Source organism: Podarcis raffonei, chromosome 6, assembly GCF_027172205.1.
Source record: "Podarcis raffonei isolate rPodRaf1 chromosome 6, rPodRaf1.pri, whole genome shotgun sequence".
In the NCBI taxonomy this organism is placed as follows: Eukaryota; Metazoa; Chordata; class Lepidosauria; order Squamata; family Lacertidae; genus Podarcis; species Podarcis raffonei.
The window spans coordinates 95584430-95655808 of NC_070607.1; the positions used below are offsets into that span (position 1 = coordinate 95584430).

A 71379-nucleotide genomic window follows, 5' to 3' on the forward strand; every position below is an offset into this window, starting at 1 on the left:
TGGATGCATGGGAGGTTAATGGAAAATATATGACTTATCAGATACGGCCATCTCTTTGCAATCCCCAATTCTTCTTCTTCTTCTTCTTCTTCTTCTTCTTCTTCTTCTTCTTCTTCTTCTTCTTCTTCTTCTTCTTCTTCTTCTTCTCCTCCTCCTCCTCCTCCTGCCATAACTCATAGCCAAGTAAGATTGTCTTCCATAAACACGGTTTTAACAACAAGTCTGTAAGTGACTGTGGAGGCCAATTCTGGATCCACATGTCCTTCCACAGTGGGGACATTGGTTCCCAGGCAGAAGTTGATCATGTTGTGGATTTGCCAAGTGCCTTCCTCTTAGCATGTTTCTCCCTTGCGTCCTGAGTTTGAGCATCTTCAAAGTCCATGATACCTTTGGTAAAGGCTGTTCTCCAACAGGAGCGCTTGCAGGCCAGTGTTTCCCAGTTGTTGGTCTTTATACTACATTTTTTAAGATTTGCCTTGAGACAGTCTTTAAACCTCTTTTGTTGACCACCAGCATTACACTTTCCTTTTTTAAGTTCAGAATAGAGCAGTTGCTTTGGAAGACAATCATCAGGCACCCACACAACATGACCAGTCCAACGAAGTTGATATTGAAGAATCATTGCTTCCACACTGGTGATGTTTGCATCTTCCAGTACACTGGCATTAGTTCACCTGTCTTCCCAAGTGATGTGTACAACTTTTTGGAGACAGATTTGATGGAATCTTTCGAGGAGTTGCAAATGGCATTTATAAATGGTCCATGTTTCACAGGCATACAGTAAGGTTGGTAGTACAATAGCTTTGTAAACAAGCATTTTGGTTTCCCTGCGAATGTCCCCAATCTACCCCAATTATCACATGTTTTCCACAAGCACCCATGAGCAAAAGGGGGGGGGCACGGCCTTGGTGGTTTGTTTCAGACCAAAGCTTCATCTAGTCCATGAGTCGGTGAAGGGAGAAGGCAGGGTCATCAATATTATCTGTGCCTAAACTTATTTTGGGTGGTGCGAGGGAGGCAGTTGACAGAAACCGCAGTCGGGCGCAGTTGCAAAGGAGACAGTTGACTAAAACCGCAACTGCTGTTGCTATCAGAGGCCAGACATGTTTCCCGTTTTTATGCTTTCTGCTTGAGTAATGCAAAAGTTGAATAACACACAAACATGGGAGGGGGGGGGCTTAGCTAGCCATATAGCCATATGCCATATTAGGTGATAAGCACAATCTTGCCAGCTGATTGGAGAATTTGAAGAGGTGGGAAGAGATGGGCAGGCTCTCAGGTATAAAGATGCTTGCTTATTTGTATCTGGGGGCCAGTCTTTTGGGAACGATCCCACTGGCCACCTCTGTGCGCAGATCTCAATAAAACTTTTTTTCTCTGAAGAGGAACTTCCCTGGTGCATTTGTTCTCTCCTCGGTCCTGGGGGTAAGCGGCAAAAGTGAATCCCTTGTGACCTAAGGCTTCATCGGCAAACTAAGGCTCGCGGGCCGGATCAGGCCCAATTGCCTTCTGGATCCACCCCACAGACAGTCCGGGAATCATCGCATGGATTGCCAGCACGGGCATGCTTTCCCTCTCCCTCATACACCTCCTCCCTCCCTCCTCCTGGCTTCTCCCTGCCCTGCCTAAAGAAGGAAAGGGGCTGGGCTTTGTTGGTGCCAGCAGCAGCAGCAGCGGTCAAGCGGCTGCCATTTTAAGCAGCCCCTCTCCGAAGCTCTTTCATGCACCGCTTATCGTCCTGCCGCCGCCACCACCACCAGCCCCTGACGCTCGCAAGACACAGCTAAGCAGCCAATGGGGCTCGTGGTGCCTTCCATCATTTATTATTATTATTTTTAAAATATAGTCTGGCCCCCCACAAGGTCTGAGGACCAGTGGACCGGCCCCCTGCTGAAAAACTTTGCTGACTCCTGATCTAGTCCACTAGCTGACAGTGGCCACTGGAGGTGTCTTGAGGAATGCGCTATGGAGAAAAAGAAAGTAGCCAAGATGATCAGGGGGCTGGAACAACTTCGCCCAATGAGGAATGTCGGGCGCTTTTTAGCTTAATAATAATAATTTTTATTTTATACCCTGCCCTTCCCAGTTCAAAAACCAGGCTCAGGGCGGCTAACAACAAATTTAAAACACTTTAAAGCACTTAATTATAAAAGCAGCATAAAATGCAGTATAAAAACATGAATAACAATAACAATAAAAAATAAAAAATCAATTAGATAATCCCCAGGGCTAGCTGGCTGAATTGGCTTAGAAGAAAACAGCAAGTTCGGCAGCAGGGATGTGGCAGAGATTTAAACAATGGTGCATGCGAAGACGGTAGATTGCGAGGCAAGGTCGAGGCTCCCCTCTTTTTTCTCCTTCCTCTTTCCTCTGTAGTGGTTAAGAGCGATGGACTCGTAATCTGGTGAACTGGGTTCGCATCTCCGCTCCTCCACATGCAGCTGCTGGGTGACCTTGGGCTGGTCACACTTCTCTGAAGTCTCTCAGCCCCACTCACTTCACACACAGAGTGTTTGTTGTGGGGGAGGAAGGGAAAGGAGAATGTTAGCTGCTTTGAGACTCCTTCGAGTAGTGATAAAGCAAGATATCAAATCCAAACTCTTCTTCTTTTTCTTCTTCTTCCTCTTCTTCTTCTCTTCCTTCTCCTCCTTCTCCCTGTGTCAGCTCCGGGGTTTCCCTGGCCCCGGAGCGCCGCTGGGCAGTGGGCAGTGGGCCGGGTGGGCCGGGTGCTCTCGCTCCCGGCTTGATTTGGGTCATGGGGGGGTCATCAGCTGTTCCCCCAGTTGACGTGCCAGGCGTTCCCGGTTCCCCCTCGGCAGTGGCGGCAGCAGTGGCAGTCTCAGCAGCCTGGTAGCGCAGTTGGCTCTGGCTGGCTTCAGGAGCTGCTCACTGCCGTGGCGTCCGCCATTTTGCCTCGCCGGAAGTCGCCATATGATGTGTCTTGTGCCGTTGAACCAATCGCGCAACATTCATTCCTTGCTAATAAATCTGCAACACTTAAAATATAATTACGGGGACATTAAATGAAATCCAGGGACGGATTTTGTCCGGGGACAGATTTGTGTATCCGGGGACTGTCCCTGGGAAACGGCGACGTCTGGTAACCATAACTTAAGAACCGTTCAGTCAAGTCATTACAGGTTTGTGGAATAGTGGCCTGTTACAAGCAGTTATCTTAAGCCTTTCTACTGGCACATGCTTGGAGCATTTGCAAGCTTCTGGTCCTTATTTTAAATCTCTCTGTCTCTCTCCCACCCATATAACCCTCTCTCATTCTCAAGGATTAATCTGAGTCATCATGACTCACTAGGTCTAAATCCTAGGATTTTGACTCTCAATCTGTTTTCATAGAATCATAGAATTGGAAAGGAACCCGAGAGTCATTTAGTCTAACCCCCTTCAATGTCAATATCCTTCTTAAATTGTTGTGACCAGAACTGAACACAATAGTCTAGGTGTGGCCTGACCAAAGCAGAATAGAGCGGGACTATCAATTTCCTTAACTTGGACACTAGGCTTCTCTTGATGCAGCCTAGAATAGCATTTGTTGTTGTTTGCTGGTTGTTTGCTGGTGCATCACACTGTTGACTCATGTTAAGCTTGTCCACTAAGACCCCTAGATCCTTTTCAGATGTCCCACTGGCAAGCCAAATGTCCCACATCTTATATTTGTGCAGCTGGTTCTTTCTGCCTAAGTGTCAAACCTTACATTTGTCCCTTCTGGAATTTGGGGGGGGGGGGCAGTTCTCCAACCTGTTATGGTCACTTTGACTCCTGATTCGGTCTTCTGCGGCATTAGCTACCCCTTTCAGTTTGGTGTCACCTGCATATTTGCTGAGCATCCCCTCAACTCCTTTGTCCAAGTCGTTTATACAGTGGTACCTCGGGTTATGGGGACGCAGGTGGCACTGTGGGTTAAACCACAGAGCCTAGGACTTGCCAATCAGAAGGTCGGTGGTTAAAATCCCTGTGACAGGGTGCGCTCCCGTTGCTCGGCCCCTGCTCCTGCCAACCTAGCAGTTCGAAAGCACGTCAAAGTGCAAGTAGATAAACAGGTACCGCTACGGCGGGAAGGTAAACGGCGTTTCTATGCGCTGCTCAGAAGCGGCTTAGTCATGCTGGCCACATGATCTGGAAGCTGTACGCCGGCTCCCTTGGCCAGTAAAGCGAGATGAGCGCCACAACCCCAGAGTCGGCCACGACTGGACCTAATGGTCAGGGGTCCCTTTACCTTTACCTTGGGTTACAGACGCTTCAGGTTACAGATGCTTCAGGTTACAGACTCCGCTAACCCAGAAATAGTACCTTGGGTTAAGAACTTTGCTTCAGGATGAGAACAGAAATTGCACGGTGGCAGTGGGAGGCCCCATTAGCTAAAGTGGTACCTCAGGTTAAGAACAGTTTCAGGTTAAGAACGGATCTCCAGAATGATGATGAGTTTGGATGAGTTTGGATTTGATATCCCGCTTTATCACTACCCGAAGGAGTCTCAAAGCAGCTAACATTCTCCTTTCCCTTCCTCCCCCACAACAAACACTCTGTGAGGTGAGTGGGGCTGAGAGACTTCAGAGAAGTATGACTAGCCCAAGGTCACCCAGCAGCTGCATGTGGAGGAGCAGGGAATTGAACCCGGTTCTCCAGATTATGAGTCCACCGCTCTTAACCACTACACCACACTGGCTCTCTACAACCCGAGGTACCACTGTAAACACATTGAACAACAATGGGCCCAGGACAGAACCCTGCAGCACCTCACTTGTCACTTTTCCCCCAGGATGATGAAGAACCATTCATGGGCACTCTTTGGGTTCGGTCAGTCATGAAATCCACCTAACTGTTATTTCATCCAGCCCAAATTTTACCGGCTTCTCTGCAAGAATATCATGGGAGCCTTTGTCAAAAGCCTTCCTGAAATCAAGATACAGTACATTCCAAACATTCCCCTGATCCACCAAGCTTGTAACTTTATCATTGTTGGGACTTGGTCCTTGGCACATGTCCAGTCATAATAGAAAGGAAAATGCCTCTGATCATGTACAGAGAGCATTTTCCCCACCACAGCAATCCCCTCTTCCAATTCCACATAAGTGCTCCTACTGTCTCCTATCTCTGCCTAGGACTGCCAACTGACCTGAAAATATTGGCTTCATTTGCTCCTGGGCTTACATATTATAATGCCAACTGATCAGGAAAAAACAAGCTGCCCTGCGTCTATGCCTCTAACAGCTACTTGCTCCTTAGAAATCAGCAGGTGAAACTTTTCCTGGCATGGAGATAGCATGTTCATCGGCTAATTCTGCTGTTCAAGATGCACAGGAACAAGGTCCAGTTAAAAAAAAAAAAGTTGGCAATCCTCTCTCAGCGCTGAGGAAAATCCCTCCTCTGGCGCTTGTATTAGGAAGAAAGTCTCCTTTGATAGCAATGGGGGATTCCCTGCTCAAAGCAAAGTGCAAGCTTTGACTGCAGTCTTAAACTCAATGACAGTAAAAGCATTTTTATCCCATTCTCCAGGAAAAAACAAAAGCAAAACTCTCCAGAGCAGCTTACACATCGCAGTGATAAAGGAAACTCTGGGGCTGGCCAGGGGGTGCTTCCCAGGCCCCTGTGGGGCAGTGTGAGGAGGCACCTCTCTTTGGGGCAGGGGGGGGGCAGCTCAGAGACCAGGGGCGGCAGCAGCTGCTGCCCAGAGGACCCCCAAATCGAGGGGAGAAGAGAGGAGGCTGAGGGAACCCTCCACAAGGGAGGGTGTTAGAAAAGGGCTGCCAGCTCTGCAGGCAAGGGGTGGCGTAGCTGGGTTCCTGAGCCCCACAGGGCTGCCACAGAAAGAGTATAGTTGGTTAAGGGAGCCGTGGACCCCAAAGGTTGAAAACCTCTGCTGTATGGGATTGGTAGAGAAGAGATTTTCAAAGAACTGTAGAATTGGAAGTGAAATAAAAAATTAAGGTCTTAGATAGATAGATAGATAGATAGATGATAGATATAAAAGATAAATGTTCATAACTGCATATATAAACCACATGTCTAAAACCCCACAGAAAAAGTCCCGAAACCATTTTGTCCCTCCCAAATTGACCTCAAATATTTCTCTGCAAGGTCGAAGGAAAATGGAAAAGCCTCCCCATTGTCTTTTCCTTCACAAATCCTGCCTTGAGGGTATGTCTGTGTATGAACAGGGCGAGCCTGTGACCTGGCTCAGTTCCTCAGTATTTATCATTATAAAAGACTGGCCAGGCTCCCCAGGTAATCCAATCAAGTGACCATTAACAGGTAACCTGCCAGACAGGAGATAAACAACACACTCAGATTTCTGTTGTAGACCACCCTTTCTGTGATGTAGGTATGATGTATCTGGGGGGTGATCTTGAGCTACACCCCTTCTGTGGTGGATGTATGATGTTTCTGGGGGTGGTCTTGGACTCCAGGGCAGGCAATTTAAAATGTCTATATAAGGGCAGACACACCTTTGTTCTGGGTCCTCCACCTTTCCCGCGTGTGAGGGGAGCACCCTGTTGCAACCAGTGGCGTAGCGTGGAGGGTGCAGGGGGGGCCGGCTGCACCGGGCGCAACATCTGGGGGGCGCGCTCCACGGGCTAGGGGGCGCAAAATCCACGGGTTAGGGGGCGCAAATTACTTGCCTTGCCCCAGGTGCTGACAACCCACACTACGCCACTGGTTGCAACAGTTCAATAAAGATCAGGCTTATGAGCTGCTTTGCTTCTCAATATTCTCTGGTTGGCCTCTGTTCTTTTCTCCGACCGATGGAGAACCTACAAAGGACTCTATAAAGGCTCTTGTGTCCCCCATAAGGGAATAAGGGCAGATTTTTGTTTATTACAGAAGGGACCTCTAGAGTCATCTAGTCTCACCCCCTGCAATGCACAAATCACAGCTATCCATCTAATCGCTGCTTAAAAAGCTCCAATGAAAGAGGGAGTCCATCTTTTGGGGAAATCTGTTTCATTTTTGAACAGCTCTTGCCACCGGAATGTTCTTCTTGGTGTTTAGTCAGAATCTTCTTTCTCGTCTTTTGAATCCCTTGGTTTGGGTCCTATCCTCTGGAGCAGGAGAAAACAAACTGGATCCATCTTCCCTCATGACAGCTCATCTGGACTGCAGCTGGGGAGTAAAGTGGAAATACCTTGGCCCAAATGTATAATGCAGATTGGAAGAAATTTAAGGAATATTTGAAAAAAATACGTTAATATTTAAATCTTAGAATAGCTTTGGAAGTGGATATAGGCTGTAGGGTTAGATGTAGAAGACAGTGTGTTTTAAAATAGTATTATTTGTAAGTGACAAAATGTGAAGATTTTTATGGTTAAAGTAAGCGTGATTTTTAAAAAAATGGTTAGAAATTATGATATATGTAAACTGCTAAAGATGAGGTAAAATGAAAATCAGATAGGGGGACTTGGGGAAGCCTACCTAACAATGTTTAGAAAAAAATAAGGACAAGACAAGAATTTGTTTGTATTGTTTGTTTTTCTGTTTGTGTTGTTTATTTGTGTTATAAAGGGAATAATATTTTTTTAAAAACCCACAAATGTATAATGCAGGTGGGGTTCTCCATACCTCCCCCCCCATGCCTGCACTGATCCTGTTAATTCAGTCCACCCGGCTGATGCAATCTTCATTTTTTAAAAAACAAATACCATATTTTTCGCTCTATAGGACGCACTTTTCCCCCTCCAAAAATGAAGGGGAAATGTGTGTGCATCCTATGGAGCGAATGCAGGCTCCTTGGCTTCAGAGATAGCAACGGGAAGCCTCCGAAGCACAGAGGGAGCACTCCCTCCACGCTCCGGAGGCTTCCCGTTGCTTTCGCTGAAGCCTGGAGAGCCAGAGGGGTCGATGTGCACAGACCCCTCTCGCTCTCCAGGCTTCAGGCAGCTATCCGCAAGTCTTCAGAGCGCAGCAGGAGTTCCCCCCGCGCTCTGAAGGCTTGGGGATAGCAGCCTGCAGCCTGCAGCCCAGGGGGCACAGCGCCAAATCCCACTGCACTCCCTGGGCTTCAGGCAGCTATCCGGACCTGTTCTGGGGGCTGGGGTCGGGGGAAGCTCGGGTTCCCCGCGGCTAAAACCGAACCCAAGACAAGGAGCGGGATCCATTCCGCTCCCTGTCTTGGCTTCTGCCAAAGCCGCACGCAGCCTCTCCTGGCTGGAGAGGTTGCATGTGGCTAAAGAGGAAGCTGTCTTGGCTTCTTTGCTCTTTGGGGCTGGGGGGGGGGCGGAATATTTTTTTTCTTTATCCCCCCCCCAAAAAAAAACTAGATGCGCCCTATGGAGCGAAAAATACAGTAAAAACCAACCATCGCATCTCGTTCAGGCCTGCCTTAGCTGCATTTGTCCCAGATCTCAGAGCAGCTCCAGTCCCGCTCTCAAGGATGTTGTCAGTCTGTGTGTGTTTGCGTGTGTTTACTATTCTGTGCATCTGAAAGTTCCTGTGCAGGGTTTGGCCCCTCTCAGTCATCCCTGGGTTATTCCCAGGCTGGGCGAGGCTGTTTGGGCAGCACTGCCGCATGACTGACAGGCTCTCCAGAGCTCAAAAGAGGACAGCTCGGATCCAGGAGAAGCATGTCGGGGCAGATCCCTCAGGAAGTGAGTGGCAGACAGGCCGGAGCCCCGCTGCAGAGTGAGGACAGCTGCACCTTCCACCAGCCGGCTTCTTCCGGACCAAGCTCACCCCAGCAGGTGGAAATCTGCAGCCAGGAGCAAAACCAGGTCAGGCTATTTTGGAGCAAACAGATCCAGGCATGATTTTCTGCCTGGCTGAGCATAGCTTTCGTATTTCGCTCTGGAGAGAGAGAAGACAACACTTCTTCACGCAGTGCATAGGGAACTCTATGCCACAGGAGGCTTTGAAAGATTAGGCAAATTCGTGGAGGAGAGGGCTTGTTGTTTTGTCGTGTCCGCCTCTTCGTGACCCCCTGGACCAGAGCACGCCAGGCACTCCTGTCTTCCACTGCATCCCGCAGTTTGGTCAAACTCATGCTGGTAGCTTTGAGAACACTGTCCCACCATCTCGTCCTCTGTCGTCCCCTTCTCCTTGTGCCCTCCATCTTTCCCAACATCAGGGTCTTTTCCAGGGAGTCTTCTCTTCTCATGAGGTGGCCAAAGTATTGGAGCCTCAGCTTCAGGATCTGTCCTTCCAGTGAGCACTCAGGGCTGATTCCCTTCAGAATGGAGAGGTTTGATCTTCTTGCAGTCCATGGGACTCTCAAGAGTCTTCTCCAGCACCATAATTCAAAAGCATCAATTCTTCGGCAATCAGCTTTATTTATGGTCCAGCTCTCACTTCCATACATCACTACTATGAAAACCATAGCTAGAACTATATGGACTTTTGTTGGCAAGGTGATATGCCTTGCCGTGGCGAAGGGGCTTGAATAACTCGGAGAAGCTATGAGCTATGCTGTGCAGGGCCACCCAAGATGGACAGGTCATAGTGGAGAGTTTTGACCAAATGTGATCCACCTGGAGCAGGAACCGGCAAGCCACTCCAGTATCCCTGCCAAGAAAACTCCATGGACAAAGACAACAGGCAACCGAAGCAAAGTGGCTAGTAAGCCTGATCTTTATTAAAGGAACTGTTGCAACAGGGTCCCCACACACCACACGCAGGAGGGAGAACCCTGGACAATGGTGCGCAAGCCCTGATACAGACTTTTGAAATTGCCCACCCTATAGCTCAAGACCACCACCCCCCAAACATCATACATACATCACAGAAGGAGGCGGACTACAGCAAAAATCCTGACTGCCAGGGTATGTTATAATGGTCACTGATTGCATTACCTGGGCAGCCTGGCCATTTTTTTGTGATGGTTAAAACTTTAGTTCCTGAATCCTGGGCACAGGCTCACCCTATTCATGCACAAATACGCCCTTAAGACAGGATTTGCAAGCAAAAAGACAATGGGATGGCTTTCCCCATTTGCCTCCCTGACTGCAGAGGAATATTTGAGGTCATTGAGAGAGTCCAAATGGCTTCAGGATTGCTCTCCCATACCATTTCATGGTTATATGAACCCATATATGAACCCATCATGGTTCATATATTCAGATACGTGTGCATTTGTGAATATTTATTCGAGACCTTAAAATTATTATAACAGGGTTGTGAGTTTGAGCCCCGCATTGAGCAAAAATTTCCCTTATTGCAGGGGGTTGGACTAGATGACCCTCACGGTCCCTTTCAACTCTATGAGTCCATGAATTCTGTGAATTCTACTGCTCCTCCCATAGCTTCAGCAAGCTTGGCTCCAAAGCAGCAGCCAGTCATGGCTCCTGGTCTCTTAGTGCATCCGCCAAGCTAAGATGGATAATAATAATAATAATAATAATAATAATAATAATAATAATAATATATTGTTTATACCCCGCCCATCTGGCTGGGCTTCCCCAGCTACTCTGGTCAGCTTCCAACACAATATTAAAATACAGTAATGCCTCAAACATTAAAAGCTTCCCTAAACAGGGCTGCCTTCAGAAGTCGTCTAAAAGTCTGGTAGTTGTTGTTCTCTTTGACATCTGGTGGGAGGGTGTTCCACAGGGCGGGTGCCACCACCGAGAAGGCCCTCTGCCTGGTTCCCTGTGACTTGGCTTCTCGCAGCGAGGGAACCGCCAGAAGGCCCTCAAAACTGGACCTCAGCGTCCAGGCAGAACGATGGGGGTGGAGACGCTCCTTCAGATATACTGGACCGAGGTCGTTTAGGGCTTTAAAGGTCAGAAGAAGAAGAGTTTGGATTTGATATCCCGCCTTTCACTCCCCTTCAGGAGTCTCAAAGCGGCTAACAATCTCCTTTCCCTTCCTCCCCCACAACAAACACTCTGTGAGGTGAGTGGGGCTGAGAGACTTCAGAGAAGTGTGACTAGCCCAAGGTCACCCAGCAGCTGCATGTGGAGGAGCGGAGACATGAACCCGGTTACCCAGATTACGTGACTACCACTCTTAACCACTACACCACACTTTGAATTGTGCTTGGAAATTGTGGCCTTTGTCCTCCCTCTTGTTCCCAGTACACCTGCAGTAAAAGGACACTTTTCCTGTCACCTCACACCTCTCTCCGTCACCTTGGCAACCCCTGTTTTCCGCAGACCTGAGCCCCTTTGATGTGTAAATGCATGGCTATTGTTTTATAATAGCTTGCCAGAGCGGTTTGCATAAGGAATTCCTTGTCTGGCACAGTTCTGTAGCTTGAATTTCCCTTTCCTCTCCCCAATATTACCTAGATTCTGACACTCATAAACTGCTTGGGTTTAGAGGTGTCTCCCCCACAACGCAGTAAAATTCAAACCAGTAGGAATTAAGCAAAATCCAGTTCAAACTGCTCCGTTTAAGTCACGCAACGAAACTGATGAACTTCATCTAGTGATGCAAGCTTCTCAAAGTTTGATAGTGTGCTGGTCCCGGGGGCTAACCAAGAGGTGAGGTCCGAGTCCAGTCCGAGGTCGATGATGCAGTATGGAGGCTGTCCGTCAAGGCTGTAGCTGGGTCCAAGGCAGGGAGTCTGGTGGGGTCTGGAGCTCTGGCAGAAGAGCAGGACAGGGTGCAGGCAGGAACAGGCGAACAATAACATTACCTGGGACTGGGGCTGTTGGCTTTTATCTGCCCCAGGCATAGGGCGGCCCCAGTCCACAGGTGACTTGCCTCTCCTGGCCTGGAGGCGAGCACTCATCCTGCGAGAACTTAGTTCCCTCCGCCTCTCTGCCCTGAGCCTCTGCAGGTCAGGAGAGGCTGGAGGGCTACCGGACCCAGAGGCAATCTCCTCTTCCCCTGACGGGGCTGAGAGTGGAGCACTTGCAGGCAATGGGTCCTCCATCACCTCAGGAGCCAGAGCAGACTCAGCTGGTGCCTGCACCTGAGGACCCAGCACAGGTGAGGACCCTTCAGGCTCAGGCCCCAGCCCCGGCTCAGCTGGTTCTGGAGGCGGGGACTCCTGTGCAGGCTGGGATTCCTCAGGTTCAGCCTCTGAGTCCGAATCCCAGGCCATCACAAATAGCTATTGGCATGGCCAGAGCCCTCCTGCCACCCTCTTGCCTCTTAGCGCCCCACCCCACAAAACCTCACCCCCCACCCAGTTTGGGGGTGGGGAACTTCCAAGTTTGGGAATCACTGGTGTATACTAATTCACTCCTGTGCAAGGCCTGAAAAGATGTTGGAGAAGCAAGATTTTGCTCTGAATGCTTTAATCAACCTGCTTATAACGGGGACCAGGGCTGGCCCACCGAAGAGGCGAGGCGAGGGGACTGCCTCAGGTGGCAGAATCCACCAGGGCAGCAGTTTCCAATGCAAATCTTTCTTGCCCCCACTGTTCCTGATGTAGATCTTCTCTCACCCGTTCTTCGCTGGCCAGGAGTGGGAGTGGGACACCATTTTGGAGTCCACCTCAGATGCCAAAATGTATTGGGCCAGCCCTGCTGGGGACTCTTATGCTTGCTCCAAGTTGCTTGTTTGGGATTTTGCAGCCTGCGAACAAATAAAAAATGATTGATGCACAACCGTTTCTTACAAGTCAAGACCATTCTTGCACAAGGATCCCGCCCTCTCGCTCGCTCTCTTCCCAGGTTTTGCAATGCTTGCTTTGCTGATATTTAATACCAAAGATCTTTCAGAGGAGCCTAAATCTTCCAAAGAGTCCAACACCTGCAAATATCACCTTGCCACGATCTCGTTCGAGAAACCATCGGAAAGAAAGCCAGGCTGACTTTATTAAAAGGTAAAGGTAAAGGTACCCCTGCCCGTACGGGCCAGTCTTGCCAGACTCTAGGGTTGTGCGCTCATCTCACTCTATAGGCCGGGAGCCAGCGCTGTCCGCAGACACTTCCGGGTCACGTGGCCAGCGTGACAAAGCTGCATCTGGCGAGCCAGCGCAGCACACGGAACGCCGTTTACCTTCCTGCTGGTAAGCGGTCCCTATTTATCTACTTGCACCCGAAGGTGCTTTCGAACTGCTAGGTTGGCAGGCGCTAGGACCGAACGACGGGATAATAATAATACATTTTATTTATACCTCGCCCTGCCCAGCCAGAGCCGGGCTTAGGGCAGCTAACACCAATAAAATCACAGTAAAAACATAATGGGGGGGGGACCAATTTAAAATACAGGTTAAAGGTAAAGGTAAAGGGACCCCTGACCATTAGGTCCGGTCATGGCCGACTCTGGGGTTGCGGCGCTCATCTCGCTTTATTGGCTGAGGGAGCCGGCGTACAGCTTCCGGGTCATGTGGCCAGCATGACTGAGCCACTTCTGGCGAACCAGAGCAGCGCACAGAAACGCCGTTTACCTTCCTGCAGGAGCGGTACCTATTTATCTACTTGCACTTTGATGTGCTTTGAACTACTAGGTTGGCAGGAGCAGGGACCGAGCAACAGGAGCTCTCCCCGTTGTGGGGATTCGAACCGCCGACCTTCTGATCGGCAAGTGCTAGGCTCTGTGGTTTAACCCACAGCACCACCCACGTCCCAAAATACAGGTTAAAATGCAATTTAAAATGCAGCCTCATTTTAAAATTAGCCGATAGATCAAGACCATAAGGGGAGGGAAACGTTGTCGTGAATGCAAGCCAAAAGAGCACAGCCTCCAGCTTAGCTCTTAGTCCAGAGGAATTTGGCCACCCTCCAGGTGCCCGGCTTGATTCCTTATGACCTCCCGTCTGCGACTCCCGGCAAGATCAAAGGAGGTCTCCAATCGGCGATTCTCCTCAACGTGAAGGAGAACACACCACTCCTCCCCCACTCCTCTCCCAGGGAGGGGGAAAGAGACAGACAGAAATATATTTACATGTCTTTATTCCTGTCGTTCACCAGTACAGAGAAAACATGTCTGCACACTCTGCTTCCCAACGCAGAGAGAGAATAAACTCCACCCATGTACTTCCAGTACAGGGTCATGTGCTGCTCTGAGGTAACATCCGGCTCTCAGAGCACTTTACAAACAGTCCCTGGTTCCCACGGTATAATCCAATAACATCAGTTTCCTGTTTACCATTCCAGCCACCTGGTGCTTGCTTCTGCATTGCTCCTTTTTCGTAACATCCTCCCCCAAAAGAATCAATGCGTGTTGCAGCAAGCAAAGCATGATCCAGAGAAGAAAACAAACAGTTGTTATACACATAACACTCCCCTGTTGTTTCAGTTCCACCCTTGGAACTCCCCGCCACTGGTTTCCCCAGTGTACCTCTCTGGTTGTCTGGTTTCCAAGGAATGAGTGCATCTGCATTACCTTGGCTAGCAACTCTCTGTTGTGTCTTTGTCTCTGACTTAGACACAGCTCCAACCTGTCCTCGGTTGTTTACAACAGCAACACATGCAACAGCTAAGTTAGCAAACTCTTTTGAGTACCTCTTGGGTGATTGACCCTTTGTAACTCTCTCAGACCTACGTATGAGGTGCTGATCCTCTCTGCTCACTGGTCCAGTCTCAGGACTCTTTGGAGAACTAGTTCCAATGGTAAACAGTGGTTCATCCTTCAGTTGTGAAGGCCTATCCATTGTGTGAGACTTCCTCTCAATGACTGTGACAACTGAGCTCTCCGAGCTATCAGTGTCATCACTTTCAGTACAGCTGAAATCAGTGAAATCATCATCATCTGAATCGTCCTCAGTGGGAAATGTGTGTACTATCACTCTCTCCTGTTCAGGAGCACTCTCTAGAAATTTTGTGAGAATCACCTGACCAGATTCAGACAAAATTACTCTGTAGAGACCCTTTTCATACCCCACAAAAATGCCTCTGGCATTCTTTACTCCACCTGGAGCTTCTGTTCTCGCATGAGACCCAAAAACCTTGAAATGGGCAACAGAAGGTTTTCTGTGGAACAGTTTCTCAAAAGGAGAACTTCCCAACTCTTTTGAAACCTTTCTCACTTTCGTATAACAGAACGACATTAGAGACTCGGCCCAGTACTCATGTGGCAGATGTGAACTAAGCAATTGCGCTTCCATCCCCTTTTGCAATTCTCTGTTCACCCGTACACAGACACCCCTGTTCCACGCTTCCGCTGAAACAGCAATCTTGTGTCTGATCCCCTTCTTCTGCAGGAACCTTTGGAAATCCTGTAAAAGAAAAATCTGCTTCTCATCTGTGAATAGACAATCAATGTTAGCATCATGCATACTCTTAACTTTGTCACAAAACTCCTGAAACCTCTCCAAGGCTTCCTGTGGCTTTCTCAACACATAAACCCAGACATAGTTAGAGAAATGATCCACACACACAAGATAATATCTTGCATTGCCTCTAGATGGTCCTAGAGGACCAATCACATCAGCATACACCCGCTGAAATGCTCTGTTGACTCCGGTCTTCTTCTTGCTCACACCTGCAAGAGAAACTAGGTTAGACACAGATGAATTACATTCCATGTAATCACTTTGTGCAAAAGTCAACAAATATAGTCCATCCTTCTCTCTGGCCGAAAGAAATAACTCTCCATCTTTGTAGATCTTGCAGCTCTCAGCATCGTAGGACAGTTTCAGTCCTCTCTTTGCAATCTGCGAAACACTCAGCAGATTGAACTTCAATTCAGGAACCAAGTAAACATTGTTTACAGTCAAGTCCAGACTCTTAAGATAGACAGTCCCTACGCCGGCCGCTTCTAGCTCCTGACCATTGGCCTGTTTCACAGCGAAGCTTTGCTTCTTAAACGATGAAAAAAGTTCTCTGTGTGGGGACATATGAACTGTCGCGCCCGTGTCAATAACAAACGAGTTCCCAACGTCTGGCGTGGTTCCTTTCGCCATCAAAGCTTTTCCAGGTTTCACCGAAGTCTTGGTGTGACCTTTGCCTGACGCCTCAGGCTTTGCTGAGCGGCCCTTCGCTCCTTTAGGCTGACGTGGCTTCTTACAGTTCCGCTGAAGATGCCCAGCCTGTCCACAATTGTAGCATCGGACAGCGTTCAAAGCTAGAGCTTTTTCTCCAGTAGCTTCATCTGCGGGGGAATTAGAACTCCGTTCCTCCCTCCCCCTGTCCTTTACGTCCAGTGCAGCAAGTCTGTCCTGTTCATTCAGAACTACGGCACACACCCTCTCCGCGGTCAAATCCTGAGCCGGGAGGGAACCAAGCTGACTGGCAACCGTTTTGTAAGTCCGATTTAAGCTGTTGATCATCATGAAGCAAAACACTTCCTCCTGCAGACGGAAATTGCGTTCCACCATCTGCTGGCGCAGATATTTCATCTCCGTCAGGTGCGCTTGAACATCTCCATCAGGCGCAAGCCTCAGATTGGTCAGCTTCTCAAAATACAGCAACGCTGAAGAACCAGCATCCCTCTGATGTGTTCTTCTCAGCATATCCCAAATTCCCCGTGCATATTCCAAACCCTGAATATGCACCAATTGGTCATCTGACACACACAGAATTATAGCCGTTCTGGCTTTCAAATTCTGTGACTCCCAACCTCGGGTTGGTGCTGCTGGGATGGGGTTCTCAATCACGTCAAAGACCCTCTGATTCTGCAGCAGGGCCTTCATCTTTATAGACCAAGATGAATAATTGTCATTAGTGAGGGGAGGGGGATAGGGCAAACCTCCCGCCTTCTTGGCATCCATGCTGAATCCAAGGGTCAGCTTTACACTCAATCTCAAGCCAGCTTTCACTTTTCAAGCCAGTAAAACTCCAAAAGTCTTTGTTTACTGCTTCACTGGCAGGCAAACCTTTGGGTTGTTTTTTCAAAACCCTTGCACAGCTGCGCAGATACACTTTCGATTTCCCAGGCTCTTTTTAGCCATTCTTTAACTGGCAGACGTTGCCTAGCAACCTGCTCAGGACGGAACTTCTTATCTCACCACAGGAATTCCTGGTATGCAAGCCTGCTCTCAGAGCTGTTTTTTTCAAACGCAGCTTGTGAACCAGAAAATAAATCTTTCTGCGTTCATTCTCTCTTGCCCGAAATGCAGCATACCTTCTCTGGCTCCGTTGCCTTGAAATACACTCCTCTCGGTGTCCAGCTGTCTGTTTCAGCTTCTGGCTGCAGGCAGACGCTTTCTTTATCTCCTTAGGTGCAGAGGATGGCAACGATTCATCGACCTCTCACCTCTCATGCAGATTCTCATAGATCAGATATCCATCGGTCTGCTACCAGTTGTCGTGAATGCAAGCCAAAAGAGCACAGCCTCCAGCTTAGCTCTTAGTCCAGAGGAATTTGGCCACCCTCCAGGTGCCCGGCTTGATTCCTTATGACCTCCCGTCTGCGACTCCCGGCAAGATCAAAGGAGGTCTCCAATCGGCGATTCTCCTCAACGTGAAGGAGAACACACCACTCCTCCCCCACTCCTCTCCCAGGGAGGGGGAAAGAGACAGACAGAAATATATTTACATGTCTTTATTCCTGTCGTTCACCAGTACAGAGAAAACATGTCTGCACACTCTGCTTCCCAACGCAGAGAGAGAATAAACTCCACCCATGTACTTCCAGTACAGGGTCATGTGCTGCTCTGAGGTAACATCCGGCTCTCAGAGCACTTTACAAACAGTCCCTGGTTCCCACGGTATAATCCAATAACATCAGTTTCCTGTTTACCATTCCAGCCACCTGGTGCTTGCTTCTGCATTGCTCCTTTTTCGTAACAAACATAAGGGTCAGACTGAGTCCGAACCAAAGGCCTGGTGGAACAGCTCTGTCTTGCAGGCCCTGCGGAAAGATGTCAAGTCCCACAGGGCCCTAGTCTTTTGTGACAGAGTGTTCCACCAAGTCGGGGCCAGTACTGAAAAGGCCCTGGGCCTAGTTGAGACCGATCTAACCACCTTGTGACTTGGGACCTCCAAAATGTTCTCATTTGTGAACCTTAAGGTTGTCATTTGTAGACTTTTAACAGCAATTTGAAGGAAGGCTAGCTAGAACAAAACCCCTTAAGCCCATTACGTCCAGAGGGAATTGAGGCGGGGTGGGGGTCTTACTTTGCAAACACAGAATCATAGAATTGTGCAGTTGGGAGTAACCCCGCCCCACAGGGTCATCTATTCCAACCCTCTGCAATGCAGGAGCCATGTATCACATACCGTATTGCAAATGGGCCACTGGCAAGGCAGAATATCTGCGCTGCATGCAGAAGTCCCCAAGCTTAGTCCCCAGTATCTCCAGGGTGGGCTGGGACTGGGAGAGATCCTAGCCTGGAATCCTGCCAGTCAGTGCAGAGTACAGTGATACCTTGGTTCTCAAACACCTGGGTACTCAAACAACTTGGAACCCAAACACAGCAAATCTGGAAGTAAGTGTTACAGTTTGCGAACTTTTTTCGGAAGCCGAACGTGCTCCGTTTTGAGTGTTACACCGAGGTTTGTCTGTTTTTGCTGTTTATTTTGCATTTTTGTTTTTGCAGCTCTTTTGTTTTGGTGACTAGAATCATAGAATCATAGAAGAGTTGGAAGAGACCACAAGGGCCATTGAGTCCAACCCCCTGCCAAGCAGGAAACGCCATGTGGAACCCAGTTCAGCTACTGATTGATTGATTGATTGTGTGACTGCAGTATATTGTTTATTGTTTTCATTTTATGGATCAATGGTCTCATTAGATAGTAAAATTCATGTTGAATTGATGTTTTAGGGGTTGTTTTTAAAAGTCTGGAATGGATTAATCCATTTTACATTGCTTTCTATGGGAAAGTGCGCCTTAGTTTTGGAATGCTTTGGTTTTGGAATGGACTTCTGGAATGGATTAAGTTTGAGAACCGAGGTACCACTGTATAAAATACTTAAAATCAATGATTAGCTAAAAGCCTGGTTAATGTCAATATTCCACAAGTTTGGATAGGCTTGTCTGAAACCTTTGGGAGCTGCTGCCGGTCAGTGTAGGCGGTATGAGCTAGATGGAACAACGGTCTGGCTCAGCATAAGGCTTCCTACGTTCTAATAAACGGCCACTCCTCAAGAAAAGGGCGGCGGACGTGGCAACAGCTCGTAATCACAGTGTCCCGATCCTTGACATTCCTGTGCGTGGCGGCCATGAGGTCTAGGAACTTGCACAATCCATTGAAATGTAACAAAAGCAGGATGGTGCTCCAGGTAATGGATTCTGCGCTTGCAGAGGAGTGCTGTGGAGGCGCAGAAAACATGTTGCACCCTATGAAAGCAGTTGTCTGCCAACCTTTGCATAGCTTATCATTTTGTCAGCAAAGGAGATGATCTGAAGAGAGTATGACGGAGGAAGGATGACCGAGCTGTGTGTAAGAAGAGTGGGGCTGGCTATAAAGATAAGACCCACCCCTGCAAAACCCACAAAGCTCCCCCTCTCTTCCTTTTGCTTGCTGTTGCTCAATGGTTATCATTCACCCAAGAACCTTTTCCAGCTTTGAAGTTTCAACACTCAAACCGAAGCAGCGTTTCTGACGGGCACCAATGTTTGTTTGATTGGGAAAGATTTTGAGCAGGCGATCTGGGCCTTCCATGGCCAATTTGTAGTGGAAAGCGAAGAGCGGCAACACAGGAAGGACAGAATTTGAGGCACAAGCAGCACGCACTGCCGTTAACCATTTGCAAGCCAAATTCACAATTTCCAGTGGCTACCAGCAACTACCCTAACAACAACAACAACAACAACAACAACAACAACAACAATAATAATAATAGTAATAATAGTAATTTCTTTATACCCTGCCCACCTGACTGCGTTTCCCCAGCCCCCACTCTGGGCAGCTCCCAACAGAATATTAAAAACACAATAAAACATCAAACATTAAAAACTTCCCGAAACAGGGCTGCCTTCAGATGTCTTCCAAAAGTCAGGTGTCTATTTCCTTGACATCTGATGGGAAGACGTTCCATAAGGCGGGCGCCACTACCAAGAAGGCCCCCTCCCTGGTTCCCTGTAACCTCACTTCTCGCAATGAGAGAACCACCAGAAGGTCCTCTGAGCTGGAGCTCAGTGTCCAGGCTGAACAATGGGGGTGGAGACGCTCCTTCGGGTATAATGGGCTGAGGCCATTTAGGGCTTTAAAGGTCAGCACCAACACTTTGAATTGTGCTCAGAAACATACTAGGAGCCAATGGAGGTCTTTCAAGACCGGTGTTATGTGGTCTCGGCAGCTGCTCCAAGTCACCAGTCTTGCTGCCGCATTCTGGATTAGTTGTAGTTTCCGGGTCACCTTAAAAGGTAGCCCCAGGTAGGTAGGTAGATAGGTAGATAGATAATTTATTACAGTCAGAGACCAGCTTATAAAACACACTTGGAGGTACAATCCCAGAAGGAAAACAAACATTTAAAACAATGTACAACAATAAGTTTAAAATTCATAAATGCGATAAGTGTATAGACACTTAAAACTTTAAGATAAGCTACCACTGAGAGATGACCCAGAGGCACCCATGGAACCGAGTTTGGGGATTTTCTTAACGAACTAGTTTGAGCTGGGGGATGGTCTGCGCCTACAGATCTGTACACAGAATCTGGTGACCATTCGGGTCATCTTATGATCTTTGGCTAACAGGAAAAGGTCGATTTTTTGCTTTTCTGGGAGGTCAGCGAGCCTCACCAGCAGGGTAGCCCCAGGTAGAGCGCATTGCAGTAGTCCAAGCGGGACATAACCAGAGCATGCACCACTCTGGCAAGACAGTCAGCTGAGCAGAACCCCTCCTGGGACACATTTCAAAGTGCAAAATAGAGTGTCCCTATTCATTCCCCCCCTTCTTGCTGGGGCTGCTCTGACTATTCCCATCTTAGGGGTTATGTAGACAGGTTTTCCTCTCCCTCGGCCTAGCTTCCCCCACCCCTGACAGCAAAGACGCCCCCTCCAAGCATTCGGCGCGATAACGGCTGCGTTGTATTTGATTCCCCGAACAAAGGACTTATTTGTAGGACTCTTTGTCGGACTGAGCACTGGTTTGTGGGCTTGGCAGTTGGTGCCAGGGCTGGACGCCTGCCAGGGCAGCAAGAATGTGGAACAGTGTATGTGTGTGTTTTGTGTGTGTGCCGCGGGTCTTCCACGTGGACTGCGAAGCTTCTGCAAGAAATGGAGAGTCTTTTTTTCCTCCTTGTTGAAACCATTCCCCCCTTCCCCGCCACACACACAAATGTTTCTAGCAAGGCCAGGTGGGAAACCCTCTTGAAAAGCACCATTCAGTGCCGGCCAGAAGCTGAAGGGCTGTGGCTCAGTGGCAGCACACATGCTTTGCACGTAAAAACTCTCAGGTTCCATCCCTCACAGGATCTCCAGGTAGGACACTCTGGAGTGCTGCTGCCAGCCTGTGGACCAATGGTCTGGCTCAGACTTGTGGATCCGAGCCTGTCTTGTAGGGCGGTTGAACTAGATGAGCTTTGGAGTCCCTTCTAGCTGTACAATTCTATGATTCTATGAAGGCAGCTTCCAATGTTGTTGTTGTTGTTATTTATTAAATTTACTGTATATTCCGCCTTTCATCCAGAGATGGTCTTTTTCTTCTTCTTCTTTGGTTCTCACTCGTAGCCGAGTAAGATTGTCTTCCATGAACATGGTCTTAACAGTGAGTCCGTAAGTGACTGTGGAGGCCAATTCTGGACCCACATGTCCTTCCACAGTGGGGCATTGGTTGCCAAGAGGGAGTTGATCACGGTGTGGATTTGCCAAACATGCCTTCCTCTTAGCACGTTTCTCCCTTGCGTCCTGAGTTCGAGTGTCTTCAAAGCCCATGACACCTTTGGTAAAGGCTGTTCTCCAATTGGGGCGCTGGCAGGCCAGTGTTTCCCAATTGTCAGTGTTTGTACAGTCATAGCTCTTGTTACGTTTGCTTCAGGTTGAGCGTTTTCAGGTTGTGACCTGCGGTGACCCGGAAGTACCGGAAAGGGTTACTTCTGGGTTTCGCCGCTCACGCATGTGCAGACGCGGGTTGCGTTCTGTTCATGTTGCGAACGGGCCTCCGGAACGGATCCCGTTCGCAACCAGAGGTACCACTGTACTACATTTTTAAAAAATTGTCTTGAGAGAGTCTTTAAACCTCTTTTGTTGACCACCAGCATTACACTTTCATTTTTAAGTCCGGAATACAGTAGTTGCTTTGGAAGACGATCATCAGGCATCCACACAACCTGACCAGTCCAACAAAGTTGATGTTGAAGAATCATTGCTTCGACACTGGTGATCTTTGCTTCTTCCGGTACTCTGGCATTAGTTCTCTTGTCTTCCCAAGTGATCACAGAGCAGTTGGCAACATAAAACCCTGATGTTATTATAATTGTAATATATTATTAGAATCATAGAATTGTAGAGTTGGAAGGGACTCCCAAAAGTCATCTAGCCCAACCATCGGCCCATCAAGCCTTATATTGTTTGCACTGACCTACAGTGACTCTCTTGAGCCTCCTGCAGAAGGCTTTCCCGGCCATGCCAATTCATGGTCTTTAGCCCTTGGAACTTCCTTCCTAGAGAAGCTGGACTGGCTTCTTCTGCCGGGAGGTGAAGAATTATTCCTGCAGGCTTTGGGGCTCTTGCAAGAAAAGGACTTTTAAATAGGGCTTTTATTATCTGTAATTCAACTGGTTTGCTTTTATCTTAATTCTGTAACTGTTTAATTATTCTCTAATGATGATCTTTTACTGCATATTATTCATCTCATTTTTAATCTGTGCTAGCTGCCTGGAGCCCCAGTCCGGGGAACAGGCAGGATATAAGCAAAATAAGCAGAATAATAACCACTAGATATGCCACCTGGAACTCCTTGGAGGAAAGTCAAGCTATAAATGCAGCAAATAACTCAGATCAATATACTAGCAATATACTATAATAATTTTGAATTCTGGTGCTGGAGGAGACTCTTGAGAGTCCCATGGACTGCAAGAAGATCAAACCTCTCCATTCTGAAGGAAATCAGCCCTGAGTGCTCACTGGAAGGACAGATCATGAAGCTGAGGCTCCAAGACTTTGGCCACCTCATGAGAAGAGAAGTCTCCCTGGAAAAGACCCTGATGTTGGGAAAGATGGAGGGCACAAGGAGAAGGGGACGACAGCGGACGAGATGCTTGGACAGTGTTCTTGAAGCTACCAGTATGAGTTTGACCAAACTGTGGGAGGCAGTGGAAGACAGGAGTGCCTGGCGTGCTCTGGTCCAGGGGGTCATGAAGAGTCGGACACGACTAAATGACTAAACAACAACAATAACACCCCAGGAGTGTTCTGGAAGATACCAGCATGAGTTTGACCAAACTGCGGGAGGCAGTGGAAGACAGAAGTGCCTGGCGTGCTCTGGTCCATGTGGTCACAAAGAGTCGGACATGACTAAACGACTAAACAACAACAACAACAACATTTCTCAGCCAAATATTTAGGATCCTTTAAAAGCAGAGACATCACCTTGCCAACAAAGGTCCGTATAGTTCAAGCGATGGTTTTCCCAGTAGTGATGTATGGAAGTGAGAGCTGGACCGTAAAGAAGACTGATCGCTGAAGAATTGATGCTTTTGAATTCTGGTGCTGGAGGAGACTCTTGAGAGTCCCATGGACTGCAAGAAGATCAAACCTATCCTTTCTGAAGGAAATCAGCCCTGAGTGCTCACTGGAAGGACAGATCCTGAAGCTGAGGCTCCAAGACTTTGGTCCTCTCATGAGAAGAGAAGACTCCCTGGAAAAGACCCTGATGTTGGGAAAGATGGAGGGCACAAGGAGAAGGGGATGACAGAGGACGAGATGGTGGGACAGTGTTCTGGAAGCTACCAGCATGAGTTTGACCAAACTGCGGGAGGCAGTGGAAGACAGGAGTGCCGGGCATGCTCTGGTCCATGGGGTCACGAAGAGTCGGACACGACTAAACCTGATAGAAGTTGGTGTGATTTTTTTTTTATTTCATTTTTTTTACCCTCCTTAATTTTAATGTCTCTGTGGTTGGCTGGAAGTCACTTTGGGTTGCCCTGGGTAAGAGAAAGCGACTGACATATTTAATAAATAGTATTAAATAATAAATATAATAATAATAAATATAATAATAATAAATATAATAATAAATATAATAATAATAATAATAATAATAATAATAATAATAATAATAATAATAATAATAATAATAGCACTCATCGGCTGAGCTGAGTAGGCGCCCCTTTCCTGGGCGCTGCAACCAGCTTGCCTTTCGCTCCGCTGCGCGCAAAGACCACGCGCGCTTCCCATTTAGCCCGCCCGGCTTTCCGGACGCCTGTCTCTCCCCAGATCCCCGGGGATGGATGTCGGAGGGGCCATTCCTTGCTGCGCCCGGGATCTGCCTTCCTCCTCTCTCTTTCTAGGTCACGCTTCGCAATCCGCCCAGGGCAAAGAGGGAGCAGGAGGCGGAGGTGGGGAGAGGCGGGGGGTCAGGCCGTCTGTCTTTTAATGTTCAGCTTGTCTGAACGCATCAGCTGGAGAACGAGGCGGGCGCGCCCGGCCGATCAGCTGGCGGGGACCCCCCCCAACTCCCCATCCCGGGAAACCTCCTCCAAAATCCAGCCTCTTTGACCCCGGGGGGGGGCGCATCCCCGCAGGGCGCAGGGGGCTTTCCAATGAAGCTGAGCCCAGGTGAGCTTGGCTACGTCAAGTGGGGCCGTCCCTTGCGCACTGTCTCGTGGGAACGGGGCGGCCAGTTGGTTCCCCCATGCGCGGATTTCTTGCTGCTCCTAGGCGGGTGGAGAGAGAGAGAGAGAGAGAGAGAGAGAGAGAGAGAGAGAGAGAGAGAACAGGAAGGGAAATTCTCCAGGTGAGTGTAAACAGGAAGTTGTGCAATGAGGTTACCTGAGCCCTTAGGTCAGCTGGCTAAGTTTAACGCGCGCCTGCACCGAAGCGAGCAGTTTATTACTGGGGAGCTGCTGGCTGGCTGGTCGGTCGGTTTTCTGGAATCCAAGAGCCTCACCTGGGACAGGTAAAATGCCAGCCCTTGGAGGACTCTCTTTCTCTCTCTCTGGTTGATCATTTTTGAGAACGAGGTATAATCTGGGGAGGGGAAGGAGACCGGAAGGGCAGCTGTCCCAAGAGGCTCGAAGCCAGATGGTTCTTTTGAGTAGCGCAAGGCTTCTGCTTCCTCAGTCCACGCCCCCCCCCCCAAAATACATCTCTCGCAGGGCTTCAGCTGCGGCGCTGCAGGCAGAAATTCAACAGATATAGCGCGGGCGCTTTCTTTAGTGGTGGAGTGCGCTCCGCCGGTGGGAGGTCGTTCCAAGGGTCGCTATTCATCGCCTCCAGTGAACAGACTGGGAAAGATCTCTCTGGCCAAGAGACTCTGGTCAGAAGGAGAGACCAAGCAAGGAACTGGCTCCGTATCGTTTAGGGCAGCTGTAGACTTTTAGCCTTATTTTGTTCTGTTTTAATTGCTTTCATTTTCCAAAGCAAAGGCACGCAGCTTGGTTTACTTAGGGACAACAGCCGGATATGCATGGTGGACTGGGGAAGCCTCAAAGGTGGATATTGGAAGAAAGGAAGAGACATTTCCCAGGGTTATTTCCCACGAGGCGAGGTTGTGTGTTGTGGCACCAGAGTGTGTCCTTTTTGACCGGCAAAGGAGTCTCTCTCTGTCACCACCTCTGAGTCGATATAACTGGTGAAATAGCACCGTCTTCCCTTTGGTACCGGATCAGAAAATTCTGCTTTACTGATTAATGAAACCCTGCAGACATTATTACTAGTGCATGTTGTGTAGAGGCACGCACTCTGAAGCATAAAATGCTGTGGTGTTTGAATGTGTGAGCCGAGTTTTATTGTGTATAAAAATATTCGTATACCTCTATGATTTTTTTTAAAAAAATCACAGCGGTTTACAGCAATAAAACCTATAAAAAAGTTAAAAAACGGACTTTCCCCAGTAGATAAGGAAATATATTCTGCAGTGGTGCAAATTTGCAGCGTTCATTAGCTAGGGGGGTGCTGGCCAACGGATCCCAAAAACGGGGGCTTGTTTCCTTTCTTTGTCCAAAGAATATGAGAGGCTCTGCAGGTTTTGCTTATTAATTGAGCATTACTGATTCCAGAAGTGTGTTGTTTCCTCTTTCACACCATAGATCTTGTAGGTTTCTAAAAGAGGAACCTCCTGAGGGAGGGAACATTTGCTCCTTCGCTTGTTTTGGCCGTGTAACTTGGCTCACTGTTTAAAGTTACCTACATTGCTTTATAAAGGTGGTTGTTGTTGTTTCGACACAAGCCAGCAGTTCTGGCATGATGCACCTCAGAGGTGCTTTTCTTGAGCCACACTATAATTAGGATAAGCCGGGCAGATGTGGGACAGAGGAATAATTGCTGAGCAACACTGTTATTATCAAATCCATATAAGAGCGTAAGACAAGATGGCCGGATCAGGCCAATGGCCTATCTAGTCCAGCATCCCAATCTCACCGGCCATCACTGGCTCCTGTGGCAAGGAGTTCCATAGTTGAACTGGATGCTGTGTGATTACACCAAAGCTGCAAGCATAAACTTACAGGGTGTAGGCCCATTGAGAAAAGTGGGGACGACTTCCGAGTAAGCATGCATGGAATTGCACTGCTGGCGGGGGGGTTGTGAAGTTAGAGCAGCAGCAGTGGGGAGCCTGCAAAGGGATTTTCTCAAAGGGGGCAACATGCAGAACACCCTGCTGGGGTGGGCTTGATCTAGGAGAGAATCATATAGTGCATATATAATAGGAAGTACAATACGGTCAACCCACACAGAGCAGACGTAGGGTTGTGGGTTCTCCTGAGAAGCAGTGGAGCCTGGGAGCTTAGGGGTGGGGCCAACTGAGACCGGGGTGGAGCCTAGTAGTGTCTCAATGGCATAGGATGGCACCTGGTGGGTCAGGACAGGGGCAACCCCCACGTGCATTTGGTGCTGACCTTGAAAGCCCTAAACGGCCTCGGTCCAGTATACCTGAAGGAGCGTCTCCATCCCCATCATTCTGCCCAGACACTGAGGTCCAGCGCTGAGGGCCTTCTTGCGCTTCCCTCCCCGCAAGAAGCCAAGTTACAGGGAACCAGGCAGAGGGCCTTCTCGGTGGTGGCGCCCGCCCTGTGGAACGCCCTCCCACCAGATGTCAAAGAGAACAACAACTGCCAGACTTTTAGAAGACATCTGAAGGCAGTCTTGTTTAGGGAAGCTTTTAATGTTTAATAGCTTATTGTATTTTAATATTCTGTTGGAAGCCGCCCAGAGTGGCTGGGGAAACCCAACCAGATGGGCGGGGTATAAATAATAAATTATTATTATTATTATTATTATTATTATTATTATTATTATTAGTGTGCACACACATAGGCTGGGATCCTCAATGGCGCCTTTCTTCTCCCAGGGCAAAACCCCCAGCTGGCCCTCCCCTGTAGCTATGGCACCTGGGAAGGGGACAGTCTGTTTGTGCACTGTGCTTCCGGGTGAAGCAGGATGTCTTGGAGAAAGTGGACAGAAACGCTTTTCTCCGGCTCTCGCAACACTAGAATTCCTGGACATGCAAGGAAGCTGAAAGTTGGGAGATTCAGGGCAGAGAAAAGAAAGGACTTCTTCACAAAGTGTATAGTTAACCTGTGGAACTCCCTCCCACAGCAGGCAGTGATAACCACCAGCCTAGTTGGCTAGATTGGACAAATTCATGGAGGAGAGGGCTATCAGTCATGGCTAGCCCCTGCCTGCACGGTTGGAGGCAGAAATGTTTTTGGTTGCTGGTACTCCACGGTCTTGTGTTCAAATCCCGCTTGCATGTTTCGTACAGGCATCTGGTTGGCGGCTCCTGTGCGAACAGGATGCGGTTGGTCTGATCCTGCAGGTGCTTCTTATGTTCTGACGTCCGGGGCACTGAGAAAATAGAAAAAAAGAGCTGTGAAAATAGGCTGGTGAACTGTGCTACCACCCCTGATTCTGATTTATTCCTGTGTGGCAGAGGGTTGGGCTAGATGACCCTTGGGTCCCTTCCAACTCTACAATTCTGTGATCCTTTCCTTTGAGATCTTGTTCCTTCTCCTAAAAACCATGAGAAGGAGCCTAAGCACGAGGCAGGGAGAATTAGAGCTTAATGGGTTGCATCCAGCATTACTCATACTCAGAGTAGGCTCATTGAAATTAACAGGCATGACTCACTTAGGCCCATTGTAATTAGTGAATCTAACAAAAACTGAGTTGCCTGCGGCCCGTCCTGTTATTTGCAGTAATTCCAGGCAGTTGGCTGACGAAATATGATCCGTTCCTCACGCATTATTTGACTGTGGTCAAACATTCTCAGATACTCCTTGAAGCCAAAACCTCCCTGATGTGATAGGTGACGACCTCTCTCTTTTTAGTTCCAACATTCTTCTATCTGATAGCAAAGTTTGGTGTGGGGGGGCCTCTTCCCTCCCTCCATCCTGAAAAAGCCCCCTGGAGCTTCCAGACTTTCTTACTATTTTCGGGTGAGATTCTGTGGCATGCTGGGAAATTCAGGTTTGCGCAATTGTGGTTGGTTTGGAGCGCTTGCACAACAAACCCGATTCCCCCAGCAAGGAAAAATGATACACTGGAAAGTGCAGGATAACGCTGGCTTTGACACAGCGTCATCTAACCTCCCTACAAGCAAAGCAGGGCGAATGCTCAATGAATGCATTGTGAGGACTCCGGGGATCTGACTTAACCCCTACTCCCAAGTATTTAGGGAAGGATACAAGCAGGGAAGGGACACGGGTAGTGCTGTTGGTTTAACCACAGAGCCTAGGACTTGCTGATCAGAAGATCGGTGGTTCGAATCCCCGCGATGGGGAGAGCTCCAGCTGCTTGGTCCCTGCTCCTGCCAACCTAGCAGTTCGAAAGCATGTCAAAGTGCAAGTAGATAAATAGGTACCACTGCAGTGGGAAGGTAAACGGCATTTCTGTGCGCTGCTCTGGTTCGCCAGAAGTGGCTTAGTCATGCTGGCCACATGACCTGGAAGCTGTACGCCGGCTCCCTCAGCCAGTAAAGCGAGATGAGCGCCGCAACCCCAGAGTCGGCCATGACTGGACCTAATGGTCAGGGGTCCCTTTACTTTTACAAGCAGGGAAATGAAGGCAACAGCCTTCCCCTTTTGTTTGCCTGCAGCACCCTATTCCCAGTGGTAGACTGCTTCTGCACATGGAGTTTCCTTAACAAATTAACAAGAGTTTTTGACAACTTAATAATAATAAAAAAATGCCTTTAAGTAATCAGTATAATAAGGCTTGAACTTTCATAGCTAATAGTTATCGGTAGACCAGTCCTCTGAATTTGTTCCCCATGCATTTAATAACCGAAGCTGGCGGTCCATTTGCTCAAGTCTTCTCCATCCAGAACATTGGTGCTGCTTTCCAGGACATCCCAACTTCAAAAATTCAAACAAATGCAAGTCAAGATCAGAAAAGAGCTTTCAAACCTAGGAAATGGATGCTGAGACAAACACTTAAAAAAAGAATCAGTGTTACTGATTAACAGCCTTTGTTTGGCAGGCAGCAGTCTGCGATTTCCCAGCACCCGAGTTTGAATGATGCCCCTCTGTTTGCATGAAAAAGAACAGGAGTCAGGACGTCTCTAGGACAGACAGATAATGAGGCCCAGCACAGAGTAGTCAAACACAATGAAGGCCAAAGGACCTCATTTCGGCAGTTGGATGTTGTGGTAGCTTGGGACTCTGTTTTCTGGGCAAATCGTCTTCCTTGGAGTACCTTCATGCCTGGCACCTAGGGCGGGCACCTTTGCCAACCTGGTGCCCTCCAGATGGTTTGGACTACAACTCCCATGAGCCCAAGCCAGTACTGGGTGTTGTAGTTCAAAACATCTAGAGGGCACCAGGTTGGCAAAGAGGCCCGTCCTGGGTGCAAGGACCGGTCTTTAGAAGATACCGCTGGGCAGAATCTCCCCCGTGCCAATGAAAACTAGGAGTTTAATCCTTGATTCAGCACAGGGACCACATTTGCACAGACGTCTTATTTTGCAAACCCCGCGTCTATATTTAAACGGTGCATGCTGTTTTTAATCATCTTATAATTTCAGGATTTATTTAGCACCTTGGCTCACCCTGTTTGAAGACACGGTGTTTGCAAAATAAGGAAAAGACGTGGGAGGCACGGAAACGCAAGCTGCACCCAAAGGCGCTGAGGGTGCGGAAAGTTTAGAGGTGTCTCTGGAATGGCTCATCAGAAACTTCTCTGCCTCCTCCATAGATTAGATCTTCCCGCCCAGCTCCTGTCACTCTGCTCTGAGCCTCTGTAAACACACTGCAAGAGACGCGCCTTGAAGGCAGGGGGGAGTTGGGGAGAAGATGGGAAGCCTCTACCGATGATCATGAGGGCCAGTCACTTGAATAATAGTAATAATAATAATAATAATAATAATAATAATTTATACCCCGCCCATCTGGCTGAGTTTCCCCAGCTGCTCTGGGCGGCTTCCAATCGAGTGTTAAAAACTATACAGCTTTAAATATTAAAAGCTTCCCTAAACAGGGCTGCCTTCGGATGTCTTTTAAAGATAAGATAGCTGCTTATTTCCTTGACATCTGAAGGGAGGGCGTTCCACAGGGCGGGTGCTACTACCGAGAAGGCCCTCTGTCTGATTCCCTGTAACCTCACTTCTTGCAGTGAGGGAACCACCAGAAGGCCCTCGGAGATGGACCTCAGTGTCCGGGCTGGATGATGGAGGTGGAGACGCTCCTTCAGGTATACAGGACCAAGGCTGTTTAGGGCTTGAAAGGTCAGCACCAGAACTTTGAATTGTGCTTGGAAACGTACTGGGAGCCAATGCAGATCTCTCAGGACCGGTGTTATGTGGTCCCGGCGGCTGCCCCCAGTCACCAGTCTAGCTGCCGCATTCTGGATTAATTGCAGTTTCCAGGTCACCTTCAAAGGTAGCCCCACGTAGAGCGCATTGCAGTAGTCCAAGCGGGAGATAACCAGAGCATGCACCACTCTGGCAAGACAGTCCACAGGCAGGTAGGGTCTCATCCTGCGTACCAGGTGGAGCTGGTAGACAACCGCCTACAGAATTGACCTGCACCTCCATGGACAGCTGTGAGTCCAAAATGACTCCCAGGCTGCGCACCTGGTCCTTCAGGGGCACAGTTACCCCATTCAGGACCAGGGAGTCCTCCACACCAGCCCGTCCCTTGTCCCCCCAAAACAGTACTTCTGTCTTGTCAGGATTCAACCCCAATCTGTTAGCCACCATCCATCCTCCAACCGCCTCCAGGCACTCACACAGGACCTTCTCCGCCTTCACTGGTTCTGATTTAAGAGAGAGGTGGAGCTGGGTGTCATCTGTGTACTGATGAACACCCAACCCAAACCCCGTGATGATGAGCAAGAAATGGATAGAAATATTGAGTTGGAAGGGGTTGTCTCGTCCAGTCTCTGCAATGCAAGAATCTCAGCTAAAGCATCCATGACAGACGGCCATCCAATCTCTGCTTAAAAACCTCCATGGAAGGAGAGCCCTTAACCTTCCAAGGGAGACTGTTCCTCCGTTGAGCAGCTCTTGCTGCCGCCTGAGGCAAGTGCCTCACTTTGTCTCACGAGCGGGCAGGCCATGCTTGTAGAACTTGGCAGGGACAAGGACGGGGGCAAAACTACTTCCTTGGCTCCGACTCTCATTGGCTGTGGCTCCACCCACTCTGTGGACTCCCTGCCTTCCTCTACTCCACTCCCAAAGGGCACCCGCCTCTTCTGTCTCCAGCTGAAATGAATATTCAGACCTCGCCACCGTATCTGCTCAAAATAGTTGCTATCGTTGCTTTTCTCTCTGTCCTCGGCTGTCATCCCAGCCCACAGACTGGAAGCGCCTACTGCTTTTCCCGTCTCCTTTTTAAAAAAATCCTGCCTTTGTCGCTCCAAAAAGTGCCATGTAGATGTAGTAATAATGCATTCCATTAATGGGGGGGGGGAATTCACCACGCCTTTCTCCTTCCCCTGCACAACCTGGGAAGGTTCAGTACCGCAGCGATGAACATCCCACAACCAATTCTCTTTGTGTCCGCTGCCCAGAATAGCCTCCACCTCAAGGCCTCTCAACCAGTTAAACTTGTTATCAGGGGAGCCCAGGAAGAGCTCATGCTATGGGTGGGAAGAACAAACGTGCTCAAGAAAGTGATAATTAACTTGCACAAGTCCTGCCTGGGACCAAAGGGAGCCAGGCTATTTCACTAGTGTTTCTCAACAGAAATATTCCAACTATGAGGACTAGGTACTTGGGGTTTTTTATGATGGAAGAGTATGGGGGATATCAATATTGTGGAGGGGAAGCACGGTAACGCCACACATGTGGGGTCCCTTTGAGAATGAATCCCCCTCCCCAATTCTCCTCCACACATTCAAGTCCAACCCACTGTGATTTAGGAAACACAGCTTTAAAATTCCTGAGAGATGGTCATCTGACTTCTGTGCTTTTATTAAAAAAAAATGGCAAAAAACCCAACAAACATCACATTTCCAAAATAGGAGCTGTAAAACACCAACAGTGGAATTTCCATACCCAATAAATGATTTGGTGATTAGCTCTTATGGTCAGAAGGCTTTTCGGTTCCCAGATTGAAATAGAAGTGATTAATTTCATCGGCATTTTTTAATCTGCATAACAAAAGTTTGTTTGGTTTGAATTTCCTCCTGTCTGGTTTTTTGGGTGGAGACTAGGAGTTGCTGTTTTGCTTTTGAACTGTTTTGGTTTCAGAAAAGCAGAAAGGCAATAATGTGTGTCACTCGTAAGCCTCGCCATCGCCGCTTCTGCAGCAAGAGAGAGGAATCAGCAGCCTCAGGAAAGCACCAGTATTTGCAGAAGAAATAAAGGAAGAAAGGAAAGATAGATAGATGATAGATAGATCCCGCTAAAAGGGATGCGTGTGCATTTTCAGGTGTGATACAATCACATACTAACAAACTCAGGTTGCATAAATAAGAGTTGATTTCGTGCCTTTGCTCAACAAATCCATTTCTGCCGTTAAGAAAAGTGAAAAGGAAATACAAAGTTTGGGAAAAGCCTTGCTTGATGCCCTGTCATATAACCTCCCTGCAAACAAATAAGATGTTCCCCCCCCAAAACCTGTGTCTAACGTCCCCAAAACTTTGTGCAAACACATAAGCAAGTGGACTTCGCCAAATGGGGTCTGAATGCAGCTGATTGTTGGAAAAGGCAGGGGAGGTGGAAAACCAGGAAGGTGGAAGTATGGAATGGAGCTTCCTGATGTGGCTGGCTGGAACCCTGATCAGGAGCACTTTGCAGAGGCGGTTTCAGGGTAGCTTGACCGGTTTGACCTCAAGGAGGGCCACACTGCCGGGGGCACCCCAACAATGCTGTGGAATGGAGTGCAAAAGGCGGGAGGTGCCACATTTTCGTGTCCCACAGAGCGCTGCTGGAATTGGAGAGCCCAAAGTCCACCAAACTTTACTGCAGGTCCCACTTTCATCATTCGTCCCATAACATTAATGATATCCTGTCCTTCTTTCCAAAGGAGCCTAGAGCAGCCTCCTAGGGTATAGGATGGGTTTAATTTCTGTTTTCATAATAGATGTTTTGCTGTTCACCTTCAGCCTCTGGGACAGGGTGGGACATGTGCTTGAGTAAATGAACAGGAAGCAGAAGCTGTGCTTTTCAAGCTTGGACTACTGCAATGCGCTCTATGTGGGGCTACCTTTGAAGGTGACCCGGAAACCAATTTATCCAGAATGCGGCAGCTAGGGAAGCTTTTAATGTTTAATAGGTTATTGTATTTTAGTGTTTTGTTGGAAGCCGCCCAGAGTGACTGGGGAAACTCAGCCAGATGGGCAGGGTATAAATAAATTATTATTATTATTATTTCTTGTCCTGACTTCTCCAGTACTTTGCCGGTTGCTCAGTCTTTTCCTGAACAGCCTGTGCTTGGATCTGACTTCTGTGGTTTCCCTTTTCTCACCCCTCTTGGGACTTCCTCTTCCATATTTGGTTCGCCAGGCGCCGTGCAGGTTAGCCTCTTGAGTCATCCCAGGACATGCCTAAACCCCAGAGGTGGCGTGGCTCCTCCTCAGGAACTCTGGCAAGCTGTCATTGGGATGTGATGAAGGATTTGCTGTTCTGCAGAACTGTTCCGTCAGCTTCTTATTTCATCCCAACACTGATCCTGCGAGGTAGAGTTGGCTGAGCAGTGGTGAATCTGCCTGACCTTCATGGCTAAGTGAACATTTGAACCTGGATCTCAGTATCCAAACCCACCACCCTAGTAGAACATGGTGGGTGTTTATTATGGGATCAGGACTTCTCAAACCTTCATTGCTTTTAGCAATGTCTGTCCACGCAATATACTTGTCATCAAAATGCCAAGCCATATTTAACCCCCACTCTGATTTAATTCAGTTTCGCCCCATCAGGAACCACCCAAAGAATCAGAACATACAATAGGCAGCTTTCTATGTTGCAATACATAGGACCCACGTACCTACGGGACCGCCTCTCCTGGTATGCCCCGCGGAGGACTTTAAGGTCCACAAATGACAACATTTTGGAGGTCCCAAATCGCAAGGTGGTTAGATTGGTCTCAACTAGGGCCAGGGCCTTTTCAGTACTGGCCCCGACTTGGTGGAACACTCTGTCCCAAGAGACTAGGGCCCTGCGGGACTTGACATCTTTCCACAGGGCCTGCAAGACAGAGCTTTTCCACCTGGCCTTTGGTTTGGACTGAGTCTGACCCTTATGTTTCCCTCCCCTTATGGTCTTGATCTATCGGCTACTTTTAAAATGAGGCTGCATTTTAAATTGCATTTTAACCTGTATTTTAAACCCCCCCCATTATGTTTTTGGGACAAGGGTGGCGCTGTGGGTTAAACCACAGAGCCTAGGACTTGCCGATCAGCAGGTCGGTGGTTCGAATCCCTGCAATGGGGTGAGCTCCCGTTGCTCGGTCCCTGCTCCTGCCCACCTAACAGTTCGAAAGCATGTCAAAGTGCAAGTAGATAAATAGGTACCACTCCGGCAGGAAGGTAAAGGGCATTTCTGTGCGCTGCTCTGGTTCGCCAGAAGCGGCTTAGTCATGCTGGCCACATGACCGTGCTGTACGCCGGCTCCCTTGGCCAGTAAAGCGAAATGAGTGCCGCAACCCCAGAGTCGGCCATGACTGGACCTAATGGTCAGGGGTCCCTTTACCTTTTATTATGTTTTTACTATGATTTTATTGATGTTAGCCGCCCTGAGCCCTGCTGTGGCCGGGGAGAGCAGGGTATAAATAAAATTTATTATTATTATTATTATTACATACAGGCCCATGGGAAAAGGGTCAAAATGAGAAACAAAGGCACACAACTGTGTCTATCCCACATGTGGTTTTGGGCCTAGAATTCACCTTCCTTGGAATAGCAGTTTTTCCTCCTCTGTTTCAAGTTGCTAGTCCTGGGTGTGGAAATAGAAAGACCATGCCTAGTGAGCTGTCAGAAACCACAGGCCGGCTGAGCCTGACTAAGACCTCCGCCAGCAGCCAGGTGTGACCAGTTTATCATGGATTATTGTGAGAAGGATTGAAACTGGAAAAGTCCCTTGTCTGGAAACCGTGGAGATCTGCTACCAGTCAGTGCAGACAGTATTGATCTAGGTGGGCCTGACTCAGCATAAGTCAGATGCATCTGCTTTGAATGCAGAAGGTCTCAGGTTCAACCCCCAATGGCCGCTCCAGATTAGGGCTGGTCTTGTCCCCTGCCTGAAACCCTAGAGAGTCTCTGGCAGTCAGTGTAGACAATACTGAGCTTGGTGGTCTGTTGGTCTGACTTAATATAAGGCAGCTTCCCGGAGGTCAGACTCATTCATCCCAGACCATATAACACCAGTCTTGAAAGACCTACATTGGCTCCCAATATGTTTCCAAGCCCTAAACGGCCTCAGTCCTGTATACCTGAAGGAGCGTCTCCACCCCCATCGTTCTGCCCGGACACTGAGGTCCAGCGCCGAGGGCCTTCTGGCTGCAAGAAGTGAGGTTACAGGGAACCAGGCAGAGGGCCTTCTCAGTACAGTGGTACCTCGGGTTACATACGCTTCAGGTTACATACGCTTCAGGTTACAGACTCCGCTAACCCAGAAATATTGCTTCAGGTTAAGAACTTTGCTTCAGCATGAGAACATAAATTGTGCTCCGGCAGTGCGGCAGCAGCAGGAGGCCCCATTAGCTAAAGAGGTGCTTCAGGTTAAGAACAGTTTCAGGTTAAGTACGGAACTCCGGAACAAATTAAGTACTTAACCCAAGGTACCACTGTAGTGGCACCCGCCCTGTGGAACACCCTCCCACCAGATGTCAAAGAGAAGAACAACTACCAGACATTTAGAAGACATCTGAAGGCAGCCCTGTTTAGGGAAGCTTTTGATGCTTGATGTATTACTGTATTTTAATATTTGGTTGGAAGCTGCCCAGTGGCTGGGGAAACCGGGTATAAAAAATAAATTATTATTATTATTATTATTATTATTATTATTATTATTAAACAGATGGTTGTGCGAATTGCTGGTGGCATGGCATGACCTTGCAAATGCCTCTGTTGTCGGTTTGATGGTTGAGTCTTGAGGAGCCTGGACTGCTGACATGTTTCTTCCCAAACCTGGAGGGCAGGATAGTTTCAGCCTCCCACATTGCAAACACCCTTGTGATGACACGTAGACATTCTTCTCCTGTTGCAATCTTAGACTATATCCCAGGCTGGCAGGAGAGGTATATTTAACCACTTACTAAACTGCAGGGTTTGGGGTGTTGTAGTTTTTTTGCAATCCTGTAATTAATTGATGGATTACGGGGAAATCCTCGCTTTCGGACTCAAGGAACACCTTTCCTCCACCAACCTTTCCAAGCAACTTGCAAGCAACAGGTTGGGATGGGACTATACCACAGGGGTGTTGCCAGATACTTAAAAGATTTGGAGCCGTTGGGCAATAGGCACAGATTTGCATATAGTTTGCAAGTGTAAACTTCTAGGTATAGTTGCAGGTTTTCAGTCCAATCCCAGTTATATCTACTCAGAAGTAAGTCCTGTTGAATTCAGTGGGACTTGCTCCCAGGTTGTTGAGGTTAGGATCACATATCTTTAAATGAATCACGCAAAGCCTGCTAATTTCCCATCCAGATCTCCCAGGGAAAATTCCTCAGTTAATTTGTGCCCCACTCCAGATTGCCCCAAATCCGTTCCCCTTCAGCATATAAACCCCAATGAATTTTCCTAGGAGATCCTCTTGGAAGTAAATTAAATTCTCCTTCAGTTCTCCCCGTTCATTTCCCCCTAATCATCTGTAGATAAAACCAGCTAAAATTAATTTATCCCCCCCCTCCCCCAAAAATCAATGTCTTACCCACTAACCACCCCCCAGTTCATTTCCCCCTGAATTAGGTAAAGGTAAAGGGACCCCTGACCATTAGGTCCAGTCGTGGCCGACTCTGGGGTTGCGGCGCTCATCTCACTTTATTGGCCGAGGGAGCTGGCGTACAGCTTCCGGGTCACATGGCCAGCATGACTAAGCCGCTTCTGGCGAACCAGAGCAGCGCACGGAAACGCCGTTTACCTTCCCACCAGAGTGGTACCTATTTATCTACTTGCACTTTGACTTGCTTTTGAACTGCTAGGTTGGCAGGAGCAGGGACCAAGCAACGGGAGCTCACCCCGTCATGGGGATTTGAACTGCTGACCTTCTGATCAGCAAGCCCTAGGCTCTGAATTAATTACTCCCCAAAACTTGGGCAGTGATCCATGAAGGGGAAAACTCGGGTGACTTGGAAAAAGATTTGAGGCCCATGCTCCTTTGGATCACTCCTAGCGACACACCTGCAGTGTGGTTCTATTCTATTGCCCAGGTGCTGATTCATAAACAATGCAGAGAGCAGCGCAAAGAATTGATGTCTCCACCTCCAAGGTTATTACAATGACAAGCCAACCCATGCTACTCAGACCTGCACACCTGATCCATGTAGTTATTATACTTTGTGCACTACTATTATTTGATCACGTGTTTATCTCCGCTTTCCTCCAAGGCACTCTGGGGTTGGCAGGCACTCAAGGCTGGTTTGCTCACAACAACCCTGTGAGGCGGGTTAGGCGGAGAGGAAGGGAATGACGGGCCCAAGATAAGTGGCAGTGGGGTGGGGGAAACAGTCTGAGGCTAACATTTTTAGACCCGAGTAAGGCCCCTCGGTGGTAGAGCATCCAGGTTAAATTCTCTGGGGCATCTCCAGCTGCTGCCAGTCAGTGAAGACAATACTGCCTGACTCAGTATAAAAAACGCTCTATGTTTTCCGGTCTAACAGCACCAGTGCCGGATCTACGTACAGTCATACCTCGGGTTGAATATGCTTCATGTTGAGCATGTTCGAGTTGCGCTCCGTGGCAACCCGGAAGTAACGGAGCACGTTACTTCGGATTTCGTCGCTCGCACATGCGCAGAGGCTCAAAATGACGTCACGCGCATGCGCAGAACCTGCGAAAAGGGACACGCGCGTGCGCAGATGTGCCATCGCTAGTTACGTTTGATTCTGGATGTGAACGGGGCTCCGGAACGGATCCCGTTCGTATCCAGAGGTACCACTGTATAAGCTAAACAAGCTACAGTCATACCTCATGTTATGTTTGCTTCAGGTTGCGCGTTTTCAGGTTGCGTCCCGCGGTGACCCGGAAGTAACGGAACAGGTTACTTCTGGGTTTCGTCGCTCGCGCATGCACAGATGTGCAAAATGACATCATGCGCATGCGCAGAAGTGGTGAATTGCGACCCGCTCACTCGTGGGCGCGGGTTGTGTTTTGTTTAGGTTGCGAACGGGCCTCCGGAACGGATCCTGTTCGGAACCAGAGGTAATAATAATAATAATAATAATAGTAATAATAATAATTTTTTATTTGTACCCTCTGGGCGGCTTCCACAGAAACCAAAAAGGTAACACTGTATAGCTTAGGGCCCCACTCTCTTAGGGCCCCCAAAAAATTTAAAGGGAAAAAATGGATGTACGTTTCCAAAATATAAGATAAAAAAACAAATAAAATAAAACCTACACACAGCAACAGTGTTTTGTGTTGTTTAGGCTCCTCTTTGTTATGTGTAAATGGCTTTAGATACCTATTAGTCTCAAATCTTCCATTCTTGGGCAAGGTGATTGAGCGAGCGGTTGCCGAACAACTCCAGGCACGCCTGGAAGAAGCGGACCATTTGGATCCCTTCCAGTCGGGGTTCAGGCCTCATCATGGGACTGAAACTGCCTTGGTCGCACTGGTTGATGATCTCCGGCGGGCCAGGGACAAAGGTGAGAGCTGTTTCCTAGTTCTGCTGGATCTCTCAGCGGCGTTTGATCCCATTGACCATAACATCCTTCTGGACTGTCTTGAGGGGCTGGGAGCTGGGGGCTCTGTCATACAGTGGTTCCGCTCCTTCCTCCTGGGCCGTGTTCAGAAAGTGGTGGTGGGGGATGAGTGTTCAGACCCCTGGGCTCTCACTTGTGGGGTGCCTCAGGGTTCTGTCCTCTCCCCCATGCTTTTCAACATTTACATGCAGCCGCTGGGAGAGATCATCAGGAGGTTTGGGCTGGGTGTTCATCAGTATGCGGATGATACCCAGCTCTACCTCTCTTTTAAATCAGAACCAGTGAGGGCGGTGAAGGTCCTGTGTGAGTGGAGGCGGTTGGAGGATGGATGGCGGCTAACAGATTGAGGTTGAATCCTGACAAGACAGAAGTACTGTTTTTGGGGGACAGGAGGCGGGCAGGTGTGGAGGATTCCCTGGTCCTGAATGGGGTAACTGTGCCCCTGAAGGACCAGGTGCGCAGCCTGGGAGTCATTTTGGACTCACAGCTGTCCATGGAGGCACAGGTCAAATCTGTGTCCAGGGCAGCTGTTTACCAGCTCCACCTGGTACGTAGGCTGAGACCCTATCTGCCTGCGGACTGTCTCGCCAGAGTGGTGCATGCTCTGGTTATCTCCCGCTTGGATTACTGCAATGCGCTCTACGTGGGGCTACCTTTGAAGGTGACTCGGAAACTACAACTAATCCAGAATGCAGCAGCTAGACTGGTGACTGGGGGCAGTCGCCGAGACCATATAACACCGGTCTTGAAAGACCTACATTGGCTCCCAGTACGTTTCCGAGCACAATTCAAAGTGTTGGTGCTGACCTTTAAAGCCCTAAACGGCCTCGGTCCAGTATACCTGAAGGAGCGTCTCCACCCCCATCATTCTGCCCGGACGCTGAGGTCCAGCGCCGAGGGCCTTCTGGCGGTTCCCTCATTGCGAGAAGCAAAGCTACAGGGAACCAGGCAGAGGGCCTTCTCGGTAGTGGCGCCCGCCCTGTGGAATGCCCTTCCAGCAGATGTCAAAGAGATAAACAACTACCTGACATTCAGAAGACATCTTAAGGCAGCCCTGTTCAGGGAAGTTTTTAACGTGTGATATTTTACTGTATTTTTGGTTTTTATGGAAGCCGCCCAGAGTGGCTGGGGAGGCCCAGCCAGATGGGCGGGGTATAAATAATAAATTATTATTATTATTATTATTACTATTAGGTCCATAAATTACCATATAGCATATATTCAACACATGTTGTTGTTGTTTAGTCGTTTAGTCGTGTCCGACTCTTCGTGACCCCATGGACCAGAGCACGCCAGGCACTCCTGTCTTCCACTGCCTCCCGCAGTTTGTTCAGACTCATGCTGGTAACCTCGAAAACACTTTATTCAACACATAAACAGCGACAATTTGTTGTTGACAAAGGACAGCTGGACATATAAAGGGCCCCGTTACCTTCAGTAGCTGAGGGCCTCATCATACCTAAATCCGGCCCTGAACAGCACCATCCTAAGAATGTCTACCCAGAAATAACTCCTCTTGCATTCGGTTGCAGTTGCTCCCAGCCAAACAGGCTTGGGATTCAACCCCCAAATCTTCTTCAGCTGAAATGCTCTGGCTCGCAGAAGCAGCTGCTACAAACTTCAGTTCATTTCTTCCTCTTCTTCCTCTCTTCACCTTTTCATTTTGCTTACAGGCTGTTCTCCACTGCTCTTTTCCACAGGGGATTTGGCAAATTAGTAGCTATCCATGGCTATTAGTTATAATACAGTCCCATGTGCCGGAACAATATCCGCCTGAGCAGGGCCATCCGGCTGCACCATTAGGCAGAGTGAGGCAACTGCCTTCGGCGGCAGATTTGTTTATTTCATTTCATGTTTGGAAATGTTGCAATAAAACCTCCAGGCAGTTTGCAAAAACACACCCATTAAATTTATCAATGAAAGGCAGTTGAAAACAAGTGAAATAAAAACACACCAAATATAATTAAAAGCAAAAGCAAGTTAAAAAGAGACTCAGAAACGCATGCCACCTTTTGCATGTCCAGATAGGCCCGCCTAAACAAAAATGTTTTAAGCAGGTATTGAAAATAGTAAAGGGAGGGCACCTGCCTCAATAGGCAGGGAGTTCCAAAGTGGAGCCACTACCTACTAAAAGACGGATTTCTTGCTAGTGCTTTGATTGTAAGGACTCGACCATTCAGTGTGGCAGTGCCTACACTTTGTGTGTGTGTGTGTGTGTGTGTGTGTGTGTATTTTTAATTAAATTTTCTGTTTTACAATTTAGAATATTCATTTGTTGTTGCTGTTTAGTCGTGTCCGACTCTTCGTGACCCCCTGGACCAGAGCATGCCAGGCCCTCCTGTCTTCCACTGCATCCCGCAGTTTGGTCAAACTCATGCTGGTAGCTTCGAGAACACTGTCCCACCATCTCGTCCTCTGTCGTCCCCTTCTCCTTGTGCCCTCCATCTTCTCCAACATCAGGGTCTTTTCCAGGGAGTCTTCTCTTCTCATGAGAGGACCAAAGTCTTGGAGCCTCAGCTTCAGGATCTGTCCTTCCAGTGAGCACTCAGGGCTGATTTCCTTCAGAATGGAGAGGTTTGATCTTCTTGCAGTCCATGGGACTCTCAAGAGTCTCCTCCAGCACCATAATTCAAAAGCATCAATTCTTCGGTGATCAGCCTTCTTTATAATTTAGACAACCTTAAAATATCAGTGACTTCCCTTCTTCTTTTTCCATGGTTCATTTTGCATAGCATAAATCCTTGCATAGTTTATATAAACTATTCCATTATTACTTCCAGCAAAACTTATTCACACTGTTGAATTTATCTTAATGCTGCCAATGTTTTCAAGTGTACACAATTCCACCCCATATATTCAGTAAACATTTTCCAATCTTCTTTAAATGAATGTTCTTCTTGTTCTCTTATTCTATAAGTTAGTTCTGCAAGCTGCACATGTTCCATCAGTTTAAGTTGCCATTCTTCTTTGGTTGGGACCTTGCTCGTTTTCCATTTTTGGGCTAACAAAACGTGGGCTGCCATAGTGGCATACATAAATAACCTTTTTTGACACCTGGGAATTTCAGTCTGAATTACCCCCAGCAAAAAGCTTTTTTTGGAAAGGTGCTTTTAAACATTTTTTTCAATTCATTATAAATTATTTCCCAATACTCTTTTTACCCTTTTACAGGTCCACCACATATGAAAGAACTTACCCTCAATCTCATTGCATCTCCTGCACTTATCTGATTCAGTCTTATTCATCTTAATAAGCCTACTCCGAGTTAAATACCATCTGTAAATCATTTCCAAGTAGTTCTCCTTCAGGGGGCAGCGCCTACAAAACCCCTGCCTATTGAGAAGCAAGCGACCGCCTTCACTGTACAGTTGTACCTTTGGTTCTCAAACAGAATGTGTTCCGGGAGTCCGTTTGACTCCCGGAACCGGACGTTCAGCTTCCAAAAATCATTCGAAACCTGGAACACTCACTTCCAGGTTTCAATCGTCTGGGAGCCGATTTGTTTGGGAGCCAAGGCGTTTGAGATCCAAGATACGACTGTACTCATTTCAGTGCCTGCTAAAAACATTCTTGTTTAGACACGCCTACCCAGATGTTGGGACACGGGTGGCACTGTGGGTTAAACCACAGAGCCTAGGACTTGCCGATCAGAAGGTCGGTGGTTCGAATCCCCGCGATGGGGTGAGCTCCCGTTGCTCGGTCCCTGCTCCTGCCCACCTAGCAGTTCGAAAGCACACCAGTGCAAGTAGATAAATAGGAACCGCTCCGGCGGGAAGGTAAACGGTGTTTCCGTGCGCTGCTCTGGTTCGCCAGAAGCGGCTTAGTCATGCTGGCCACATGACCCGGAAGCTGTACGCCGGCTCCCTTGGCCAATAAAGCGAGATGAGCGCCGCAACCCCAGAGTCATCCGCGACTGGACCTAATGGTCAGGGGTCCCTTTACCTTTACCTTACCCAGATGTTGAGAAAGGGGAGGTGGTTTTAATACATTTTAGTATTTTAACTTTTGCGTATTTTAAAGCAGGGTTGCAGATTTTTCTTGATTTTATTACTTTAGCTATTTGTAAGCAACTTTGAGGGTTTAAAAACATTTTTTTTTAACAATCCCACAATGTCCTGCTTGCGGTCTTCCCACAGGCCTCTGGTCGGGTCACTGTGAGAACAGGATGCTGAGTCAGAACGGACCTTTGGCCTGATCCAGAGGGGCTGTTCTGATGTTCTCACATTCTTCACGTGGGGTTCCCAGCAGCATGTGACTGATGGCTGTGGGAAACCGGATGTTGCAGTGGCGAATCTTCAGTCTGAGAGTATTGCTACAAACAGGCCAGGCACAAGTGCCATATTAAATGAGGGAACCTGGAATTGTTGTCTGGAAAAGTCTGGCTTAATTAATAATAATAATAATAATAATAATAATAATAATAATAATAATATTAATAATAATAATAATTTATTTATACACCGCCCATCTGGCTGAGTTTCCCCAGCCACTCTGGGCAGCTTACAATACAGCACCAGACATTAAAAACTTTCCTTCAGTTGTCTTTTAAAAGTAAAATAGTTGTTTATTGCCTTGACATCTGCTGGGAGGGCGTTCCACAGGGCGGGTGCCACCACCGAGAAGGCCCTCTGCCTGGTTCCCTGTAACTTTGCTTCTTGCAGTGAGGGAACCACCAAAAACCCTCGCAAGGCATCTTGCTGAAAAATATCAGTGGGCTCCAGCCTCAATGGTTATACTTTGCCTCCATGGTTGGAATCAGTAATGCTTCTAATCAGTAATTGGCTAAAAAAGCCAATGCAATTCTGGGCTGCATCAAAAGGAGTATAGCATCTAGATCAAGGGAAGTAATAGTGCCACTGTATTCTGCTCTGGTCAGACCTCACCTGGAGTACTGTGTCCAGTTCTGGGCACCACAGTTCAAGAAGGACACTGACAAACTGGAACGTGTCCAGAGGAGGGCAACCAAAATGGTCAAAGGCCTGGAAACGATGCCTTATGAGGAACGGCTAAGGGAGCTGGGCATGTTTAGCCTGGAGAAGAGGAGACTAAGGGGTGATATGATAGCCATGTTCAAATATATAAAAGGATGTCACATAGAGGAGGGAGAAAGGTTGTTTTCTGCTGCTCCAGAGAAGCGGACATGGAGCAATGGATCCAAACTGCAGGAAAGAAGATTCCACCTAAACATTAGGAAGAACTTCCTGACAGTAAGAGCTGTTTGACAGTGGAATTTGCTGCCAAGGAGTGTGGTGGAGTCTCCTTCTTTGAAGGTCTTTAAGCAGAGGCTTGACAACCATATGTCAGGAGTGCTCTGATGGTGTTTCCTGCTTGGCAGGGGGTTGGACTCGATGGCCCTTGTGGTCTCTTCCAACTCTATGATTCTATGATTCTGAAAACCAGTCGCTGGAAATAGCAGGAGGGCAGGGAGAGGAGTCTTGTGTTCGAATCTTGCTTGTGGGTTTCCAATAATACAGTAAACATTAAAAGCTTCCCTAAAGAGGGCTGCCTTCAGATGTCTTCTAAGAGTCTAGTAGTTGTTGTTCTCTTTGACATCTGGTGGGAGGGTGTTCCACAGGGCAGGTGCCACTACCAAGAAGGCCCTCTGCCTGCTTCCCTGTAACTTGGCTTCTCGCAGTGAGGGAACCACCAGAAAGCCCTCAGAGCTGGACCTCAGTGTCCGGGTAGAACGGTGGGGGTGGAGACGCTCCTTCAGATAACTGAAAACGTCCCGCCAAAGGATTGATAACCCAAGGCCACACATTCTCTAATCTCTTCATGTTCATGGATTCCTGCCGCTGCTGCAGGCTGTGCCCTGTTCAAAGTCCTTAACTTTTCCGGTTTGTTGAATAGACAGGTGAGCCTCAAAAGTGGTTAGTGGTGTGTGTGTAAGTCTTGAATCCCTTCTCTTTTCTTTGGATTCTTATTGCAGGGATGACTTTCTGGTTCCCATCTCTACAATTCTATGATCCTTTCTTCTATGGAAAGCTGAAAATTCACAGTGTGCCATCACCCCCACTCCACCGTGACTGGCGCTTCAGAATTTCCCAAAGTGTTACTCACTGAAAGAGTTGCACAGATCCTTTCCTGGACATCAGATAAGATGCGGCTTCTGGTGGAGCGGGGGAAGAAAGCCCATTGTCGAAGGCCTGATATATTCTCCGAAGAGGCTTGCTAAATCAGACTTAAAAGCAGCACAACATCCTGGCTCTCCCAGTGACTACCTAGTTTGCTTTGGGGCTCCCTCTCCAAAATGCCTTTGGGTGGAGATGTTAGCAAAATGAGCTAGATCATGGGTAGGCAAGCTAAGGCCCGGGGGCCGGATATGGCCGGATATGGCCCTATCGCCTTCTCACCAGTGTGGTGTAGTGGTTAAGAGCGGTAGTCTTGTAATCTGGGGAACCGGGTTCACGTCTCCGCTCTTCCACATGCAGCTGCTGGGTGACCTTGGGCTAGTCACACTTCTTTTAAGTCTCTCAGCCCCACTCACCTCACAGAGTGTTTGTTGTGGGGGAGGAAGGGAAAGGAGAATGTTAGCCGCTTTGAGACTCCTTAAAGGGAGTGAAAGGCGGGATATAAAGTCCAAACTCTTCTTCTTCTTCTTCTTCAATCCTGCCCGCGGACGGTCTGGGAATCAGCGTGTTTTTAAATGAGTCGAATGTCTCCTTTTATTTAAAATGCATTTCTGGGTTATTTGTGCGGCCTGTCTGGTGTTTTTACATGAGTAGAATGTGTGCTTTTATTTAAAGTGCATCTCTGGGTTATTTGTGGGGCATAGGAATTTATTTTCCCCCCCTCCAGAATATAGTCTGGCCCCCCCACAAGGTCTGAGGGACAGTGGACCGGCCCTCTGCTGAAAAAGTTTGCTGACCCCTGAGCTAGATGCACGGCAGGCAGTTTGATGGACTGTCTGCCACTCGCCCTTACAGGAGCCAGTGTGATGTGGCAGTTAGACCGGTGGGTCGCTAACTCTTTCAGGCCACTGCTACTTTGGTTTGTTCCGTAAACTCGCCCCACTGTCTCCTGTCCTACCTAAAAAGCGTTATTCAAAAGAGCTGTTGGCATGACCTACTAAAGAAGACAATAACACAATAAAATTCGGAACAGTTGCACATCAATTGCGCATTTATTCAAAATCCAGTTAAAATGATTTAGTTTAATCAATTTAACCAAACAGGAAGAGCTGTTTAACAGTGGAACAGACTCCCTCGGGAGGTGATGGGTTCTCCTTCCTTGGAGGTTTTTAAGCAGAGATAATAATAATAATAATAATAATAATAATAATAATAATAATAATAATAATTGTTATTCCCATCTGGCTGGGTTTCCCCAGACACTCTGGGCAGCTTCCAACAGAACACTAATAGCAGAATAAAACTTCAAACAGTAAAAACTTCCCTAAACAGGGCTGCCTTCAGATGCCTTCTAAAAGTCTGATAGTTGATATCTGGTGGGAGGGCGTTCCACAGGGCAGGTGCTACTACCAAGAAGGCCCTCTGCCTGGTTGCCTGTAACTTGGCTTCTCACAGTGAGGGAACCATCAGAAAGCCCTCAGAGCCTAAACAGGGCTGCCTTCAGATGTCTTCTAAATGTCTGGTAGTTGTTCTTCTCTTTGACATCTGCTGGGAGGGCGTTCCACAGGGCGGGCGCCACCACCGAGAAGGCCCTCTGCCTGGTTCCCTGTAACTTGGCTTCTCCAGTGAGGGAACTGCAAGAAGGCCCTCAGAGCTGGACCTCAGTATCCGGGCTGAATGATGGGGGTGGCGACATTCCTTCAGGGATGCTGGGCTGAGGCCATTTAGGGCTTGAAAGGTTGGGGGGCATCTGTCATGGATGCTTTAGCTGAGATTCTTACATTGCAGGGGGTTGGTCTGGATGATCCCTGGGGTTCCTTCTATGGTTCTCTGATGAACCTGATCTGGTGATACTAACTTCTCAAAGTCTGGAATCATTTACACCTCCAGCACCCCATTGGCCTCTTCGTACCCCTTATGTAACCCCGCCACCCACAAGGGGGTAGCGCCATCCACTTTGGAAATAGCCGGGTTTCAGACCAGGCCCGAGTTCAAATCCTCCTTAAGATATGAAGCTCACTGGGTGGTCTTTGGCCGTCTACTCTCTCCTTCGACTGGCCTACTTTACAGGGCTGTTGTGAGGATAAAAGCGGGAGAGAAGCATGCATGGAGCCCGTTGGGGAAAGGGCCAGGTAGAAACACAAGTGAATGGAAACATCATAATGGAATGGAACCTCCTGGTTCATAGGCAGTCTATCTGGATGTCAATAGCTAGGGGGCAAATAACAGGGGGAAAGTGGTTCTCTCCCTGTGCTCCTTGTGCCCTCCTTGGTAGCATCTGCTTGTGGCCACTGTGGGAAGCCAAACGTTGGGTCGCACGGATTCTTGGACTGATCTGAAAGTGTAGTTCTTATAGGTTTGATTGTTCCTGTAAGGGTGTTTGTTGTTGTTTAGTTGTTTAGTCGTGTCCGACTCTTCGTGACCCCGTGGACCAGAGCACGCCAGGCACTCCTGTCTTCCACTGCCTCCCGCAGTTTGGTCAAACTCATGCTGGTAGCTTCGAGAACACTGTCCCACCATCTCGTCCTCTGTCATCCCCTTCTCCTTGTGCCCTCAATCTTTCCCAACATCAGGGTCTTTTCCAGGGAGTCTTCTCTTCTCATGAGGTGGCCAAAGTCTTGGAGCCTCAGCTTCAGGATCTGTCCTTCCAGAGAGCACTCAGGGCTGATTTCCTTTCGAATGGATAGGTTTGATCTTCTTGCAGTCCAATTCAAAAGCATCAATTCTTTGGCAATCAGCCTTCTTTATGGTCCAGCTCTCACTTCCATACATCACTACTGGGGAAACCATAGCTTTTACTATACGGACCTTTGTTGGCAAGGTCCTGTTTTTCCCTGGGAGGGCACCCCAGTGACCATAGGACATATTGCATCTCATTGTCACACAATACAACAACTTGTCCTTGGGTACATTTTTTTATTATTATAAAAATAATAATACTGTTGGAGGGAAGTGGAAACGGTGTGATCATGAAGACTAGAACCATTCTCTTAAAAAATAAAAAGCCAAATTCTTTGGGGTTACATAGGGGGTATCTGCATTGTGTTCTACAACCTCTTTTGCAGCGATGGCCAGATATCTTTTGGCCTTATGGAAGCTCCCTCTTAATTGCCTTTCGTTTAGTTTTTTTTGTCAGCTCGTGCTGGGGGGGGGGGCAGAACAGCAGACACCCCACTCCCTCATATGGGGAGAGCCCAGCACTGTCTACCACCATTTCCTGAGCTTTTGATGAGCCTCTTTCCCCCCTTGCCAGACATTTGAGCAACCCCTGCTGCTAATCCTTCTGGCTAATGAGGTACCAATAGCAGTTGCAAACTGTTTAAAATGCCTCTCTTGCGAGGATAGGGGGCGGGGAGAGGAAGGAGAAGGCAGAAGTAGCTTTGGGTTAAAAAAGGCTCCAGGTCTGGGCGATGCTTTTGTGTGGGGGATTCACTATCACATATGAGAGAAAGGGGGGGACAAGCCTTTGGGACTTCCTGCCACCCTGTGGGTAGAAAATCATCTTCTCTTTCTTCTTCCTGATTCATGACTGCCTCCAACCCTGCTCTCCCCGTTTTTCTCAAACGCTGGCTTTTTTTAATGCAAAAATTGTGCTGTAATCTTCTAGCATTAAACAGAGTGTGTCTTTTGGGAGGGCAGCTGTAGCTCCCAAGAATTGCCATTGATGTTTTGAATTGATTTTTTTTCCTATCATGCCACCCCAGCCACAATTCAGAATGAATATATTCATGAAGAACTTCCTGACAGTAAGAGCTGTTTGACAGTGGAATTTGCTGCCAAGGAGTGTGGTGGAGTCTCCTTCTTAGGAGGTCTTTAAGCAGAGGCTTGACAACCATATGTCAGGAGTGCTCTGATGGTGTTTCCTGCTTGGCAGGGGGTTGGACTCGATGGCCCTTGTGGTCTCTTCCAACTCTAGGATTCTATGAATATGAATACAGAAAACGACACAGATCTGTACTGTACGTAACAAAACCAAAATCCTGATTTGAAGGGGGGTGGGTAGCCAAGAGAGGAATGTCTAGCACATGGGTAGGCAAACTAAGGCCCGGAGGCCGGATCCGGCCCAATCACCTTCTCAATCCGGCCCGTGGACGGTCCAGGAATCAGCATGTTTTTACATGAGTAGAATGTGTCCTTTTATTTAAAATACATCTCTGGGTTATTTGTGGGGCATTGGAATTCATTCATTTCCTCCCAAAAAATATAGTCCGGCCCCCAACAAGGACTGAGGGCAGTGGACCGGCTCCCTGCTGAAAAAGTTTGCTGACCCCTGGTCTAGCACCACCCCAAAAATGGGTGGTTTTCAATTCTTCCCCATTCCCCTCTTTGTTCTAAAGCAAGCTTCCCCAAACTGGTGCCCACCAGCTGTTTTGAACATAGGAACGCTGGGGAGCTTCATTAAAATGGATAAGACCTTTCACCCCTGTAGCTCAGTATTGTTCACACTGGCTGGCAGCAGCCCTCCAGGACCAGGGTCTGTCCTAGACCTCCCTGGAGATGCCTGGGATTTTGGACCACAAGGACTTGTCTGGCCACTGCAAGAACAGGATGCTGGGCTCTCGGTGGCCCTCCGGCCTGTTCCTGCAGCCGTGCTTGTCTTGTGTACTTAGCAGGGAGCGTGCCATCGCTGCGTGAGGGTCTGGGAGATGCTGCCCCACTCCCCACTTGGGGTGTTATTTATCCTGTTAACAGAGAAATCTGAGGGTTCCCTTGGACAAAAAACAAGGACACTAGCCAGGAATACCGGAGCAAAACAGCAGCCAGTAGGCTTGGTCTTTACTGAAGACTGTCGCGACAGGACTCCCACCTGCCACAAGGTGGAACAAGATGGAAGCCCCGAACAAAAGAGCCCCCAAACTTTTATTAGCTGCTAATCCCCATGTTACACCCCCCCAACTACATCACTAATACATCATGGTTACATCATGAAAGGGGAGGTCTGGTGGCCGTAATCTGAGCATCCTGGACCCTGCCCCATGGTTCCCCTTGCCCTCCACCAAACACCCATCAAGTGTAACAAAAGAGATATTTACATTTCCCTGTTTCCCAGCCAAGTTCATCACACCCTTTTGTCTTCATCTGGGTTTGTTATTTCTGGAATGGCTACCTGTCTGGCACTCGGGTATCAGGATGGCAGGGATTATCATTCAGGCAGAGGGGCTGCTAAGCAGCTGAGCTCACATGTCTATATGAATTTCTGAAGTTTTCCCTGTGAGCCAGTACATAGATACATTTATCAGTGAATTCTTACACTTGGTATTGTGCAGCAAAGGCCCTTTGAATAGATAGGAAGAAACTGTGATGAAGTGTTTTGTGGGGACAAATCACAAAAGTCACAAAAGCGATTGTGCTGATTTTGGTAGTGGGCTGCATGTGCATGATATCTGCTGGAGGGGCAACCCCCCCAACCTATGCATAAATTCCTGCAACAATCCCCCCTCCTTTCCCCTGTGGAAAAGCTGCGGCTGATCATCTGTTCCTTCATCTGGTCTTTGGGGAGAATCTTGCTCTTTGTGATGTACTGGGAGGTTGGCAGATAATACCTACGCGAATCTAGTAACATTTGAAAGGAAGCAGGGCTTTATCTTTGAATGATGACGCTGCCTCCTCCGCTTGTTCTTTCCCTCTCTTAAAGCTGTCGGATCCTAGTATGTGGAAAGAGCACAGGTGATGTTGGGAAGGGGGGGGGCAGGAGGAAGTGGGAGGAGGAGGAGGGTAGGGAATAATAATAATAGCCGAGTGGAGGCTGGAGCTGGCAGGAGGTCCAGACGGGAACTGATTTTCTTTCTCCAGGGCTATTTTCATTCAATGAGTTCGCCTCCCTCCTCTCTCCCTTTCCCCAGGTTCCTCCTGATAGGCTGAGGCCCCCATTTGAAGTGCCTCTCTCCTCTCCGATTGGCCAGCGGGGACAGCCCGGTCTGAAAGCGGTGGGCGGTCCCTTGCCTTGAAATAGGCTGCTCAGCGCTCAGCCCTCTCTGCCCAGCGCCAGCTCCTGCCTTTGTCTGCCGGGTGCTGTTTGTCTGAGGGGACGACAGCACAGAAATCCCGGCTCTGGAGCAGCGACAGCAGCACTCGAGCTGTGCCAGGAGGGGTGGAAAAGACCTGCAGGGTCAAGGAAGCTTGCTGGGTCCCCAGCACTGATTTTGCCCTCTTTTCCTTCTCCACAGCAAAGTGTCAGGCCAGCAGCGGACTCCTGTTGATCGAGAGCGGGGAGGCAAGCCGGAGCGACGTTTTTCCAGGGCGGGCTGCCCTCTGTGACATGTGACAACCCCTTCCCTGCCACGGGACACGGCAGTGGTCTAGAAGCATTGCGGTGAGTGCCATGCCGGTGGAGACCCTCCAAGCCAGCCACGCCATGAAAGGCGTCCCGGCCGCTGCCCCCTTCACCTCGGCCATGCCGTTCCGAATCCTGAACAAGGGCCCAGAGTACTTCCGTCGGCCGGCAGCCGGCGCTGCCGCCAAGAAGCCCAGCGCGGTGGAGAGGCTGGAAGCGGACAAGGCCAAGTATGTCAAGAGCCAGCAGGTGGCCAGCACGAGACAGGAGCCGGTGAGGGCTCTGTTCCTCAAGCAGCCCCTCTTCACCCCAGGGGTGCGACGGGTGATGCTCACCCCCAGCCGGAAGACCCCGCAAGGAGGACGCCGGGCGGAGGCGCGTGGGGCCGCCAAGACCTCCCTGAACCTGGAGATCCTCAACAACCTGATCAACTTCTGCGACAGCCCGTTGTCGTTCCCCAAGCCGGAGAAGAGCCCCGCAGAGCACAAGTGGGGGCCAGGGGGCCAGGGCTGGAGCCCCGGGAGCCTCCCGGATACCCCAAGGAAGAAGGGCCACCCGGTGGAAGGCATGAGCAAGCTGTCCCAAAGCTCGGCCTCCTCCAAGCCGCCCAGCACAGTCGCCGTGCGCAGGGTGGACGTCCGGCCCTGCGGGGCCTTGAGGGCGAGGGTCGTCCCCAGCATCCAGCTGACGCCGGTCCCCTCCTCCCCTGCGCAGGCCAAGATCCTGTCCGCTGGCCCCCTGGGCTCCCCCAGCCCCCGCGGCGAGCTGCGGACAGACAGCGCCAGGCGCCAGACCTTGCTACACCGCTCCAAATCAGACCTGAGCGACCGGTACTCCCGGGCGACGGCGGACCTTGAGCGCTTCTTCAACTACTGTGGCCTTGACCCGGAGGACATGGGGGACGTGGAGGTGGAGCGCTTCACCCGGGCCAGTTCGGACATTGTGTCCGTCAAGTTCCACAGCGTTAGCACGGCCAGCTCGGAGGGCACCCGCTCTCGCCGCAGCGCCATCACCTTGGAGGAGAGGCAGGCCGAGCGCATTCCTTACGGCATCTCCATCATTGAGCGCAACGCCCGGGTCATCAAGTGGCTGTATGGACTACGGCAAGCCAGAGAGTCCCAAACGGTATCCAACGTATAGGGGTACTTTGGCGGGCTCCAACAGGAAGCGAGGAAAACAAACAAACAAACTTTCCCCACCCCACCGTTTGTTTCTGTGTGTGTTTTTGATATTTACTGTTGGAGGGAAAACGTTGGCAACTGTTGCATGCGTTTTGTGCCTGTTCCTTTTGAGAAATGTCTGGTCTGCCTTGGGGCAGCGGGGTGGTTCTGATGAGGCATCCCGTAATTTAAATCCCTGCAGAAAATCCACCTGGGGAAGAGAAGTATCTGGGCTCCTTCTGAATCTCCAAAAAGTCCAAAAGGAAGAGAGTTTATTAGAATGCCTTTTACATGAGTGAGAAGCCCAGAGCAAGCAGGTTGCTAGATTCTTCCAAGTCCTGTAAGGATGGAGCCCCCTGAATATGTGGGGATTGTTACAACAGGAGGAAGCAACCCATTGGAGGAGGGATTTGCGAACTTCCAGGTGTTCCTGGACTCCAACTCCCATCCACACTGACCACTGGCCACGTTTGGTGGTGCTGGTGCCCTGGAAATATGGGGTCCATTACTGGTGGGTCTTGTGCTACCAAGTGCAGTCAAATCTTAACCCAGACATTGCTGTTTTAATTCCCAAGGTCTTGGTTGCACCCGTTTGTGTGCTAAGCCTTGGGAATCTGTGCAGCACAGAGCAGACAGGGATAAGCTTTTGCAGAAGCAACAATGGGATTGTTAACAATGGAAATCTTAACGGCTGAGAGGGCTGTAAAAAAAACCCCACCGGGTCTATTGTGAGAGAGGCGGAAGAATGCAAGCTGTTTCTGCAGGCGCCCAGGAAATACCTGCTTGGGCCTGCAAGCCCAGGAAATAGCCAAGCACCCATTGACCTGTGATGGCATTCTGCCCTGGAAGTTTCCCCCCCAAAGACCCAAACCGGGCAATCCAGTAGAGTCTGGTCCCAGGGTGTCCAAAACAAAGGGGAGTGAATGATGGGGTGCTGATAGCATCATTGAGGATGTAGCAACTGCTTTTGCAACCCTTTGGTAATGTGGAGGTGTCTTCTGGGTTCAGGGGTCTGTGTTGTTAGCCAGGAAGGTGTGTGGACCTCTCTCCCCAGCCTTTAGGGAAAACCCCTTGTTTCCAACAGCTTGTGCTTCAGGGCACGTGGCGCCAAGTCTTCCATCAAACAACCGCCGCCCGTGATGCAACCTCCACGTCCACATCCTATTGTTTCTGATGCTTGCCAAGCAAGAGCTGTCTGCCGGGGTGGAGAATGTGGAATAAACTGGCTGTCATCAGCCAGCAGGTTTCCCAAAAACCCTGAGCCTAATTTCCCCCCTTTGCAGAGGTGACTTGGGTCATACACACCTTCTTAAAACCCCTTTTAAAGAAAGATAATTGAGAAATGCATTTGGTGATTAAACCAGACCGTGGACCCCTCTGAATTGTTTGCAGAAAACAAAGGGTCCTTTTCTGTCCAGGCTCTCCAGAGAGAACGATTTTCTCTCCCAGTCACCAACTGAGCAATAAAGGGACATTGGAGGGGGGCATGGACTGAATCTCCCCATATTTTGGGGGCATCACTGTCCTGTCTGTTCCTTGAAGGGTGCAGCTGGCTAACGCACAGCTCTTTTGACTCTGTTCCAATACTCCGAACCGTTTGCAGGTGTGCTTCCACCTGCCTGGTGTTTGTGCACCTATTCTCCTTCGAAGGCTTGAGCTCAAAGCGGATAATAGCTCTCCTCTGCTTCCACCCCCTTTCCATAACTGGATGTTGTTTTACGTGTGATTATCGCACCTCTTCTCCAATATGAATGGGGGGCTGTGAACTCCCCTTTGGAGGGGTGAGCCGAAGAACTCACTGGGAAAGTGTTGGGACCCACAGTTTCTGGTAGGGTGGTATTTGTCCCCTACCCAATTGTCTCGAGTCTTGCTCAGCCATAGGATTTACTGTTAGGAAGGGGAGTCAATTCTGGTGCTCATCACTTTGGCTAGAGTGGGTATCCTGTCTAATAAAGAATAGCTGCCCTGTCCCGTACAGGTGACACGCAGGGAGCAGGGAAAAGCTGGAGGGTGAAGACATCCAGACTGAAAAATGAAAAAAGCAATTCTTTTTCTCCAGGACCTGACGCAGAAGATAGCCATCAGTAGTGGATTTATACCAGGCAAACCTGCCGCTCTCCTGATGTTCCCAGGACTACAACCCCCATCATTCTTCCCCAGTAGTCATGCTGGCTGGAGCTGATGGGGTTTGTAGTCCAGCAATACCTTGATAGCCACAGGTCCCTTGTCTCTGGTGGATACAGATCTGTAACAGTCTGGCAGGAACAGAATTTGGCCAGGATGTTTAGCAACGCAGCCACCCGCCTCTAGTCACCTTTCCCAACTTTGGCTATGTTTTTATTGTGTGTGTGTGTTTGTGTATGAGTGCAACTCCTTCTCTTTGTATTTCGAAACTCTGAGCCTGTTTGCATTGAAGTTGCCCAAACTTGTTATTTATATAATGTTTCTTTGTATTTGTTCTTTCCAAGTTTGTATATTATTTTGTGCCCACGGTTGTGAAGTTTAGCTAGCAAGGGAAAGGCGGGGGAGAAAAACAAAAACCCCTGTCAACTTATTTGTATTAAAGTCTTGTTCTTTAAAGAATGGCCTGTTGCCTCTCTCTATCTCCTTCTCTCTTCCTGTCGGATAGACACACCCGGTTGAACGCATGTAACCTCAGCAGGAAAAGGGTATATTGGAACGGACTTGTCGGGGAAGGATGCTTTTGTGTTTAAAAATAAGCCCTCTTTGCAGAAGGGGGGGCAGTTCTGGAGCCAGCCTGCACAGCTGGGATTGAAATCTGTACAGAAAATGGAAGAATGGATAGTATTTGGAGAGAGGACAACTCTCTGATGCCACCTCTACTGAGGAAAAAAGCAAAAATCCTTTGGCCTCCTTCCCTACGTTATGGAGGGGTGCAAGCCTGACTGTTTACCTATGTACATCCAGCAGACATGCGAGCCTCTAGGCCTCCTGCTGTTGATATACTATGCTTCTTAAGAGTGCAAGAAGAGATTGCAGGATCAGGCCAATGGCCCATCTAGTCCAGCATCCTGTTCTCACAGTGGCCAACCAGAAACCCACAAGAGCCCCTCTCCTCTCCTGTAAAGGTAAAGGGGTAAAGGGACCCCTAACCATTAGGTCCAGTCGTCGCCTACTCTGGGGTTGCGGTGCTCATCTCACTTTATTGGCCGAGGGAGTCGGCGTACAGCTTCCGGGCACACCTGGAAGAAGCGGACCATTTGGATCCCTTCCAGTCGGGATTCAGGCCTCATCATGGGACTGAAACTGCCTTGGTCGCACTGGTTGATGATCTCCGGCGGGCTAGGGACAAAGGTGAGAGCTGTTTCCTAGTTCTGCTGGATCTCTCAGCGGCATTTGATACCATCGACCATAACATCCTTCTGGACCGTCTTCAGGGGCTGGGAGCTGGGGGCACTGTCATACAGTGGTTCTGCTCCTTTCTCCTGGGCCGTGTTCAGAAAGTGGTGGTGGGGGATGAGTGTTCAGACCCCTGGGCTCTCACTTGTGGGATGCCTCAGGGTTCTGTCCTCTCCCCCATGCTTTTCAACATCTATATGCAGCCGCTGGGAGAGATCATCAGGAGGTTTGGGCTGGGTGTTCATCAGTATGCGGATGATACCCAGCTCTACCTCTCTTTTAAATCAGAACCAGTGAGGGCGGTGAAGGTCCTGTGTGAGTGCCTGGAGGCGGTTGGAGATTGGATGGCGGCTAACAGATTGAGGTTGAATCCTGACAAGACAGAAGTACTGTTCTTGGGGGACAAGAGGCGGGCAGGTGTGGAGGATTCCCTGGTCCTGAATGGGGTAACTGTGCCCCTGAAGGACCAGGTGCGCAGCCTGGGAGTCATTTTGGACTCGCAGCTGTCCATGGAGGCGCAGGTCAATTCTGTGTCCAGGGCAGCTGTTTACCAGCTCCATCTGGTACGTAGGCTGAGACCCTACCTGCCTGCAGACTGTCTCGCCAGAGTGGTACATGCTCTGGTTATCTCCCGCTTGGACTACTGCAATGCGCTCTACGTGGGGCTACCTTTGAAGGTGACCCGGAAACTACAACTAATCCAGAACGCGGCAGCTAGACTGGTGATTGGGAGCGGTCGCCGAGACCACATAACACCGGTCTTAAAAGACCTACATTGGCTCCCAGTACGTTTCCGAGCACAATTCAAAGTGTTGGTGCTGACCTTTAAAGCCCTAAATGGCCTCGGCCCAGTATACCTAAAGGAGCGTCTCCACCCCCATCGTTCTGCCCGGACACTGAGATCCAGCGCCGAGGGCCTTCTGGAGGTTCCCTCACTGCGAGAAGCCAAGTTACAGGGAACCAGGCAGAGGGCCTTCTCGGTAGTGGCGCCCTCCCTGTGGAACGCCCTCCCACCAGATGTCAAAGAGAACAACAACTATCAGACTTTTAGAAGTCATCTGAAGGCAGCCCTATTTAGGGAAGCTTTTAATGTTTGATGTATTAGAGGATTTTAATAGTTTTTTTGGAAGCCGCCCAGAGTGGCTGGGGAAGCCCAGCCAGATGGGCGGGGTACAAATAATTTATTATTATTATTATTATTATTATTATTATTATTATTATTATTATGTGGCCAGCATGACTAAGCCGCTTCTGGCGAACCAGAGCAGCGCACGGAAACGCCGTTTACCTTTCCGCCAGAGTGGTACCTATTTATCTACTTGCACTTTGACGTGCTTTCAAACTGCTAGGTTGGCAGGAGCAGGGACTGAGCAATGGGAGCTCACCCCGTCGCGGGGATTCGAATCGCCAACCTTCTGATCGGCAAGTCCTAGGCTCTGTGGTTTAACCCACAGCGCCACCTGTGTCCCTCTCCTCTCTTGTAGTTTCCAGCAACTGATATTCAGACACATTGCTACCTCCAGCCGTAGAAGCAAAGCCATTGCACTGGCTCCTGGTGGAGTATCGGGTCAGATTTAAGGTGCTGGTTTTGACCTTTAAAGCCCTTTGTGGCTTAGGGCCCTTGTATTTACGGGACCGCCTCTCCTGGTATGCCCTGCAGAGGACCTTAAGGTCCATGAATAATCGTACTTTAGAGGCCCTAAGGAAGTCAGATTATCCTCCACCAAGGCCAAGGCCTTCTCAGTGATGGCTCCGACCTGGTGCAATGCTCTGTCCCATGAGACCAGGGCCCTGCAGGATTTAACCTCCTTCCGTCAGGCCTGTAAGACAGAGCTATCCCGCCTGGCTTTCAACTTGAACTTATCCTGATCTTTTATTCCTCTTCCTTCCCTCCCCCTTTCCTTTTTATGAAGATTACCCGCTCTGGGATCCCACAGCTAATTCTCCCCTGGTCTCCTCGCTGGCCCAAATAGGACTAATTTAGCCAGCTGGCCCTGGTGATCATCTAATGTTTATTGGATGGATTTTCCCCCTAAACTGATTTTTGAATTCTGAATATATTGTTATTCACGTTTTATACTTTATTTTATGCTGTTTTTTGTTGCATCAATTAAATGTTTTAAATTTGTTGTTAGCCGCCTTGAGCCTGGTTTTCTGAACCGGGAAGGGCAGGGTATAAATAAAAAAATATTATTATTATTATTATTATTTACGGTGAATTTGCCGAACACTCTTTCAAACTCATCCAAATTGGTGGTCTTCACTGCAAGTTTTCCCAAAAAGTACAGTGGCCCAAAGAAATTGGTGCTAGCACCATCGCCCCAACTTTGCTGTGTTAATTCACATTATGAATCAAAATGCATAGCGACTCTTGCTATGTTAGAATCATAGACTAGCAGAGCTGGAAGGGACCCAAAGATCATCTAGTCGAACCCCCAGCAATGCAGGAATCTCATCTATCAAATTTGTTAACTAACAAACGTGATGGAACAGGACATGATATTTCAATATTTCATTATTATTTGACACCCCTCATTTCTGCACTTTTCTTCTCTGTTCTCAATAAATATGAATTATAACCTGCCTTTCAGGGCCCGTTGCCCATCCAAGGTGAATTAATTCAAAGCAATAATAGCAACGAATAAAATAGCTATCAAATCCATTAATTTAGAAGAAGCATTAAAAAAATAAAATAAGTTAAAGGATGTTTATGAAGGGGCTGTGCATATTTCCCTAGGAAGGGAGTTCCAAAGGTGTGGATGCACAACTGAAAAGCCACTGCCTTTGGGTATATGCCATTTATGACACTGAGACACAGAACAGATCCTCTGATGCTAATCTTAAAGTTCAGGCAGGCTTATACAGGTAATAATAATAATAATAATAATAATAATAATAATAATAATAATATGTTTATACCCTGCCCATCTGGCTGGGTTTCCCCAGCCACTCTGGGCGGCTTCCAACAGAATATTAAAATACAACAACCTATTAAACATTAAAAGCTTCCCTAAACAGGGAAGGTGATCCTTCAGATAACCGGGTCTCAAAAATCATCCGGGGATTTAAAAGTTAAAACCAGCACCATATTGGGGGGGGGGGGTTGCTATTAAGAAAATCTCAACAGTTAATAACACAAAACAATTTGAAAACCTATTCCCCACATGGCTTGACCAACACCAGCAGACATTTGCCTTACCTTTCTGCTGCCCGCTTCCATTTTTTTTTAACATCTAGCCTGTTGAAAAAGACTTCTGCGGAACTCCAAAGCTGGCATACTATTTCATGACTTGTTGGTTGGCCAAATTAAGTGCTTTGTTGTTCCTTGCTATCTCTCTGTGTGATTCAGTGAAAGTTAAAGAATCAAATGATAGGCAAAGGGTAAAGGGACCCCTGACCATTAGGTCCAGTCGTGGCCGACTCTGGGGTTGCAGCGCTCATCTCGCTTTATTGGCCGAGGGAGCCGGCGTGCAGCTTCCGGGTCATGTGGCCAGCATGACTAAGCCGCTTCTGGCGAACCAGAGCAGTGCACGGAAACGCCGTTTACCTTCCCACCAGAGTGGTACCTATTTATCTACTTGCACTGGTGTGCTTTCGAACTGCTAGGATGGCAGGAGCTGGGACCGAGCAACGGGAGCTCACCCCGTCGTGGGGATTCAAACCACTGACCTTCTGATTGGCAAGCCCTAGGCTCTGTGGTTTAACCCACAGCGCCACCTGCGTCCCTGTGGACCACGTCCCTGTGAAATGATAAACCCAAATCCAGGACAGGACATAGTGAGGCAAGGAAAAAGGGATGTCTCCTTTGTTCATAGAGTCCTTTAGCTGTGATTGGACTAGATGGCCCACTGGAGTCCCTTCTGACTACAGTTCTGTGGTTCGGTTGGGAAACGCTTCTGTCCCAAGAGCTGAGCTTATAGGGGCGACCAAAATACGCCTCCTACGAAATCTGCTAAGTGCGCATTAAAAGCAGCAAAGCCTGTTTTGCCCTCTGCCTAATCCCTTCTGTGCCAGCCTGCCGCCGTGCCCCCGTTTGAAATTTCAGCCGCGGGCCTCTGGCAGAAACCCGCTTTTGGGGAAAGAGAAAGGTTTTCCCTGGCTCGCTGTTGCTCGAGAGGCATTAGCGGGAAAGGTCAGGCTGTGAGAAGCAGCCCTTATGATCTCATTTCTGAGAATGGACCCGGAGGGAGTGCAGAGAGGGAGGGAAAGAGAGAGATGAGGGCAAAAACTCCACCACCGGACAATTTGAGATCAGTAGTGGTGGCCAGAGGGTCCTGCAGAAATTGATCTGCTCCTCCACAACTGATAGGGGCTGCAGTGTCCACAGGGGTGGCAGCAGAACCCCCCAAATTCCCAGCTTTCGTTTAAAAACAAAGAATAAAACAGAGCCAGGGTTGTGTAGTGTTTTTGCAGCGTTTCTCAAACTTGGGTCGCCAGCGACTGTTGGACTACAACTCCCATCATCCACAACCATGGGCCATGCTAGCTAGGGATGATGGGAGTTGTAGTCCGGCAACAGCTGGAGACTCAGGTTGGGGGGGAAAACACTGGATTAGAGTGTCAGTTTAGGACCTGGGAGACTAGAGTTCACTTCTCCACACGGCCATGAAGCTGATGGGAGTTGTAGTCCAAAACATCTTCAAGGCGCTCAAGGTGGCAGGCATGGTTCTCCTCCTACCCATTTTATACTTACAATGAGGGAGGTGAGGCTTAGAGTGAGCAGCTGGCCAACGGCTGACCAATGAGCTTCATGGCTAAATTTGGATTTTTTAAAAAAATATTATTGACACTTATTCAAAAATGTACAAAAGTTGATGTTCATTGCAAAGCATATTTTTATATTACACCACTTAATCTAGTTAAGAACAAAGGAAAAAAGGAAAGAGATGGAAAGACAGAGAAAACAAAAGAAGAGGAAGAGAGAGAAGAGATTAAAGAAAGATAAAAGGACTTCCGGTTCTCTGTCCTGCAGCTAAATACAGTATCCAACTCATTAAAACCCAACCACTCTATCTCTTGTGAAACCAGTATTTTTTCAATCTTCAAATACCAAAATTGCAGCTTTTCTCGTTCATGAAAAAAGCCCATGGGAATTTTCCCATCCTGATTCAATGTCAATAATGATTTTTTCTCTATTTAAGCATGTTCACTTTGCCATCTCAACCGAGCCCAACAGCTTTTCACCAGACATTCCTCCATAGTGGGTATTTTTCCACCATGGCTCAGTCGGGATTTGAACCCCCAGCCCAATCTTCTAAGCACTACGCCACACTAGCTTTCAGAGGAGCGCTTGCAGAGACTTGGCTTGTGAGTCAGAGCTGCGTGGGAGCTCCGCAACGCAGCATAGCACCCTCCCAAGACCTCGCCCTGCGTTGTAACCCAGCCCTGAAATTTTGCTGTTCTCTTCTGCCCCTGCCTGGGCCAGCAATCTGCGTCCCCTGAGCTCCTCCGTAAAGGTTGGCTCAGCTCGCTGACCACTTGCCAAGTATGACTTGGCCGTGGTTGCAAAGGCAGCCGAGGGAAATCCTGTATTAATGCACTCAGGGCATATTTGGAGCTAGAAACACATTAGCGCTTCCTGCAGCCTCCCTTTCCCTCTCCCCACTCCATCCTCAGAGAAGTGCTGCACAAGTCCCATCTATGCAACAGCTGGCCAGGAAGCGATACACACACACACACACACACACACACACACACACACAAAATGTGATTTCATTGAGTACATTGTCTGCCAATCTCTTACCAAGCCAAATCTGAGGTGTTGGTACGAACATACAGCTCGGGTGGCTGGGTTACTTGAGAGACCACCTCGTTCCTTAAATGTAATTAATCAGTCCATCAATTACGTCCCAGATGGGGGCTCGAGGCAGCTGGAACAAAGTAAAAGCACGCCGATAAAAATACAAAAAAAGCTAACGACGTATAAAAGGGAAGGGTTTACCTCAGAGTGTAAAAACCCCAGAGTGGCTGGGGCAACCCAGTCAGATGGGAGGGGTACAAATTAATAATAATAATAATAATAATAATAATAATAATAATAATAGATCAGAAGAATGCAAAAAAACAAATCTATTAAAATACAGAGAGTAAAACAGCACTATTTGAAGCCCTTTCCTGAAAAAAAGAGTTCCCAAAGGCCCACTGGTGGAAGGAAAAGGAGGGAGCCAGTCTAACTTCTCCAGGGAGGGAGTCCCAGAGTCTGGGAGCAGCCACCGAGAAGGCCCTATTCTGCATCCCCACCAAGTGTGTTGTGGTGAGACCGAGAGAAGGGTCTCCCCTGAAGATCTCAGAGCCCAGGCAATTTGTATATACCCAGGACTAACTGCGTTCTGCAGGAGATTGCCTCCTAAAGTCTCAAACATTTCAGAAGCCCACTGCGTGTTAACTTGGAGCCGGGCTTTTAGGGAGGTTGTCCTGGTTCTGTGGAGTACCACCCCTGTGATATGACAGGACAGGCACCTATTTATCCGCACTCTGGAAATAACTGAAGACACTTTTGTTTCAACAAGCTTTTCCAGCTTTTTGGTCCCTGTTCTTAAACCTATCCCCACCTGTTTCTTGTCCCATTTTTGAAACCATTTCCCCCCTCCTCCCCAAAATCAGAGGAACAGTGCCTGTACATTTTGATTGATTGATTGATTGATTGATTGGATTTCCCTCCTACCCTTGTCTCCAAGGACCTCAGTGTGATGTACATGGCTCTCTCCATTCATTTAATCAAAACAACAGTCCTGCGAGGTAGACTAGGTGGAGAGACAGTGACTTGCCCCAGGTCAGTTGGTGAGCATCATGGCCGAGTGGAGATTCGAACCCCAGTCTCCCAGGTCCTAGACGAACACGCTGACCACTACACCACACTTCCCCTCTCCTCCAAAACTTTGCAGAGGGAAGCTGGCAATTGACACCACCAGCCCCTGGACTGACGGGCAGGTGAGGCTGGTTGAGAGCAGGCTGAGATTGACAGGCCAGCGCTCCACTTGCCCTGATGGGACCCGCCTTCACTTGCTAGAAATTATAATTAACACAAAGCAAGGTTTTGCTCCATCTTTTCTGGAGGGCAAATCCCAGATCTCTCCCAATCCTTTCTTTGCTTTCATAAACTCAGGAATCAAGACATGGATGGAAGAGGGAAATCTATGCACCCCAATGAGGCAACTCCAATAATAATAATAATAATAATAATAATAATAATAATAATAAATTTATACCACGCCCATCTGACTGGGTTTCCCCAGCCACTCTGGGAGGCTTCCAACAAAATATTAAAATACAATAGTCTATTAAAAATTAAAAGCTTCCCTAAACAGGGCTGCCTTCAGATGTCTTCTAAAAGTCTGGTAGTTGTTTTTCTCTTTGACATCTGATGGGAGGGCGTTCCACAGGGCGGGTGCCACTACCAAGAAGGCCCTCTGCCTGGTTCCCTGTAGCTTTGCTTCTCACAGCGAGGGAACCGCCAGAAGGCCCTCGGCACTGCACCTCAGTGTCCGGGCAGAACGATGGGGGTGGAGACGCTCCTTCAGGTATACTGGGCTGAGGCCATTTAGGGCTTTAAAGGTCAGCACCAACACTTTGAATTGTGCTCTTTGAATTGTACTTAGGATTGATCCCCAATATTTGCAGCCGAAGTTGGCTCAGAGAATGCGTTGGGCTGGGAGGGGAGGTTTGAATGAGGCTCGCTGCTCTTTGCTCCTGTTGGCAGCGAGCCAGAATGGGCAGGCCAGGAACAGCAGCCAAGTTCGGGCCGTGAGCTTCAAGACAGCAAAGCAAGCTGCAACAGAATCTTTGTGCTGCAACTGATCCACATCAGGTGAGCAGCTGCCTCCGTCCTCCGCATCCTTAGCAATAATGAGCTCTGCCCGCTCCAGTTGCCAAGCAAAACGGTGCCAGCAGGGAGCTTTGGAAAGCAATGGCCAGGCCTCCTCGTAAGGGCCGGTTCCCCTTCCCCTCTCTCCATCACTTGCTGCTAGGACTGTAAGAAAGCAGCATTCACTGCAACCAGAGCTGTTTCCCTGCCGCTGCAGTTTCGGAATCTGCTAAAACCTTCATTGTTTGTCCCCTTATCCCCTATCATGTACCCTTCCAAGTGTCCCAATTTAACCAGGATTGGCACTGGTCCCAATCCCAGATGCTCTGCTTTGGCTCGCATGCTCTGGCCGTGCCAGAGTTTGGTTCCAAAAGACGGGTGTTGGCTCACACCAGAGCGCAGGACCAAAGAGCGGAAGGAAGACGTACCTTGGCCCTGCACATCACCGCTCCTCTTTCCCGCTGTGTCGCGGCACTTCTGGATGAAAGTACTGTATTTTTCTGTGTATAAGACTATATTTCCCCCAAAATTTTTGAAGTTTGAAATTGGGGGTCGTCGTCTCCATCCCCACCTTGCCCCGCTGTGTACTAGTTGTGGCTACATCCTCATCCCCATTGTCCTGCCAGGCCATGACAGGTAAGCACCTGGAACCCCTGGAATCCTGCAATGCTCGGAGATAGGGGTGCCATGCAACAATATGTCTTTACCTTCTCTCCTGGGCTGAGAACACCTAGAATAGAGTGGCTGGTCTACCAGTATGGTGGCAGTGTATCCCTGGTCTAGGAGCAAGGTAAGTATTGCACTGCTCTCTTAAGCATCTTTCCTTCATGCTATAATATGTTGTACAGTGGTACCTCTGTACAACATGTAAGTTTCAGGAAAAGGTCAGACCGAGCGTTTCCATTCATTCATTCATTCATTCATTCATTCATTCATTCATGGCTTTTAAAAAGGTAAAGGACCCCTGACAGTTAAGTCAAGTCGAGAATGACTCTGGGGTTGCGGCCCTCATCTCGCTTTACTGGCCGAGGGAGCCAACGTTTGTCCACGGACAGTTTTTTCCGGGTCATGTGGCCAGCATGACTAAACCGCTTCTGGCAAACCAGAGCAGCGCACAGAAACACCCATTACTTTCCCGCTGGAGCAGTACCTACCATATTTTTTGCTCTATAAGACTCACTTTTTCCCTCCTTAAAAATAAGGAAAATGTGTGTGCGTCTTATGGAGTGAATGCAGGCTGCGCAGCTATCACAGAAGCCAGAACAGCAAGAGGGATTGCTGCTTTCACTGCGCAGCGATCCCTCTTGCTGTTCTGGCTTCTGAGATTCAGAATATTTTTTTCCTTGTTTTCCTCCTCCAAAAACTAGGTGCGTCTTGTGGTCTGGTACATCTTATAGAGCGAAAAATACGGTATTTATCTGCTTGCACTTTTTGGCGTGCTTTCGAACTGCTAGGTTGGCAGGGGCTGGGACCGAGCAACGGGAACTCACCCCGTCGCGGGGATTCGAACCGCCGACCTTTCAATCGGCAAGTTCTAGGCTCTGTGGTTTAGACCACAGCGCCACCCGCATCCCTTTTCATGGCTTTTACATCCCACCTTTTCCTACCAAAGAGCTCAACATGGCAGACATCATTCTCCACCTCCCCGTTTTATTGTCACAAGCTCTGGTAGTGAACTGATGTGGCCAAGGCAGGCTGAAGTATCTCTTACGTACAAAATTGCCTGACACCAAGTCTTAATCTGTCCACCTTCCTTAGCCATGCGGAATCTCTCTCAGACCGAAGGGCCACATTCATTTTTAAGGGAATTTCCAGGGGCCGCATGCCAGCGGAAGGCTAGAGGAAAGAGCAGGCAAAGCAAAAAATGTGTTTTGTGCCGTGACGTCACACACCTCTGTCCTCTGTCCAGGCAAGCCAGAGGCATTCTCAGAGTTCAAGGATGCAACAATGGGAACTAGTCGCTTGATGTTTCTGTTTGATCCCTTCTCTTTTTTTTTGTATAATTTTTTATTAGTTTTTCAACATATCATTTTAAACAATAATTAAACATACTTTTACACCTCATACAATTTTTTTTTACTTCTATCAATCACATCTGAAAATTTTCCAATCTAATTACTTAATTTACATTTCTTATCTTCACTATTACATTTAAATCTCATAAGTAATACCTCTCTTCTTTCTCCTCTTTGCAATCTTTCATATATTTCTCCTTACAAAACTAGCATAATTTGTTGATTACAGTTGCTCTTCAAATGATTCGTGTATTTCTTCCAATCTTCTGTAAATCTCTGGTCCCGCAGGTTTCGAATCCTTCCTGTCATTTTATCCAATTCTGCGTAGTCCATTAATTTTGTCCTGCTTGATCCCTTCTCTGTCGTCAAGACTGTCCAGGAATTCAGACTCATCTTCCCAGCTATGGGGTGGAAACATGGTGTCATTGGCAAAGTGAGAAGACTGTCAGATAGCCTAAGAATGTTTATCCTTCATCCACGCTCCTTCTAGGACAATGTTTGCAGATGACTTTGTTCTTTCAAAGCGCTGATTGCACGAGGCCACATCATAAACCCAAACAATGTAATTAGCCTTTCTGGCACGCGGTAAGAAGACGTCCAGAAACCACGTCATGCGACCAGTTCAAAACATGTTGCGTTGGGAAGAATGAGCTCTTGCCTCTGGCCATGGGGAGGAAAGGGTGTTGAAGGATGCCCATCGCTCTCCCTTTCCCTTTGAAGTCTCCTCTTACTGTAACTTGGGGACTTTAAAAACAGGTTCTCCTTCCTTCCTCTGACCACTTAAAGAGCTCCTGAGGAGGCGGGAAGAGGAGCCTGTGAGTTCTGCAAAGCTGAGATCAGAGATACCCATTGCAAAACCCAGCCGGTCAGGGTGCAAAGTCCTTCTACAGCAGGGGATTGCAGGATCGTATCTTGTAACCCTCACCCACCCGTAGAGCTGATAGCAGTTTGATGTGTGTCTCTGTGTGAATTTGGTTGAGCAAATGGGATGGAAGGAAAGGGTTAAACACACACACACACACACACACACACACACACACACACCCCAGTGTCACAATCCCCCCAATACTCAGAGAGGAGTTTTTGAGTTTGTTTTTTTAAAAAAAACACTGGTCAAAGCAATCATGGATCTTGCACTTTTTATATCTTCCAGATTCAGGGAGGACAGGGATAAGAGAAAGATATATATAAATCTGCCAGAGAGGTGGGGTATAAATAATAAATTATTATTATTATTATTATAGGATGGAGGGGCTCTCAGCATTAACACCCCAAGTGCAGGTTATCTTCATGAAAAGGGGAGGGGAGGAAGGGGAATAAAAGATCAGGCTAAGTTCAAATTGAAAGCCAGGTGGAGTAGCTCTGCCTTACAGGCCCTGCGGAAGGAAGTTAAATCCTGCAAGGCCCTGGTCTCATGGGACAGAGCATTCCTCCAGGTCGGACCCATCACTGAGAAGGCCCTGGCCCTGGTGGAGGATAGTCTGACTTCCTTAGGGCCCCGAACCTCTAAACTATGATTATTCATGGACCTTAACATCCTCTGCGGGGCATACCAGGAGAGGCGCTCCTGTAAATACGAGGGCCCTAAGCCACAAAGGGTTTTAAAGGTCAAAACCAGCACCTTAAACCTGACCCGATACTCCACTGGGAGCCAGTGCAATGGTTTTGCCTCCACGGCTGGAGGTAGCAATGTGTCTGAATATCAGTTGCTGGCAACTACAAGAGAGGAGAGGGGCTCTTGTGGGTTTCTGGCTGGCCACTGTGAGAACAGGATGCTGGACTAGATGGGCCATTGGCCTAATCCAATAGCCTTTTCTTGCATTCTTCAGATGCATAGTATATCAACAGCAGGAGGCCTAGAGGCTCGCATGTCTGCTGGATGTACATAGGTAAACAGTCAGGCTTGCACCCCTCCATAACGTAGGGAAGGAGGCCAAAGGATTTTTGCTTTTCTCCTCAGTAGAGGTGGCAGGCATGGTTCTCCTCCTACCCATTCACCTGTTATAACTCTTGCAAACTTTTGGGATGCTGAAGAAGACATTTAAGTGGCCAGTTAAGGCCAGTCTTACAAAGAAACTTATGCAACTATTTCAGCAATGGAATCCCCTGTTAGATTCTAACCCTGTCTGGGTACAGGACCCCAAGAACTGGAAGCGACTCATGGCATCATCTAGACTGACCCCACCAAAACCACAACAGTTTGTTAACTTGCCCTCCACTCCACGGTTGGCACTGTAAGGAGCTCTGGGTACGAACCCTGCCTCATATTGTCAAATCCTGTCCTGACTCCCACCCCATTGACCAGAGAGTGCAGACATTCCTGTTTGACCCCCTGTGACTCCCCAGATGCTGTTGAGGGATGGAAAATTCTTCCCAGACTTCCTCAGAGATCAGCTTACTGCTGGGTTGGAGCCTAAGGATCAAGGGGTCTAATTTTAGCAAGAAGCCACAATCTCTGCAGGATACAAATATCTACTTTCTTCATTTAAAAACACACCCACTCTCCAAGGCCCATTGACTCAAAAGCACCCGATGCATCTCCTTGTCTGCAAGACGGACAAAGAAATCTGGGCATTTGGTGCGCTGATTTAAAATTTACTAAGTCGGCAGAGGCTTGTCTGCATTATTGGGAACAATCAAAACGCTCTTCTGCACACAACTCATAGATAAACTATGAAAGCAGAAAGCTTGGCCCTGGCAGGAGCAAATAAAAAGTAGTTAACTTATGGAACTCACTGCCACAAGATTTGTTGAGGACAGCCGCTAACTTGGAATGTGTGGGGTTTGTTTGTTTGTTGTTGTTTTTTTGAAGGACTAAACAAATTCACTGAAGTTCGTGTTTTGATTTGAAGTTGGCATTCTACCCTGCAATAGCCAATGAATGCGATGACACCTCCGAAATGTTGGACACTCAGTTTCTGTTTAAGGCTCAGGAGCAGGCTGGACCAGATATTCTGATCAGTAGTCAATCTCAATGCCTCCGGAGGAGACTGAACACTGGACAGCAAAAACAAAATTCCTCACCGCACCCCTCCGGGCCGACTGCACAGAACTCCCCGGCTGTGGGACGGCAGCTTGGACCCTAGATCACTTTCCCTCACACCTGTTGGCATCTCAAAGATTGGGTTTCGGAGTAAGGAATGAGGACAGAGGCCCTTCTCTCCCCTGCCATCAGGAATCCTTCATTTCCTGGGGCCTAGATGGCTGCAGGCATTTTCTTTTACAGGGAATTTTTCAGAGTTTATTTGTGTGCTACGGGCCTGGGGAAAACCCCTCTAGAGGAATGCAGTTTTGCGTAATTATTATTTAAAGTCCAGTTTTGCAGGTTGACCTGGAAGCTCATAACTCAGCCACCAACTCTTTGGAGGACCCCGGGACAAGTCAGGCAGTTTTCCTCATCTGTAAAATGGGCGTGTTAACCTACTATCATTGCTCTGCGTTGTCCTTCTGCCGACCTCGACCTCAGTGTCTGGGCTGAACGATGGGGGTGGATATCTCGTGATATGTTCCAGGCCAGTAAGGAGATGATTTGCAAGCACAATTCAAAGTGTTGGTGCTCACCTTGAAAGCCCTAAATGGCCTCGGTCCTGTATACCCGAAGGAGCGTTTCCACCCCCATCATCCAGCCCGGACACTGAGGTCCAGCGCCAAGGGCCTTCTGGCTGCAAGAAGTGAGGTTACAGGGAACCAGGCAGAGGGCCTTCTCGGTAGTGGCGTCTGCCCTGTGGAACGCCCTCCCACCAGATGTCAAGGCAATAAACAACTATTTTACTTTTAAAAAACAACTGAAGGCGGCCCTGTTTAGGGAAATTGACGCTGTATTGTTTTTAATATTAGGTTGGAAGCTGCCCAGAGTGGCTGGGGAAACCCAGCCAGATGGGCAGGGTATAAATATATTATTATTATTATTATTATTATTATTATTATTATTATTATTATTATTATTGCAAAGCAAAAGAAAGGACACTGACAAACACCCTGCAGTCTCATGGGACTGAAATCAGCCGTTATTCCTTCATTGCAGAGGGTTGGACTAGATGACCCTTGGGCGCCCTTCCAAGTTTACGATTCTACCTCAAACCAAAGACAAGTGCATCAAAAAGGGGAAGGAAAGGCTTTCACCACACCCACGAGAATTCCGCTGAAATTTTCTCTCTCTCCTGATGCTTTTTAAAATGCTGTTTCCGTTCTCCTTAATTGGCGGCAAATGGTGGAAATAAAACGCCGAATGCCTGTCAGCAGTTGTCCTGACGTCACTGAGTAGTGGGAAAGGAAGAAGACCAGAACTGTGCCACACAGAAGGACGAGCGCCGAAGGAGAAGGTGGTCCCTGGGAGAAGGGTAGGATTCTGGCAGCCAAGCTGTGAGTCACTCAGCTTTGCAGCCATCCTCTGAGCGCCTGAGTCATGGATCATCCTGCCACCCTGCCTTATTTTGGGAGAGGCAGGAGAGAGAGAGAGAGGTGCCACCCACAAGACAACCCTGAATCAGAATTCCACCCTACACCCCCCCCAATACACACCCAACCCATATCCATAGGATCTCTTGGGGGGCAACTTTCCGTGTTCCATATTATGTAATCGAAAGGTACATTTAATAGTACAGTCATACCTCGGGTTACAGACGCTTCAGGTTGCGTTTTTTCGGGTTATGGACGTGTTGAAACCCAGAAGTACAGGAGCGGGTTACTTCCCGATTTCAACGGTTGTGCATGCGCAGAAGCGCTAAATCATGCTTTGTGCATGCGCAGAGGCGCCGAATCGCAACCTGCACGTGCACAGACGTGGGGCTGCGGGTTGTGAACGCTGCAAATTGCGAACGTGCCTCCCACACGGATCACGTTCGCAACCTGAGCGTCCACTGTAGTCATAAAACAATGCTAAACAGGTTCACACAATCTATGCTTAAAGCACGGAAGGAAAAAGCAGGAAAACGACAAGCCCCGCTGACTCCCCCGGCCCATTGGCCACTATTTCAACAATATTATTATTATTAATTATTATTTATTTGGAAATAAACTAAATCACACACACACAGACACACACACACACTCATAATATTTTCTCTCCTGTTTCTCCCTCCTTCCTTCCCCCCTCAGTCGCCCACTCCCATCCTTTAACGCCTCGTGAGTAAATACAGGAAATATGGGTTTTAGCGGAATCCTTTAAATAACGCAAATGAAATCCAGACCCGCAGGCATGGCCAAATTTGGCCTTCCATCTGTTTTGGGACTACAACTCCCATCATCCCTGACCACTGGTCCTGTTAGATAGGCATGATGGGAGTTGTAGTCCCAAAACAGCTGGAGGGCCAAGTTTGGCCATGCCTGCCAGAGAGCAAATGAAACCCTGAGGGAACTTTACAAGTAAACGGGTCAAGAAGAGTGTGTAATGTGAAGGGGGGGGGAAAGAAAGGGGCTATATCTTTCTTGGTTCAGGTCTGGGAGAAAGCAGGAAGACACTCAACAACACTTACAGAAGGTAAACTCCCTCAGAACTACACAGCCAGTCAGAGCCAATCATGAGTTACCTCAGCAAGGATCATGCCATTCTGATTGGTTGCTAGA

The 71379-nt window shown here is 48.5% G+C and overlaps 1 protein-coding gene across 3 annotated transcripts; it reads left to right on the forward strand.

The window, feature by feature from the left end:
* The first annotated feature begins 24700 nt into the window (after positions 1–24700).
* FAM110A (family with sequence similarity 110 member A) lies at positions 24701–52678 on the forward strand. 3 transcript variants are annotated; one of them, XM_053394636.1, is made up of 3 exons: positions 47401–47571; positions 50837–50868; positions 51369–52678. In XM_053394636.1, exon 3 carries the CDS (start codon positions 51524–51526, stop codon positions 52613–52615), a length of 1092 nt encoding a protein of 363 aa, XP_053250611.1. In that variant the 5' UTR covers positions 47401–47571; positions 50837–50868; positions 51369–51523; the 3' UTR covers positions 52616–52678. The 3 variants fall into 3 exon arrangements, with proteins under 3 accessions (XP_053250609.1, XP_053250611.1, XP_053250612.1); XM_053394634.1 differs by lacking the exons at positions 47401–47571; positions 50837–50868 and adding an exon at positions 24701–24786; XM_053394637.1 differs by lacking the exon at positions 50837–50868.
* Positions 52679–71379: the final 18701 nt, after the last annotated feature.

What these genes read in the sequence shown, in the direction of transcription:
- FAM110A (XM_053394634.1), top strand. Translation starts at nt 51,524, where the DNA reads ATGCCGGTGGAGACCCTCCAAGCCAGCCACGCCATGAAAGGCGTCCCG.